This window comes from Anser anser, assembly GCF_964211835.1.
Source record: "Anser anser genome assembly, chromosome: 4".
In the NCBI taxonomy this organism is placed as follows: Eukaryota; Metazoa; Chordata; class Aves; order Anseriformes; family Anatidae; genus Anser; species Anser anser.
This window is the reverse complement of record NC_139724.1, coordinates 25,150,840-25,205,849: the sequence shown is the minus strand read 5'-3', so window position 1 is coordinate 25,205,849 and position 55,010 is coordinate 25,150,840. Positions and strand designations below refer to the sequence as shown.

Genomic DNA, 55,010 nt, shown 5'->3' with positions numbered 1-55,010 from the left:
CCCCGGGTGAAAGCTGCTACCTAACAGTGGCCAAGGTGCTCAGCTGCAAGGGCCGACAGCTACCCAGGGCATCTCCTGGAGCAAAATCTCCATTTAGAAAGTGCATAGTTACCGGTCCAGAAGATAATCCATTAACATTTCCATAATTAGCTCTTCAAAGTGAACTTGTACACTGTCTTTTCAAAAGTGGGTATCTGAGAACATCAGTAAGAAGATTTTGTTTTCTTTCCAAATTTTTTGAACTGTGCACCTGGAATATTTTCTCTTCCTCTCCTTGCAAATGGTAAAATTCAAAAATTAATGGGTTTTACATTTCTGAACAGTTTTCCATTTCTGTATCAAACCAGCATATTCAAAACATCATTTCCAGCATTTGGAAAATAGAGACATTAAGAAAATATAACATTAGAGGAAGGTGATAGCTCTTCTGCAATTGTACTATATGCTTAGGTGTATGCACTACACTAGAAGGTGTTAATGACACTAAAGAGGCACTTTCCAACCTCTTTGTTCCTGGTAAACCCAGATAGGCACCTACATATCGCAAATATTATACAGCAATTCTAAAGACATTCCAGCTTGCATCCACAATATAAGGATATTAACAGGAGAGGTATCAGAGTACATATTCATATTTGTGGTTAGAAATACGGGTATGTGCACATTAATTCAGTCTTAGGACAGGTCTGTTAACAGACTGATTTTTTTCTTAGTTGATACAGCTGATCAGAGCTGGTTGCCCTGGCTGGGGAGTCACCAGCCCGCTGGCTTTAATGGAAGTGGTGCTGGAATCAGTGCCCAGCGAGAGGCTGGCGGTGGCGAGGCCGAAGTGTTGCAAACTGGTCTGGGACTAGTGAAGAGGAGCTGCCCTTGATACCCTGGAGGGGGACAGGTGCAAGGTCGCACTCAGCAAAGAAATGCTTGCGAGTTGCTCCTCCTCCAAGTGCGGCTCTTCGCCTTGTTTCGTGTCACTGGCACTGCAGGCCGGGGGGAGAGGAGAATACTCTCTGAGGCGAAATGGCAGCTGTTAATTGCAGCTGTTATTAATTACTGTGAGTGTAAATAGGACTGAGAGGCGTAAGACTGGTTTGCTGTCTCACACCGTGTGTCGGGAGCGTCCTTCGGAACCACGCGCCCTCTGCAGCCGACGAGCAAGGGGCGGCCACCAGCGGGGCGCGGTGCCCCAAACTGCCCCGTGCCCGGCAAGAGGTCGGGGTATGGCCACGTGGGGCATCGTTACAAATGCAAGGAGAAGAATTTGCGGGGGCATGCGAGAGGCACCAACTGGCCCGCTCTTTGGGTTCGTTTTCAGTACGGTGTCGCGCTGGTTCCGAATTGGGCGGCTTCGGAATTTTCCCCAAATAGTTACGGGGTAACTGATTTCGGGAACTCGACTCGATGCTTTGGCTTCCGTGCAGAGAAACGTGGATACGAGCACCCTTGCCAAGGCACTGGGTTTAAAACACAAACCAGAAATCCCTATCAAAGTGCGTCTGCCGCTCTTTCTTCCCAGCTAAGAGGCCGGGCTCCTGGAACAGCGGGGGCCGCTTGCAGCCGAAATAGGTGGTATTTCTACTCATCCCCTTTTCTCTGCGCCTTTTTCGCTCCGCAGCACGTTCCTCGGCCATGTGTTAGGAGGCGAGGTGCTGGCTCCCGCCTCCCGTGCCGCCGCAGCATCCCTCTTCATCCCCGCAAGCAGCCGACCCTGCTCCCGGGGAAGAGTTCTCCCTGATACTGGACTCCTCTTATTACATTTCCCTCCCCATACCATTTTTTTTTTTTTTTGGCGGGGTGGGGAGGAAGGCTGCCCTGGCGCTAGCGGCGAAGGTAAATCTCCCGGCGGCGGCGGAGCCTCCCCGACGGCAAAGGGCGGGCGCCGCGCCCCGCCGCTCCTCTCGTGGCCCCGGTGCTCTGGTTTTCCTCTCCCTGAAGCCCTGTGTACACAAAGGGCTTGCTTCTGCCTTTCAATTAGGTAACCGAGATTTATTTACTTTTGCTCTTTTTTTTACTTTTTTTTTTTGCTCTTTTATTTACTTTTGTGCTCTCCGTACACATATTTAGTGTTTGTAGCTCCTGTCAGCCTCGGGGTTGGGTTTCTTTTCTCCCCGAGAAGTTATTTATTTGTATTTCTCGGGAGGCAGTTTTAAATCAAATGCCCTTGTCAGGGAGGACTCCGTCCTGCCTGGCTCCTAAAACAAGCCGGCGGCTTTTAAGGAGCCGTCGGGGCACCCCTTGGCACAGGGGGGCCCCGGCCGAGTACGACCCCCCCAAGTCCCCCGTTGGTCAGGGCTGGGGCCGGCCGCGGCTCTCGGGGTACCCCCGCCGCCCCTCGGCTCCCGAGGAGCCCCGGGTGGGTGGGTGGGCAGCTTTTTTGCCGCACGTCGGGGGGCAGGACGAGCACACCCCTCAGGAAAGACAAAACAAAGCAAAAAGAAAATAAGAAAAAAAAAAGACGGGTATTGCTGGAGAGCAAGGATTTCCCCGAGGTCAAGGGGCTGAGACGCGGTAAGGGCACCCAGCAGCCTGGGGAGGATGCCCCAGCGCCACCCACGGCTGCGGGTGGGGGACAAGGATGGGGAAGAGCGTGGGTGTGCGTGTGGTGGTGTGTGTTTGTGTGCGTGCGTGTGTGTGTGTGTGCGCGGGGGGCAGCTGCTCGGTGCTCCAGGCAGCCGCGTGTCATCCTAGGTGGCAGAGGGAGCGCCTACCGGAGGAGCCAGGGATCTGCGAGGCGAGCCGGTGCCGCAGGAAGGCAGAGGGATGGCATTTACCCTCCCGGCCACGAAAGGTAAACAAGGTTTGGCCACTCTCGCTTTTTTGTTTGCTTCCCCTCGGCGCTCACGGACCTGCCCTCGGGTCCCACGCTGAGCAGAAGGCTGCCCCCGGCCTTAGAGGGGACCAAAGGGGACCGTAGGCGACCAGAGGGGACCCGAGGCGCTGCCTCCTTGCTGCTCGACTCCTCCTCGCCCCCCGGCTCCGGCCCGGGCCGCCCGAGGGGCTGCTGCCCATCCTTAGCATGAGGGGCTCGGGGAGGTGGGAAGGGAGCCGGGGTGGCTATTTTCCTGTGAGAGAGACTGGGGAAAATATAAATGCCTAAGAGATAACGCTCGGCCACCTGCTCCGCACCCTTCCGCGCTCCCCACGCCCCGAGTAGGAGCTTTTATTGTCCATAAAGAGCAAAACGGGAGCGGCCGGTAATGAGATCAGGAAAGGAGGCATTAGAAAAAATAACGCTGGGGCACCGCACGCGTAAAAGGAGGGTGTTCTCCAAAGACACTTCTGGGCGAGCTGCAGTAAAGGTTTTATTGGTAATCGAGAAGCGACTCCCACCCGCAGGCTTGGCGTTAAAGGACCACCTCAGGGGGCAGAAGTGACACTGCCTGGCTTGTGAACGAGACCCGCTGGGCAAAAAGCAGGGCTCGGTAATAACAAGTATTTACTAAACGAGTTACTGCCAAATGAACGCCGGGGTTTAGGCTTCGATTTGCCGGATAAGCTCTTTAGTAGCTATGAAAGCAGGCCAACAACTTTTATAGAGGAAAGGAAAATATTTAAAGTCAGTAACTTCTCTATTAGCTGAAAATTAACTTCTGACAACAAACGGGATTTTCCCTCCCAGTCGAATCAAAGAATCAAAAAATCAAAAATTTATACTTAAATTTTACCCTGAAAGATCTACTCTTTTTTAAAATAACAGCACCAACAGGGAAATTTTTCAGCTTCATAAGAACCAAACGAAAGCAAAGCGCTGCCCGCGGACAGACGCCTGTGGTCAGAGTGGCTGAGAGCAGAGCACCCGTACCGGTGCCGGGAGGGTTTCGCACACGCAGGGAGAGCAGAAATGCCATTTCCCCTACAGGTCCTGAGGTTCTTCCGCGGGGATTTTAATTAGGCAAAGGAATTACCCGCCCTGGCGCCGTGCCTTTAGGTAGCTGCGGGATCTGAGTGTCCCCGGCTCATCTTCCTCCTCCTCCGGCACCGGGGCCGCTGCCTTTTGGGTTCCCAGCTGGGCCCCTGTGTCCTGAGGATCTCCTCGATGTTAACGTGGCTTTAAAGAGGAAAGCAGAAAAAAGAGGAAGGCGCTCGCGACCGATTTTAGCCCGTGCCTTGCTGCCTTTCCTCGGTTCTCAGTCCTGAATGGTCTCGCTGCAGCTGAAATCACTGAAAATCGAGGTAAGGGGGCGTTCAGATGCGGGTATGCAGAGGTAGCGGGAGCTTATGGATGAGCAATTTTGTCACTTGTTCAGAGCACTCTCCTTGAAAAAGAGGAGAAACCGGAGAAACGGTTATCCCTCCCCCAGATTAAAAACCATCTGCTATTTCTGAATGTTTAAAGACTTTTGTCAGGATTATGGCTTTATTCCAAATGATAAAACATAGGGATTTCACTTGTCACTGCCGCAGGAAAAGACAAAAAATCTCCACCTTCCCTGCTCCAAAATGACATAAAAAACCCAGAGCATCAGAACATTTTTGGTTTTTATTTTGCTTTCATTATTCAACGCTGAGACATAACAAACGATTACAGATCGGAAAACACGTTTGAAAAAGCAGTAGGGTCACGTTACGACAGAGGTCTGGCCAGCATTAATCTGGAGTTTGGAAAACAGTTGACAGTTGTGAAGTTTCTTTTCTTTGGTGGTTGTTTTTTAATTATTATTTTTCCTTTCCTGCTTCCCTTTAAAAATAACCCCCTCCATAATAATAATAATGAAATAATAATATCCCAAGCCCTACCGCGGTTACCATAAGCAGAGTCCCTTCTTCCTTTCCACTTGCAACCAGCACGACCGGGTAAATTGAAAGATCATTTAATTATTTTCATTCTAATCGCTTTAATCCCCCTTCTACTAGGAGCAAATGATGCTAATGGGATCCACATGGAGAAGCCCCGGGGTGGCGGTGGGGGGAATCCTCCCGGCCCCGCGCCCAGGCAGGTGGAGCCCGGCGGGGCGGGGCTCGGCCCGGCCAGGAGTTTTAAAATAAATAGTTTGCTCTTAAACCACCCCCTCCCCCCCCCCCCCCCCCAATATATATATATATAATTATTTTTTTTTTTTGACACGCTCTAAGGTGACCCTATCATCACCCCGTGGCGACAGGGGACCCTCCTGCAAAAGAGAAGGAAAATCAAGCCCCGCTCTCGCTCCTTGCCCCCCCCCCCCCCCCCCCCCCCCCCCGTTGTCACCCCCGTGGCGATAGGGGACCCTCCTAAAACAGGGAAGGAAAAACGAGCCCCGAGCTCGCTCCTTGCTGCCCCCGGACCCCCCCAGCCTGCCCGGATCCTGAATTTGCTCGGGTCGCCCTCTCCATCCCCAGGCGTTCGGCGGCAATGCGCCAGTGCCGCCCGCTGCACCTCTCTGGTGCCCAGGGAGGAGCAGGAGGAAGGGGATTAGTACACGGGATTAGTTCTAGCAGTGCTGTCGGCGGCCAGAGACTCTGCATCGGAGCCCGCAGGAATGTAGCTCGTAGCGGGATCGCTTTGGTTTGCTTCGGGTGTTCGTGCACATGTTCAAATACAGTACCTGCCTGTTTTTATAAACAGCTCTCAGTACACAGTCAATCAATCATGCTGGCAAGCAAGCAGACCAGGAGCCTAGAGTATATACAAGACATAAATATATATACACGAACCCCCCGTCAGCGTTGTAGTATTTACACATTATTTTTCTATAACCCTTTTCTAAGGGAAACTCTATCTGGAAGATCTAAAGCTGGGAAATCAAGGTGAAAAAGTAGCAGATATTGTTGAGGAAGTTAAGTTATACCATATGTTCTAATACCAGCAAGGGAAATGTTAGAAATAAAAAGAAAAAAATGAATGTCCAAAGTTGAAGACTTGTAAAAAATCCTATTATGCTTACATTCAAGGGCTCAACTTGGAGAATATGTGGCTGAAAAAAACATGAAAACTGGTCGTCTAAAAATACGATGCAATAGATATATCTGGAAGAGACATGAGTTTACCAGATTTTCTAGTCAGCAGAGCATTCTTTATGTTGCAGTCATTTCTAGTCTTTCTTTAATTTGAAACATATTTACATCCAGAGATAGGTCCCTGCAAATGCACTGTGTATTTTTAACAATCTTTTGATAGTAAGAGCTCTGCACAGCCCCCTCTTTGTGACACTGAGCCTTTTGCTTGCAGGAGGACATGTGTGAACACAGCATCCTTGGCATGAGGTGCCCAGCAGATCTGAAGTATCCCAGCAATGCAGAGAGAATAGTTACCTATCAAGGTAGGAGAAAATCAACTTCCAGGACATAAAGGCAGACACCAAGGTTGGGGGAAACTAGGAGTTTCACTGAAACAGAGGTGGCTGGTGCTGCAGAAATGGCAGGGTGAAGTTCTTATGTTGCCATGATCCTGACCTATGCCTCTCTCCTCTGGATAGTGAGCACCAGGGAAAGTCCTGGGCTGCTTTGGCCTGGTAGGGGGATGATGCTCAGGGAGCAGGAGCTGAGTTTCAGCAGAGCATCACAGGCAGCTTTTCCCCAGTGGTGAAAGCTACTAAACAAGCTTGTAAAATTGGGGACCACCACATTGGTCTTGCTCAAGAATGATCTTGTGACTCTATTCCCTCTGTGGAGCCATTGTCAGGCATATTTTTCTTCTGTTACAGCTACAGCATTTGTTGTGCACATTTTCCAATCAAGAATAAACTTGATATTAAACTCACTTTCACTCTGTGGTTGTTGTTGTTAAAAACAAATCATATAAGGAGCCTAAAACAAACATTACTGATGTCAGTGGAGTGGTTTTTGATGCTGCCCTTGCAAGTTGGCTGGAAGTTAGAGACATAAATAGTAGGGAAATTTAGTTTCATCGGCTTCTCTGAGACTTAAAAGCACATATTTAAAAATGGGTCTGTCCGCAGAACAGGGATTGGATTTTTCATCTGCTTACATCTAAGACACCCTCCATTCTCCCTGTTAAGTACTATGTTTAAAATGGATTGGATTACTCTTTTGCTTAAAGGACATTTCCATTTTTATATAACCATTTCCACTTGTCATCGTATAAGTGAGTGCTTCATCTATCAAAGCTTTACTCTTGTGAACTTGATGCATGGTTTTCTGTAGCAATGGATTATGGAGTCCTTTGACAGAAACATGTCTTGATCTGTGGTGGACAGAAGTCTTAAGTGAAAATTTGCAATTAAAATAGTACATGAAGTAATTAAGAAATATTTAATAACTTTAATGCAAGTGGTGTTTTATGTAAGCACTGTAGCACTGATTCCACGTTAATCTTCTCAGGTGATAATTGTAAGGAGACTTTCTTTTGCTCTCAATTAGCAGTGGATTAATTTGGGTTCATGTGAAGTTCACCATCTTTATTCACAAAAACTATTGGCAAACATATAAATGATATTTTAATGTTATGGAAAGATTGTGAAAACACATTATTTTTCACTACCAAAGATTCCCCCCGGATAAATCATTGTTAATAATACTATAAATAAACTGAGATCTTTGAGTTAATTCTTGTGTTCTAATCTGAGAGAAAAACAACAGTTATGAGATACCAGAAATGCAAACCATGTGAAGAGTTTGTCTGGTGACATAGAGGATTCTTCCTTCAGGAGGCACATACCTAAGCTCCCTTCAGAAAGCTAGGAAAATTAAAAACAAATTTTGATGGACAAGTTTGATTTATTTTTGTGTGTGCATTCTGCTAGAACAATTATCCACTTTTTTTTTTTTCAAATGAAGAAACAGCACAAATTTGTCAACAAACCAACGAACTTCACTTTCTTTAACCTTTCACCATAACTTTGTGATTCTTACTTCCAAAGCCAATGCTACTGGCCCACCAAAGACTGTAAGTGCCAGCCAGAGCAACCATATAGATCGTAAATGTGGGTGGATTTGTCAGCCACGTTCTCCTGGATAGATTATTATTTATCAGTCTATGAACAGACAAATACTCCTTTGCTAGATTATGTGGTACACCTGTACCCTAGAATAGTTTACTGAGACACCTTTTCATTTGGACCAATGTTTTGCTGTTGCCAGTACAGATGGGGCTCTTCTGTTTATTTTACAGGCTTCATGTGCATCATTGTTGTGGTTTAACCCGGCTGGCAGCTAAACACCACACAGCCGTTCGCTTACCCTCCCCCCTCCCTCTCTGGGATGGGGGAGAGAAATGGGAAAGTGAAGCCGGTGAGTTGAGATAAAGACAGTTTATTAAGACAGGAATATAATAATAACAATAATAATAATAATAGTGATAATGATAATAGTATTAATAATAATAATGTGTAAGAAAACAAGTGATGCACAATGCAATTGCTCACCACCCGCTGACTGATGCCCAGCCTATCCCCGAGCAGCCGCCCCCCACCCCGGCCAGCCACCCCTATATATTGTTTAGCATGACGTCAGATGGTATGGAATACCCCTTTGGCCAGTTTGGGTCAGCTGTCCTGGGTCTGTCCCCTCCCAGCTCCTGCTGCACCCCTAGCCTGCTCACTGGCAGGACAGAGCGAGAAGCCGAAAAGTCCTTGGCCTGGTGTAAACACTGCTCTGCAACAATTAAAACATCAGCATGTTATCAGCGCTCTTCTCATCCTAATCCAAAACACAGCACCCTACCAGCTACTATGAGGAAAAATTAACTCTGTCCTAACTGGAACCAGGACAATCACGGATATTGAATTTGGCTATATCTCTTTTCTCCAAGGTTAAATGGTTTTTGACCAAAGCATTACTTGTATTAAGTAACGGTCTTATTAGTACTACTTGTAGTATGCATAAAGCCTCCAGTTTTGTTTCTTTTTATGGATAGTAAAGGATGGTTGTCCAAAAATATCTGAGAATGCTGCTATGTAGTAGTTGATATCATGGGGTCACTTACTGCTAAGCTAAGACCATAGGTCTGCCAGAAGGTGAGGTTAGAGATACTCCTAAGCTTTTACTTTTTCCAAACTCTACTGACATTCTGTTTTTCTCCTCGCTTGCTTTTTTTGACAGTGGGGGGGGGGGGGGGGGGGGTCAGGATCGTAATAGGGTGTATCTTGTTAAATGCATTGAAAGAATAATGTAGATAAGCCTCTCTAAGTGCATTTTTTTGGTGGCCTGCTTAGCACTAAAGTATCTCATATTCTATGTAAAATTCTGCACACTTCATGCAGCGGACAACTTCTAAAGTAATCTAGAGGTTGTAAATCAGCATTTGTAGGATTGATCTGTGGATGACTTTGGAATAAGGATGAGAACAAATTTATTGACATAAAACTATATGGCAACATGGGCTGCCTTAGTACCAAGAAAAGGAAATAATATATTAAAACAAATTTATATTAAAAAGCTGAAAATGAAGTTTTAACAAAAGTCAATTACTAACCACGTGACTTCTGCATTTTATCACATATGTAAACCTTATATGTAGGAAAAAGATTCAAACATTTGTTATCATATTTTTAGTGTGATAGATTTTTGTTTGTTTGTTTAAATTTTGCTGCTGTGCAAAGAAAAAGAAAAAAGGAAAAAAAAACCACCAAAAAAACCTAAGACAAAACTAAGTACAAATAAGAAATGGTACTGCCACACTTTAGACAGCATGCAACAATAGTAAATAAATTTATTGATATATATTACTAAGTGGGATATAGAAATAGGAAGTTATATTAAATGTGAAAAAATGCAGGATCTTGACTGTCATTAAGAAGTATGCAAAGAGAGACACACTTAACACATCTAAAGCAGTTCAGCGATTCCTTTGCTTATTTTGTCATGCAGGTGATTAATGCTGCAGAAGGCAAGTAAATGAGACCATTTAAAAGTTCTCCAGTTATAAAAATATATTTCAATTTGATTGTGTTACATGTAACTGCAGTAATTATTCTGAATTCTTAATGTGAAGACAGGGAAAGAGTAGTTGTGAAAACACTTTTTCTAACACTTAGGAAAATGTTGAGATGAAAGTCATGTAAAGAATACCTGAGGCATCATGCCATAAGGAATATGTTCCCTCTGGTGCAGCAGAGTAATATTAAATCTTTTTTACCATGTAAACCTCTGTGAAGGCTGATGAGTCAGTGCATAGAACATATCTGTGGAGAGGTCCACAGGACTGAATGAAAAGTCATGTTGTTGGCACTAGGTTACATGACTGCAGAAAGGCTTGCACAGCATAGACAGATAATGTTTTTTTGGAAAGGGAAAGCCTGCTTTTGAAATTAAAGTCTTCTTTTCAGTTTTTCTATATAGGATGTTTAAGAAGAACACAATGCTCCAGCTGTAGTCCAACAGAATAAATTTCCACAGGTATAGTGAAGGAGACGCATTGTAAATCATTTTCAATATCTGCCTTACATTTCAAAAGATACGCTCATTTTCTTATGCAATGGTTATGTATCAAAAATATTGTGAGCTTATTAGTTTTTGGATATTAGCATATCTTAGTTTTGGCTATTAACAAACGCATCTGCCTCAAGTCCAAGAGCGCATTCTTTGCAAATTGGCAGCCTCTTCTCATGAGCAGGGCTTAGAAAATGAGATCCTCAGAATTTAACCCTGCCAAAAATGAGATAGGTTGCATATTTGGTCTTTCTCCCCAAAAACAAAACAAAGCAAAACAAAAAACCCAAACCCTTATCTAAAAAAGCCTTGATTCCACCCCCCCCCCCCCATTTAAATAATTTCTCAGCTGCATGGATTAGAAGATTTTCCAGAAGGTTAATAATAAAGGCTATGCCTCCTCGGAAAACTTATGTTTATGCTGGTATCCACTGTCAAACCCAGACATTGAAATAACGAATGAGGTTCACTTCCTCAGAATGTGTAAATGTCCTGACTCAGAGTTAAACTGTCAACAGCTGAAAGACAATACCATTGACATGTACCTGGCACTAGTTACTCAGGTTTATTTTTTCCTGGAAAGCTGTTTTGGGCGACAGAGTGGCGTCCGGGTTTCCCAGGTTGTTGTGCTGACAAACTGCAGTGGTGGTAAAGGCAGGGAGTCTGACAAAATCTCATTAATCATTTTAAATTAAATCCAACATTCCTTTCCAACTCTGCCAAGAAGAAAGCTAACTTTTACAAATGAATACCCTCTCTGAGAAGAACCAATATCCTAACCATGTTGCTTTCAGATAAATATTCTTGATTTCTGTCATGTACTAAATATCAAATAGGTATTATTTTTAAGCTGAAAAATAATGAGTTTGTTTAATGGCCAGAAATCTGAAAAGTGCTTTTTGTTCTTGTTTTCTATAATAGGTGCTATGCAGGAACATCTCTCATATTTAAACCCACATTTTTTTTTTTTCAGTGAACTGTAGATTTTTTGCTTTTCTAAATCATAAAGCAAATATAGAAAAAAAAAGTTGCTTTTTAATGGAATAAAATTGCACATAGGGAATGGAAGTGTTCTGTGCAAATAGTTTATATCTTCTCAAAGCTTGTTTAGATAAATAAGAAAGAAAAAATTGCAAATTCATTAACATCACTTAACAAAAGCACTGAAGTGATGAAGGAACTGTGTGATCTCTGAAGCTTTTTAGATAAAAATTCATTTCTGTAGCTAATCCTAGCTATTTGGTTATGATGTAATTACACCCATTGTATGGTAAATCTTAACTTTTAACATCTGATTAGATCTGATTAGAAGATCACATAAAATTTTATCTTACTAAAATCACTATTATATGTAGGTTATAACAGTTTGCATATTTCCCTTTAAGCCAAACTGAAACCGTAATGTGCCTATGGGAGACACAGGAAATCCTCTAAGTCTGTCCTTTGTCTATTTTAATAGTGCTTTTGAGATTAGTGATAGATTTTACAATGGCAGAGAACAAGTCATCTACTGTAAGGTTTATTACTTTTGATATTTACATGAAATATGTGAAAAGAAAGAAAAATCTTTCTCTTAAATACTCATTTGCAATCCAGTTCAAGGCAAGTAAATCCAACTTTTCTAAATACTTAATATTGTTGTTTTGACTTTCTAACATGAGAAAGTTAGTATACCTCAATCTTTGCTTAACTACTTTAAAGTAATTTAATACTTTTAAAAATAGAACTGTAAAAAAATCATATGGCACTACAATCTTAAATAGAGAACTAAGTTATTACCACTTCAAAAAAGAGCAATTCCAGTCTATAAATTTGTTTATGCAATGAACATTACTAAATTTTGGTATATTGCACAGGAAATAGTCACATTTATTTGCCCAGGTAAACAGTTCACTTTCCTAAATCTTTATTTTGAAGCTGTTTTATAATATTTGTTTTCCATTGTAGGGAATGGAAGGGAGAGGTTGAAGAGAATAACTAGAATTTATTTTTATTTAATGAAAATTTCTTGTCTACTTCAAAATTGACAAACTTGTCTCGCTTACAAGTGTTTGGACTTTTGTTTGTTGAAGATTGTTTTATTTTGAGAAGCCAAAGCTGTATAAATCTGTTATTTACCATGAGTGAAAGCTATTCAAGTTAGAAACACATGAAAATGTAAAATGTCAGACACAGACTATAACTAAGCTACATGAATATGTAATATACATCATATACTTTAAACAAATGCAATGAGAGACTCAGAAATTAATCCAGCCCTAAAAACTTGTATTATGTGATATTTCAAGTGGACATACACAAATAAAGAACAATTGTCTTTCCGTCACATCTGAAGTGTATTCTAAAGTCAGCTAATTTTCAGAAATGGACATTCAGAACACAGCTTTAGTTTTATAGGACTGGAGCATTTGCTATGCCACAGGCTCTTTTCTTCCTTTAGTGTATCTACTACACAGTTAAGTGTGCAGGCAACATCACTTACATACCACCTTCCAGTTTGACTTTCCCAATTCCACTGTCAGGAGAGAGTTCTTCCACAGCTTCCTAACAAGCAGTCACAGAGTATTTCTCTTGGTACAAATCCGTAAGTTGTATGGCCAAATTTCAAAGGGCATGCAGTGGTGGAACCTCCTACTAGCTGGGGAATCATTTTGTGGTTAGTAGTATGATCACATTCGCGTAATTAGTTTTGAGATCCTCTACGTATTCTGAAGTGCTTGATCAAGTAGCTACTTTCACAGCAAACCAATAGTACAGTGCTTAGTAACACCTGGGGCAGTGTAGTTAGTACCTATCACTATTTTCTTTTCAAATGTACATGGAGAAAGCAATAGTGTATACTGAAGAAGACACTGCCCAAACCTTTGTTTTTAGAGGACTAAGGAAATTCAAACTTTATCTTTTCTCTTTGTAAGAATGGTTTTACACCTGCTTAAGATTTTTTTTTTCCTTGTAAAACATGGCAGAAAATTGCCTAACTTCAAGAAAATTCTAGATTTTTAAAATAAATAAATAAAAATTACTTATCTGCCACTCTGGAGAAAGACACAAACCTCAAAAAAAAAAAAAAACAAACCACAGATGAGATGTCTATTGTCATTTTTTGTTTATTGGTTACCTCTACGGGAATTCACATGTGGCACATTGCACATTGAGGTTTTCTGTTCCACTCTGAATTGGTAACATAAGGTACAGCATGAGTTGGGTGCTAATCAACTAATGCTGTTCAAAATCATACTCAGAAGATCAGATGCTGTTATTTGTACATGAGTAGTTTTTTTTTTTTTTTTTTTTTCCCCTGGACTTTAAGCATATTGTCCTGTTTCTAATTTATCACCCTGGTCTTTGAAGCTTTCTAAACCTTGTTAATAGATGTACTCAACTATCCCAGACATAACATATTCTGCCTGCCTGGAGGCTTTGTTCTGTATCTGCCTGATGATGGGAACCGAGGGTAACTGGAAAGTAAGAGAAATGCAGATTAACGAATTGTACTCTCATATCAGTGCAAAATCTAAAACACTATCTCTCATGTCAACATAGGTGCCAGTGAGAAGAGAATGAGACCTTGAGCTGCATTTGTGGTCCCAGAAGAAAACTCTTCCAGATAAGATTAGTTGTAACTTCAAAATTCACTGAATTCTTCTCTTTATGTGCGTAATGTCTGAGGAGTGTTTTCTAGAAATCTGTAATCTGCAGTCTTCATGTAAGAGCACCTCAAGGAGCACACAGAGACTTGTCCTTATTGTTGGTTTTACAGATTACATTACAATTTTCCTGTTTTTTTTTTTTTTTTTTTTTGAACAGGGACAGACGTTTGCCTAAGGCAATGTTTAATATAATGTTTTTAACATTTCATGTTTGAGATTAATAAATGATTAAGGAACGCACCCTTGGGCCTTGTGAAATACATGAAAGGACACAGGGTGAAGCAATGAGGGACCCTGAGAGAGGGGAATGATACTGTAAAACTTCACTGGAAGATTGCTGTAATACTGCTGGCAGTGTACGCTACACGAACACAAATGACATTTAAACTTGATTAAAGGTAATTTAATAAAAAAATACAACTCTTTCTGAGTGCATTTTTGCATGTGAACCAGAGCTATGAACAAAATCTTGCTTATGCTAAATACTTGAAGAAGCAACGGTAGCTACGTTTTTTCCCCTGTTATTTATGTAGCCCTTATGTAGATTGAAGTAAGTATATTGTCAGTCATTGCTTTTCTCACATCTAAGACGAATGTAATAACCACTCAGTGCCAAAGATAAAGCAGCAGTGTGGGCAAAGTGCATGCCTATGAGGAGTATGACCTGCATTCAATTCCTGTCTCTGCCATAAGCTTCCTACATTTAAAAAAAATAATAAAAAAATCCACAGCAATCTCTAAAACAGAACTAAGATGATCTTTCTACCTCATCTCATGGTGTGGTAGGTAAAAATGATAAATCTATTAGTTACCACAACGAAACCAGATGCTAGAGATAGCTGAGGATTATGTAAACAAACAATCAGGAAAAGATTAAGGAATGACTCTTTTTCAACTACATATGATGTCAGTTTAAGAAAAGCACTGCACTACGGGTTAAAACCAGGCAAAAATCCTCATTAACTTCCTTCATTTTCACTTCAAATGCACTAATATTCTACACGCTTCAGAGAATGTAAGATACGACCTGACTTGAAACCATTTCTCAAGTATTTTCATAAATCTAGAAGTATTTAAAAAGCTAGCTACATAAGAGACTCAGAAAGAATACTTCAGTATCTCAGTTGGCCAAACAGTCTGCAACAGCTCCAGACTTGCACAGTAACCACTCTAAGCGTGCACAGTCACTGTTTTTAACAGCTTTAACAATGAGTCATCTGGTATAAATTTGCCTAGGCATTTCCATCATTGACACATCTAAACTGAGGGAGGTGGTTGAAAGAAGCAACATGTTTAGCTGCTCTCTACCACTTTCCCTGTTGAAATTTTCCTTTGCTTACAGTGCTGAATAGCTGAATGTAGTTGTCCTACATCACCAATGTGCCTACAATATAGGTTAGCTATGTGTAAAACACACATTCTCCCTAGGCTGTGCCTAACTGACATCAGGGTTCATCTAAAACAGAGGTTGTAATCTTCGTTAAATTTGAGTGAATAGCACATTGCTATTATTCAAGTTAGTCATATAGCATTAAATATCAACTTAGATATTTTACAAGTATTCTGTCATCTTCTAGAATAAAATTTCTTATAGTATTCAAATCAATGTTTCTCTAACATATGTATCTGAGGTAATTAGCACTGTAAAAGAAAAAGCTTAATGCAAAAGAAAGAAGTACACTCTTAAGAGATAAAAGGAGAAATTTTAGTTAAAATATTTTACAATAAAATAATTATGATTATAAACCTCTTTAGTTAAATATGTACACATTACATGGCATTTTAAAAAGAATGAACTTATTAAAGTTTCAAGCAGATCTAATGCACAAATCCACCACTTTGTCAGCTTAGACTGTAATGTCAGTTTTAACATTTGTAAATAGCTGTGTCAGACTAATGGCATTGTTTTGTGCAAAACTAAAAAAATTATGAAAAACAAATCTCCAAATCCTTCCATTCCCACAGTAAATAGTTAGAAAAGGTAGTTTGCACATACACACACTTACACACACGAACTTTGATTGCATACAGAGGTTAGAATGACCAGCACTAAAATAACCCCCATCTCTACAAAATAATCAATTTCTTGAACTGATGTAGTTTTTGAAAATTACAAATCTTAAGTGCTAGCAAATTGTGCTTTTAGGCAGCCACATGGCCAATAAGGTAGATGTTGTCATAAAGGTGCCCTACAAAATCTTCACTAATATTCTGTGCAGCTCGTCGTGTATTTCGGATGAATTCTCTCTTTGACATTTTGTTCTTCACATGAGGGCTGGTTAGATCAATGGAAAGTAGAATCAAAGAGTAACACAGTACATAAACTGCATCTAGACAAGAAAAAAATATAAAAGGAAACAGTGATCATTACAAATATTATTTCCTGTCCAAGAATCTTACCAAGTCTTCAGCATCTGGGCCTATAACTGTACATATAGGTACATAAAAATACAAAGGGATATCCCACCAACACAAAATTTAGTATATCAATTTTCAAAGTAATAACATCAGCACATTGCCAGATGAACAATTACAAATCTCTTAATATTTCTACAATATCTAAAAGTCACTGATGTGTCTCTATACATTCATTTAAATGGATTCTTGAAGTTTTTATAAACTAAGGTCAACATCCAGCTAAAGCTTATCTTTAAATATCTTTAAAAGCAGTCCCATTGCTGAAAACTGGCTCCCCAGCAACCGATTAGAAATGCTTATGTATTATGTTGTTTTTTTTTTTCAGCCCAAACAGGATGATGCCTGAATATTCAACATAGGTGAAAGACCTTCCCAAGCCATGTTTGTACTTCGACAAATATTTTAGGTACTGGTTGTGTATTTATTGTGAGCAGTAACATCAACCAAATATGCACAGAAATACAGAGTGATTCACTGAATCAAAGCTCTTTTTGCTTACCAGGGCTAAGGCCAAGCTCTCTCATCAAATCAGGGTTACAAGCACAGAATCTGTGAGAGAACTTTGTTATAAGAGTCTCAAGGTACTCCCCACGCTCCTCAGGGGCATGAATATGTCTGAAGAACTCTCTCAGTGCATTTGGTAAGAATTGATTTCTGAAGTTGTGCAGCGTCACAAGGTCATCCAAAACATCTCGCCTGGTAGAATAAAATCCCACATGATTAGAGAAGTTTCTTTTACCTATTTACATATGAAAATGTAGGTTTAAAAATCGATACGGAAGGTTTAGAGTAGTTTGAGCTTTAGAATAGTTTATTAGCTTTATTTTTGTTGAAAGACAAAATTATCACTAACGATACAAAGATAGTAATATAAATGTTCTTCAGGCACTTACAATAGTAACCAAATATCATAAAAATATACATTAATTAGCAGTTTACGTTTCTTTATATGCATAGTCACTTATACTATACATAAAGGCTTCAATTCCTTTAAGCTATCCGACAGTCATTTAAAGAGACAGTAAAGGGAATACATTTCTGTGTATCATGCATATTTTGTTGCTTAAGTAGAAGCTGTTATAGCAGTATCTTGTTAAAACCCAGCTTAAGTTAGATAAAATTTGCTCTCAAAGCCCCTTTAAAGTCTAAGTCCATCAGAGTGCAATGCTCTGAGGTGTTTTCAACTGCGCACAGAAACAACGAAATCATTCAGACTATTCTAAACAAACAGACATGAAGAAGACATCTGAAGCAAATTTGGAAATAAATTTGAGTGAAACAAAGAATATTCTGTTACATTGGTCCTTTCTATTAAACAGTTCAATACTAAGAGGGATACCTAGAAACCCAGTTTAACTTTCAGTGCCTGATTACACTCCATGAATGGAAGATGAATGGCAGTAGGTGTTGCTAAAATTAACTTGCAATCTCATCTGATAAATGGTTTTGTATTTCTTCTATTATACCAAAACTTCATAATCTGAAGTTTTATAGCACAAGACTGTCAGTGGTGATGATACTAAAAAATGACTGCTAATAAAAGGAGTTCTTTAGTAGTACAGGCTGAATAGGATGAGAAGCAGGAGAGGATTCCTGCTGTAAATGCTGCTGTCCCTCTCCTCTTCCTGTATAAGTCCAGTTGTTATTTTCCTCCTCTTACAACTTTCGTTTGAACTGGTAGTTGGTGCCCCTCTTTCCTGATACTGCATCACCCCAACCTGAAGGTACCCTGATGGGCAAAAGAAAGCACTGCGGAGGTGGAAAAGCATGCTACAGTAGGGGGTAGAGTTCCCTACCACAGTCAAATAGTGGTTAGATAATCCATCATTAATTAAAAAGCTACTACCACTTCTTAAAAGGACTGTTTTTCATGCTTAACACCAAAAAGAAAGACCAAATCAAAAAAAGCAACAAAATATCTACAAGTCCTGAACATCATACAGCACAAACTATTGTGTGCAGTTTGAATGCACGCTACAGCTTACACACAATTTATATGAAGAACTGCAAAAATGGAGAAATAGCACACTGTGTGAGATTGATACATTGGTTATAAGTAATATTTTCAAGGGTTCTTATAAGGTGTTATAGTCACAAATTCTAGAACCAAGAAACTGTTCAGATTTAGCAACAGCATTACCTAGCTGTGTTTTCATGTAGTTTTAAAGCAATAAAATTATATTAATATAAGCAAAATATTTATTGTTGAATGGTGCTGTACACTGAGAATAGCAGTTTTCTCCTCACAAGAAATTCAAGTTACCTTTCATCAAGATAGATTCGCAGCTTCTTCCAATTTAATGTTCTTGTGCAAAAGATAAACTTAGCTATTTCCTTTGGCGAATCGTCTAGTATGCCTTTGGACATAAAGTAGTTGACTCCCTGAGATAAAAGATATGTACATATAAATATGTTTAATCTTCATATTATGTTTAGGAACAAGCACTGTCCTTAGCAATGTAGGAACATAATACAATTTTATATATATATATATGTCTATATTTTTTTTTAAGCAGAATTATTCCTCTTCCTCTCAATAACATTTCAACATGCACAATACAATCTAAAAGGAACTTAATATGTTGTTATGGTTGAGATTTTACATATACTGACAGCAGGACATTTAAAATTATGAATCCCATAATTCTGTAGTATCTCATTTACAGTGTAGACTAATATTTTGGTTTTAATACTGTTAAAAATTGTATTTAAAATGCTACAGGGACCATAACATTTAATTTCATAACTTTTGTAGAGAAGAAAATCTTAGCCATAATGTGTTTTGTCTTTTAAATCTTTGACTAAAACATTAATGTTCTCACATGTATATGACGCATCACATTCAAATAGATGCATTAAATGCATTTGTTTAAATGTGTAATAATGCAAATAAACACAAGCACACTGATTTCAAAGCAGAGGTAAATATAAACATATATAAATGTGCATACACATAAATAAGAACACTGCATCAATATATAAATACCTTAAGAAAGATAGAACTACTGTGTATATTTAATATTCATATTATAATTTCCAGAATTTTCCACTTTGCCAAGCACACATTTCTTATAGAATACACATGCCAAATTTCATTTAAAAATAAAAATATTTCATAAAAAATATTTCAACGATATCCTGAATTCTTTATGTTCACTGCAATATCCCAAAGCATGAAAACTATTTTCCCTTCGATCAAAACCACATTGATGGATTTTTAAAATGTTCAAATTTTCCAACAACAAAAATCTAACCAACTAGCTTCATTTCATTTGCCAGGGAGTGGGAGCAGTTCTGAGAATTGGTTAAACAGAATTTACATTCCTTAATTACAGTATCTATTAAACCATAATGTTGAAATAATGTAAAATGTGTAGGGGAATGCATCTCTGTGTAGGCAGTATACACCAAGGTAGTGCCACTACCTATATCACCTTTAAAACACTTCTGAAATCTTCTGAAATGAGACCACTATTTTTTGTAAGTCTGCCCTTTTAGTTTACATTGTATACATTACATCTATAAACACGTAGGGGAAACCTGTTCAGTCTATAAACTAACTTCCCAGTGCTGTGCAATTTTGCTTAAAAAAGAAATAAAGTACTGAGCATAGGTTTGGAGAGATGTTTTATGAAGTGGATCAGTAAAACAAAATCTCACGTATATCAAGTAAAAAATAAATTAGAATATACGCCCTGAGATACAGTCAGATACTTAAGATATCCATGACAAGTGAAAAGCCAATAAACACCTGTAGCATTATCCAACCTTTTTTTTTTAACCAGTCCATAATTTTAGCTTATATATTTACAAAAAATAGCAGCGGAGAAGCATACTTTATTTTTAAAAGAGTGTTTTCTAAAACAAATACAAATATAAAGTTTTTTTACAGTTAAGAACAAAATAAACCAGTAGTTTTAGTGCCTGATTTTAAGAATTATTTGCAACAGTAATGAAATGTACTGCATTATACATCTGCATTTAAGTCCAAATTAGATTATATTTAAGTCTGTTTGAAATAAGGATGGGCAATGTATGGTTAAGTACTTTCTTGAATTAGAGGTAAATGGGAATGTAAAAATGGGAGACCAAAATGAATATGAACCTCTTATTAATTTCTCTAGTATTTTGACGGTGTATATGTAACTAACAGCGGGACTCCAGGGCTTCACTATTCTTTACACTTTTGGCTTAACTATGCCTCCTTTACTTATATCCTGACTTAATGAGACTTTAGCATTTGCTTCACTAAGAAGTGCGTGTTTACGGCAATATAAACTGGACCCTGTCAAAGAAGTTTCAGTAACGCTCTACTTTTAAAAGCATTTATGCTGCAGCTATTTAACGAACACTTCTGCAACATATCCAGAAAATACCTGGCACTTCATAGATGAAACAACATGAAAACAAGACAAATGGGATTGATTTTTCTGTGTCAGTAAATGCCGTAAGTCATTTCTTTTGTGCACTAGATTACAACTCAGTGTAGGATCCTTATCTGATACTCTAATGAGTCTTTGCAAAACATTTTTATCCTGTCTCTTAATTCCCTCTCTCTCCCCACCACACAACACTTGACAATCTCTCTCTATGTGAATGCAGTCTCTTTATTTATTTTCCTCATCTCTTTCACAAATAAACAGGGTATAAATAAAATACACTTCAACACAAGCCATCATCTTTAGTTGCTGTTTATTTCTTCCTAAGCAACCACAAATACTTCGCAGCAATAGAAACCTGATTTCTCTTCAAAGTTCTTAAATTTTCGCTCACAGCAAATTAAATTTATTTTCAAGATTTAAGGCATGTCATCAAATCTGCTTTCTGTAACACTGTAAACGCTGCCTTGAATTCCTCTCAGAATCCACATTTCAAATAAATCCCTTTAGGAAGCTAAAATGGTTGCTTGTGGCAGGTATACTAGCTGAACTAAGTAGTCCTACACGCTAGTAAAATCTATGCTAAGATTATTTTTCAGTCATCTGGTGATTCTCCTAGGCAACGTTTGACTGAATTCAGCTAGGCAGATCTGGGCCACTATCCACCAGGTCTGAAGAGGTCTTTTTAACACTTAGGAAATAGAACAGGATGAGCTGGTTTGGAGGAACAGTAATTAGGTGAACAGCACAACAGCCTAGATTGCCAGCAGTTCTCTAACTTCTGCGAGGAACCTGTTTGTCCCTATGATATTCTCAGCATTATAGAGTTAGGAAAGATTCCTTAAAGACACCTTGCCTTCCATGGCCAAGAAGCCAGCTCTGGATAAAATCTTCATGGATGAAAGAGTACTTTGATTGTATGTGGAAACAGCAATCACAGCTATAGCCCAACAGTAACAAGAAAAGCAATTCCTTGTATTTCCATAACTTATTTTCTATAATTGCTCTTTTTTTTTTTCCTTTTTTCCAGCCACAAAATGCTTATATTACCAATCTATTCTGTTACAGCACTGACACCTCTGGCTTACTTTCTCTAGTTCCCAAGAGTCTTTCCATTCATTTATATCCATACAAGACAGCTAAAAATCAAAAAGTTTTCTTTTACAAAATTGGTTTAATTTCTGCATTGATTTTATTCTCTTCTAATAGTACTCCCAGAGTTTTTCAGTAAAGTAGTTAACATTAAAACATTTGTAGTTGCCTTGGACCTTTCCGTTTAGTTACACATACAAAGCAAACCAACCGTACTCTACGTTGGTGACACAGAACTCTTTGAAATCACATTTCCTCTCCTCCTACACATACACGTTCTCTGTTTTTAAGATTTAAATGGGATTGTCTGCCAAATCAGAAGTAGGAGATCACAATGCTTTTTACCTAATGGACATTTAAAAATACTACAGCTAAGTATATGACAAATACATTTATCAATAGAGACAAATTTCACTTAATATTTGAAATCTGACAAACATTTGTACACTACTCTATTTGTTCAGCTGATGTAGTTTTAAAAGGTGACTAAGGAAATTGCTAGTAGCATATCAACATTAGCATTTTCTGTTGACTTTTTCAGGCTTTGGTAGGATTATGTAAATATCAACATGAGATGCAGATTTCTTTCTAGACTGTGCTATATTTTTTTTAAAAAAAGGAGGATTTTGATCACCAAATTTAAACATTCTTAAATAAATGCTTAGGAAATATGGGAATTCAAGTTTAACTACTTGCTTGATTATACAGATGATTTTCTGGGGGGCAGTGACTCTGCTTTTATTTTGTATATAAATAAAGGGCCCTGGCCTTTTCTATCCCCAATTTCTATTTGGGACTTCCACGTAACACTAACATGATTAGTAAATGATAATTAGAAATGTACAGTATTATTATTTACATTTCTTTTCTACATAAATACAGTATCTTAATACATTTCGTGGTGATTCTTCCAGAACAGAACACAAGTACTGATTTTATATTTTCCAATAGGTATCTATAAGGTTCTTTTCCTAAGTTATCAAGTCATACAGTGTTTTACTTATTTGGTGACAAATGTGGACACAATATAAAACATCCACTTCAACAGCCTCTTTCATGGTATGTCTTTAAAATACAGTCTCAGTGATACACACTTGTGATGCAATCTTTTAATTGTAGAAATATTTTTCATGTTACACAGCTTCCATAACTGGTAATTTATATGACTGAAGTTCTTTGACTTAAAAGGACAGTTTTCAAAATGGTTTCAACTCTCTCATCCATTCCACCTTTTCACATAGTTAGAATGGAAGTTGAAATCACATAGAACTTCTTGCCCCTGCCACATGCACATACTTTTAATATTCTTAGGAGAAATAAATCAATGGATCTCATCCTTGGCTTGCTTAGTAGATCACTATGAAATGGGATAAGTGTTCCAAAAATTTGGCTAGAAATATACAGCACAGTAAATATTCTATTATCTATAGGCTACCTATAATTAAAAGCCAGGTAAGGTAGCTTTATGCACGTCACTAAAAATTCGTTTATAACCAAGAACAGAAAACTCACCTCCCTAGTAAAAACTAAGGGCAGTTGGTAATGAATGAACCAACTTCCATAAAACTGGAAAGCCAAGTACAGTGTAAACACTGTCTCTGTTTACTGTACTTTGCTGTTATTATGCTACATAAAGGATATCCTGACCTCTATGAAGGCTGAGAGCTTTAGTACTGGCCAGATTCCAATAAATCCATACAAATAAATGCTTTAAGCAGAATCTGTAAGAACTGCTATCATCAAGAACGAAACAAAAATTAGATCTTCTTTCCTGACCAAAGTATGTTTCCACCTTCATTTCCAATCTTAAATCCATAGCATAGCCCCGTGTAATAAACTTGACAGTATATTTTGCAGGGAGTCAGAAACACTATACAAAAAAGTGGGAAATAACTTCTGGTTGCTTACAAGCTCTGAGTCATAAGCATACATGATATGGAATGAGCACTGCATGAGAAACGTTTTGCATATGTCATACACTCTTTAGAATAAAATACAGCAGAGACCATGTAGGCAGATTAAACAACAGAATACTCATATTCAAGTCTTAATACTAACACTAAGTCACCCCTTCTCCCAAAAGAAAACAAAAAAAAGTTCCAAAATCTTGGCTACAGTGATGCTGCCATTATGATGAAAAACCAAACAACAAACAAAAGAACAGAAACCAAACATGCATTGGAAGGTTTTCAGATTGTGTAATGTGATTACGCACATCCTTTCAGCAGGATGTCAGCACCTGCTATGAATTATGCAAGCTCATGCACACAACCAATACATTAAATTACAGCAGATATCACAACACCATGCACATAACAATGGCTAACCAGAGAATCCTACCACAAAGTGTGTAGATGCTCTTCCCTACCCCGTGAGCCACCGCTAGCTCTGGAGCTGTTGCTGTGGAGCCTGGTTACCCATTTTCATGACATGGGCGGTGTCCTTTGGAGAATCTTGCTCCTGTGGCTGTAAATATTCCTATTTTTATAGTACTTTGACCAGGTCTGTTATCAAATGTAAAGCAGAGTTTGGCAGGAAATTCCATGACACAATTTGTCATAGTGGAATGTCACATCATATATTCCAGTCACACTGTCCTTATAATAATAATTCTGCCAATATCACAGTTGTAAACAAGAAAAGCAATGGTATCTGTGAATTCTCCTGAAACTCAGGCCCTGAGTGATTCCTGCCAGGCTATGGTGCTCCACAGGGAGAGAGGAACAGAAGCCCTTAGGAGATATCCTGAGGTTTTAATCTCTCACTAGGCCTGACACAGACTGTTCGTATCGCCACTGTACAATATAACTATAATGAAACCAGAAGGAATGTAGCATAACAAATTTAATACCTAGTTTAGGTATACTATAAAGTAGCTCTAATTTGCTCATCTTCATTTCCTTGAAAAATACCAACACCTTTATTCAGTGTATTTTGTGATGGCTCCAAATACTTTAAACCTACCACAATTACTTTAAATTAGGTTGGAACATAACAGTATATTATAAACTGAAATATGAAATGAAAAATTATCCTAAAATAAATTGAAAGGCAAATAAAAATTTGGGTGGGCAAGGCTGTTGCCAATTAAAACTTCATATATCTTTGAAAACACATTGTGTTTCATTTGCAAAGCTTTACATTTATTACTATATTCATTAAAATACTGCTGAAAATCAATGCTTATCACTCAAGCAGCAAGGTGCTGATAAGACATCTCAGCACTGTGTATCAAAGTTCAAGGCAGAGCTCTACGAGAGAAATTACAGAATACTATAATTTGTGACTAATAAAAGTAGTGTGTTTCTTTATCAAGCAGAATATGAGATAAAGCAAGAATTTAAACAAAATCCCATTATTGTACTGATTCATATGACTGCTTTATTTATTTCACCCTGCGGTCATAAGTTCATGTTTTCTGCATCTTATCAGCAGAGTGAACTATTGGCTCCTGGAAGTATATCTTTTCATGACTCTTAATTCTTTTCCTACTTTGGATTTATTCAATTGCCACTTCCTTGTGTATGTATAAATATATGCAGGAAGTTAATATTCCCTTTTGTTCAGTAATATCAACTCTTCCTAGGAAACATGAAGCAGGAGGAGTCTGGTTTTGTACACAAAAGACTCTCTTTGTCACTTTGGCATTAACTATGTATTTCCCAGGCAAAAGCTGTCTACTCTCAAAGTCTTTTCTTCTTTGAAAGGTGACAGAGAGAAGGCAGAAAGTGACTTTTCCAGTTAGTTACATGAATTAATAAATGGAAACCTTTTAGTTTGACATGGGGTATTTTTTGAAAATAAATATATGGCATTATATACTTTAAAGAAGATTAGGTTTATGCAGAACAAGTGTCCACAGAAATCAAACCAATCTGTCAAGTAGTTCAGGAGTAAATCTTTTTCCATAATATTTCAAGATGCATTCCTTGACAGTGAAAGTTTAAAAATGCTTTACAAGAAATTGCAATTGTCACAGAAGTAATTGCTGTCACTTTATACCTCATCCTGCTTTGCATGAAGTCAACTAAGTGTGATCAAATCCATACTGTGAAGCAGCATTTTAGTTTATGTATGCGTATTATTACCCTTTTTAAGATTCTCACTGCCTCTTCAGTTAGGATTTCCCCCTTGTTCCCATGCCAATACATGGTTATGAGTTTCTGGCATCCATAGGTCAGACTACTGTACAGAGCATTTAAGAGGCAAGCCATGTAAATGATGTGCAGAGGTACCATATGCAAAAAAGATCAAGAAAGGGCTGTATCTTAGTATTAACCAGTCCTATTGTAGAACAATACCTATTAAAACTTTGCTTCTAATATGTCTATGGCTATAAAACAACAGTCATAATTAAACTGTTTATTACTGTCAGCAACAGTTCACTTACCTCATCAGGGTTGGCATTAAAGGTGAGACTGCCCTCATCTAGCTGCATATACAATTTTCTAAAGGAAAATCCTAGAGGTGGATTCTTATTGTATATAGAACAGTGACCCCAAGTGGATTTGCACAACCTATGAAAACAGAATTAGTCTATTATCAAAATTCTTTTCTGTATTTCATACATTTAAAGAATCAATATGTAATCACTGCTGCAAAGCCAAACACTGAAACAATAAGAAAAAGGTTGATTGTAGCACTTAGTTCTTAAGCCTTTTGCATGTGTGTTGCTAAAGTCTTCAATTATGTGATGATTTTTTTTATTTTGCAGGTTTTGGTGTATTTGAATGCAATCTCAAAATGCATCCCAGTAGGTGGCATCATAATGACATCCACACAGCTGGGACCTCTGGCACTTCTAGTCACTTGTTACCCACTGTTCGGATACAAGTTCTCCTGCAGCAGTATCAGAGATTAAAAAATTGTGTTTATTTTCTTGTGCTCCTGTTTTGCAGTGAGTGAGATGCCACATCTGCATCAAATTATGCAACTCACTACTTTCTACCTGTCCTTTTTCCAGTCTTGACCAGTCTGGGTTATATGATCCAACCCCACCCCTCCATGTGTATTTCATCTATATTTTCCATTAGGTCCCAGTTTCTTTTCTTTCTATCCCACCCCGACTCCGTATCAGTTTCATCAGTTTCTGTCCCTCATCTCAGTTTCTTTGATGACACCATCTGAACTTCCCTTGAACTATCACTTCCTAGGCACTCTGTTTGTTATAGATTCCTTATTTCAGTTGCGGTTCCGCTTTAAGGAATCTGTTTTGTAAATAATTGACCACAATAGTCAGAATTCAGCAGGTAACTGCTGAGAATGTGAAAGAAACTTGGTTTTCAGATCAGGAACCTGAGTCTTATTTGGACTGAGTTCAGAACTACAACCACAGGACTTGCTGAAGTCTAAACTCAAACACATCCAATACAAATGGAATATTAAAATAAGATGTTTGCAGATATTATGTGAACTGAGACTTTTATAAATTTGCTAAATAAGGACAGGTTTTCATGACCAAACTGTATGCTTGGAAGGAATATTTGTGAAGATTTCACTAAATATTTATTTATATATATATATGAGGTGTGTCACAGGATGAAATATTTCTGAGGGAAATACACTTTCTACCAGCATGTTAAGAACATACACTGCATACAACTGTTTAATTAAGAAGCTATAGTACACTTACGCTTTAGTACTGGAAATTTACTTGTATTTTGTATGGTTTTCAAACTAAGGATCAAAAACAGTACAACGCATACCTACTCAAATGTTAAGATGTGCATAAACTTAGAAGCTTAGCAGAACCTTCACCAGAATTCATATTTTCTGTCAAGACAACGGTCTCCAACAACAGAACAACTGTGACTAAGAAATCATAATTGCATTATTCTATTACTGCAGTTCATAAAGCATAATAGGAAGGGAAACTGCTTCAAATGCAGATGGGCAAATAAATAGATGATGGAAGGAAAAAACCTAGAGCACAAAGAAAAGAAAATAAACAGGACCTGGAACAATAACCCATTTACTATATTAATACTACTTACTGTCAGTTAAGTTATGGGGCAAGACTATGTTGTGAAAGAAGACACACATTCTGCTGACCATCTGCTCTAAGCTAGGTATGCTTTCATAGAATTCTTCCCTAGTGCTGTAAAACACCAAATATCAAAGATGGTGTTTGTAATTCAATTTTGATCTTATACTATTTTATTTGATAGAACATGCCATTATTTATTTCCTGGACATATAAACAAGCAGAATTACCTCTGCGAGTTGTATAAATGCATTTCAGCTGTTGTTCAACTGCAGAAGTTCCATGATATATTTGCAGAAATTACCTTTTCTTTCCCCCTTCCTTCTGTCACTGTCTTCCAAAAACAAACGTTTAGGTTGCTCTAAGATAAGTAAAGTACATGAGTTCTCATTCCTTTCTACCTGGAGCTTCAGCTGAATATATTTGCTTGCTTGAGCTAGATATTTATTTGAAGTTCAGAGAAGTAATAATACAAACAGTTCAGCTGTGTGTTAATACAAAAGGGAAGACAAGCCCTTTTTTTTTTCCCACGACATAATCAAACAACAGGTTTGCAGTAATACATATATGCTTACACCAAGCACACTTGTGTGTATAGTAACATCTACTAATACTTGATAGTAATTACAAATCCAGAATAACACATTTTTAAATTGTATTCAAGTTTCTCCTTTTAACTTAGGAAACCTTTGCTACGGTTTGAACAATACAAAGTGCATTCTGAGACAACATTTAAGTTTAATAATTGTTTTTACTATTTCCAGGTAACTTTTTTTTTTTGCTTACCCTTGCCAGAGAAGCTCATCATTAGCAAGATCCTGCCAGACGCACGAAGCTAGACAGAGATCAGTTGCATTCAGGTATGACAAAATGGTAAAACTAAGCTCTGGTGGCAGCATTTCCAAGTTAATGAATCCTTCTTGCTCTTTAGATTTTCTTGTCTTTAACAGGTGGTAGATATCAATGCCTCCTTGGGCTTGTTTCCGGTGGCTTGCATTGGAAACACTGTTAGTAGCTATCCTCCTGCCATGTTCTCTGGTAAGATAACCTTGTCCACTGTACCCTTGGTGTTGCAGTTGCTGGTTCCTAGCAACTCTCCAGAGTCCCTGACCCATCTGCGAGCCTGTTGGACATAAAAATACAATTTAAATATCCTCAGCTATTTAAAAATATTTGTAAGACAGACTCAGGGCAGATTAGAAAATTAAAATTGTAGGTTTGTTCTAAATAACAAAAAAGTGACTTTTGTCAAAGTTATGCTGACAGTTTAACCTGTCTCCAAAGGAGCAACTGAATAAATACTGAAAACAAAAATTGTAACAAAAACTAGAATATTTTTTTCCAAATGTTTCCTTGCTTGAAGAGTTACAAAGTTAACAAAAAAACTTCTGCAAACAGTACCAAAGATTGATTATCTATGTCTGATGCAAGTTAAGAAGGCTCAACCATCAGAACATTTGTAATTATTTTTTTCACACTTCATTTAAAATGTAATTTAAAGAGCTTATTTAGAAATACTGAAATGCTGTAAGACATAAGGAAAAATGAAATTGTCCTCAGGATTGGGAAGCACATAAAAATATGCTGATGTTAAGGCAACACTTAACAACTTAGGAATGACTTTTAGCTACAATATTTCTAACTTACTTCAGTGATTATATATAAAGGATTCACTTTCTTGTTTGTGAGAACTCAAAACCTTTGGTTTATAAAAGATCCATCAGATGGTTGGTAGATAACATAGAAATGTAAGGAAAAAAAAGTAAAGCAAAAAAAGTTAATATTTTTGAAAATCCTGAAAACTGTAGAATACACAGTGACCTACCTAAATTTTTCTTTTTTGTTTTTTTTTCTCTTTTTTTTTTTTTTTTAAATCACTGTGACAAAGAATAAAGAAATAAATTTAAGGCAACACTGAGGTTGAATTCTGAAATCATTGTGACTGTAAATTCAGTTACAGTGTTGAACAATTCTCCAAAATGTAAGGCCACTGCTTTGAAAGCCTGGAAGAAGTCTTGACTGGAACACAAGGTGGTGTCTATTCCTTTCTCTTTGCTGTCCTCTCTACAGCCTTTTCAATGTCTGCATTACAATCTCATATCCCAAACCCTTAAGAGGTACCCCAGAAAGACTGAATGTAAGAGACAAGATTAAAAGTCACCTCACACAAAGAACAAAAACTCACTGGCTTCTGTATTTACTTATCACAACTTGTACACTGCATCTATTTATTTATTTATTTTTGTCAAACTTGGCTGCAGATTGTAATAAAGACAACAGATCCTCTATGTTATTCAGGTCTGATGATTTATGAAAGCCACAATTCAAATTTCAGTAATAACCTGCATTTACTAAGAGGGAAAATTAAAGTATAATATATCACACTAATTCGTTATTGGAATGTTTGAATCCCATCACAAGTAGTGCGTATATGGTGATATATCTAATGTTCTGGGTTTTGCTATAATGACAGACCACTCCAAGTAATCATACTAGGAATCTGCAGGATCCTGATGCTGACTTTCGAGAAAGAAACCCATATGGTCTGATAGCATCTCACATGCATTTAAAGTTATCTATATTCTACTAGCAGAGGGAATTAAAAATGGGGCTTTAAAACTGTTAGAAGTTGGAAATGGATGGAAACTGTTCTACATACGCAGAAAGAAACAGGCCACAGATAAGGTGAGTGATAAAAATGGAGAAATTACAGAAAATACAGAAAAAAAAGCATAAGCAATGGAGAGGCCTTAGTAATTCATGCTGATGTTTGCAAAATCTAGCTGTAAATTAAACACATCTACAAGAGAAAGGACTCTGCCTATATCTTTAATTGCCCAGCTAGATTAAAATAAGAGGTAGCAGCTTTTTTTTTTCTTAAAGCGATATTCCCAGAGTTGCAGTTGCTCAGTGCCACCTTTTTATGTCTTTGAACAGCTAAATCTCTCTAAGGAGAAGGAATGTTAATCCCACAGGAGGATCACCAGTGCAGTTGCAATAAAATCAAGAGCTATTAAATGAATCAAAGATAGGTGTGCCAGAATTGGTATTTGGGACTACAAGCATAAACCCATCAAGTCTCCTGCCACTCCCAACTCCAGCTGCTGCTTCTATTGCTGCAAAGAGCAGGCAGAGTATATTTGTGCAGTAAAGAACGAAGCTCAAAACCAGTTTGTTTGGGTAGGCCACACAACAGCCAAGAGCTAGGAGGATACTTTCCTGGGGGATGAAAAGTGCAGATAAAGAAAATTTCTGAGCAAATACAGCCTTTCAAAAAGGGTTACTATCACTGAACTAGAGGATTCAATTAAGATGACGTTCCCATTTCGCTAGGCACTGTATATGAGCAAGAAAATCAGCAAGAAAAAATACAACAGTACTGAAATATGAAACATGAAATTTTACATAATAAGAAATAATAAAACGTATGTGAACTGTGTATGTCAAGTAAGGAGAAAGGAAAGTTCTGCTAGATCTTCTCATTAAGGTAGTTTTTTGTAAGTCAAATTAAGGAATGCATTTTGCTAGTATTTTTGACATCTACTCTGACGTCAGTTTCCATCATTATAACAAAGCTACATTTCTATATATGTTTGTTAACTGCAAACCGATAAAAAAAGTCTTTCAAAAGTACTAATGATTTAGCCATACTTTAAATAAAAGGCAAAAAAAAAAGTAGCAACAAGAAATTTTTAAGGCTCAGAGGTACATTAGGGATCATACTGTGACAAATTCCATAACCGTAATATACCAAAAAGACAAGACAGAAAGAACAACAGCAGTATCTGAAACAGACTGTGGAAAGGCTGTGCCCTGTGAGTTATCAAGCAACCTTTAGGGTGCTTGGTAAGGATCTAGCAATTTTGTAACTGCTTTCAAACCTCTTCAAGATCAGATTATCTTTCTGTTTTGTACGCAGCACCTGTAAAGAACTCAGTCATGGTTGCAGGGGATCAAGATTTTCTACCTAGCCCTAAATCAAATACCCAAATTTTAGTTGCTAGCTTACTGTCTTTACTGCAATACCCAGCTAGCAGTTCCTGTTCACAGAATACGCTCTGTTGAGCAATACCGAACTAACAAGAGCACTAACACTTGTTGCTGGTTTATCACCCTACGCAACGCTAAGTGTGACACATCACTTACAACACAACCACTTCTAAATTATTTAACACTAAAAAGTGGCTCTGAGACAAAAACAAACAAACAAAACTGTCAAGAAACTAGAGCTCTTATAACATACTCACGTACTCAGGCAGATGATACCACTGCAGAAATATTGTAAACAGACTTTTGATTGATGCTCTATGTTAAGTACCAACTGAAGAAGTTTCAGGGATGACGGGAAGAGAGACACAACCCAAACCACTCAGAAACGGCTGCTGGAAATTCACGGGCTTTAACGTGTGTGTAACCCAGCAGCTGCCATGCCGTCTGCTGGATCGTGTCCCCTTTCCCCCATCAAGCAATTGCTTTTGGCTTTGCAGTAATCCAGGATAAACGCTGTGAGAACTCACTCGTAACACACGACGAGTCGACTCACTGCTATTACGTGGCCCTTTGAGTAATGGTGCCCAGAAGTATATTTTTCAATTATTTTGAACGTCCATTTTCAACCTCCAGGTTCAGTAAGTCGCTCAAATGTGGGCTCCAACCCTCCAACTTACATAACTTTATCTAATAATGGAAACCTTTTAATGGCTTGATCGCACGAACTAGGCAGGGAAAACAACATGAAGCTTATTTATAAGGCGCTGACCTCCCTGGCTGCGCCTGCCCCACGTCTGCCAAGCCCGATTTCGGTGTCCAGGGCACCACCGAACGGCGTCTCACTCGCCTCACTCCCTTACCTAGCTCACCAAAGCCTTCTTGGAGACCTGAAGACAGGGCACTAAGAGCTGAGCGCAGCCCAGGTTAAACCAGAGGGGCTCGGTAGCTGCCACCCGGCCGGGTAAAGCCCAACGCAGCGGCCGGGCACAGATCTCCGGCGAGATCCGCGTAGCAGCCATCAAAGCCCCCCGGCAGGGAGCCCTGTGCCAGCCCCTGGGGCACCCCGGGGCCCCCCCGGTCCCCTCTACTCCTGGGGAGGCGACGCCCCCGCGCCCTCATTGGCCCTTCCCGTTCATCCGCCGCTTCCGATTGGTCGCGCCGCCCGCCCGTCTGCCGCCGGCTGCCCCGCTGAGGGCAGCCCGCCGGGGCCCCCTTACCTGTGCGGGCTCGGCTCCCGACCGCCGCCGCGACGAGCCCGCTGCCAGCCGGGGCGGGAGCCGCGCCGGGCAGAGCGGGGCTGGGCGGAGGGAGGAGGCGGGGGGAGCCCGGCAGCCCCTCGGGCGCGCAGGGAGGCCGCCGCCGCGTCTCCTGCCGGACTGGGGCTGTTGTTGCTGGAAGTGGCGTCACGGCGGAGGGACGCGCTGGAAGCGGAAGCGGCCGTTGGGCCGCGCTGCGGCGGGCGCCTGAGGCGGGTGGTGAGTGCCGGGGCCGCGCCGGGCGGGGCGAGGCGCCCTGCGGACACCCGGGGGCACGGCGGGGAGGCAGGGCCTGGCCTGGCCTCCGGGCGGGGGTCCCGGCCCTGCCCCGTCGGGAAGGCAGCGCTGTGGGGACGGTACAGCGCGCGGGGGGGCATCTTCTTCAGGCTTACTGGGCTAAGCACCATGAGGCACAGTAATAATAATAATAAAAAAAAATAAACGGTGCGTTGTGACTGCAGGCTCTTACTTTTTTTTTTTTTTTTTTAAAGTTCCTTTTAAAGTGTCTTTTTGCTTCAGCTTTTTGTAATATCAGGTAACGAATTTGTAAGGTGGAGCTCTCGGCTGAGTTCCTTTCTGGCAATGCTATGCCTAGGCTGTTTGAGGAGTGGCAGAGGGAGCTGGGGTTGTTTAGTCTGGAGAAGAGGAGGCTCAGGGGAGACCTCGTTGCTCTCTACAACTGCGTGAAAGGAAGGTGTGGGGAGCTGGGGGTCGGCCTCTTCTCACAGATAACTAGTGATAGGACTAAGAAGGAATGGCCTCAAATTGCACCAGGGGAAGTTTAGGTTGGAAATTAGGAGACATTTCTTCTCAGAAAAGAGTAGTCAGAAATTGGAATGGGTTGCCCAGGGAGGTGGTGGAGTCACCATCCCTGGGGGGGTTCAAGAGAAGGCTGGACCTGGCGCTTAGGGATGTGTTTTAGTGGGTGACATTGGTAGTAGGGGGATGGTTGGACCAGATGATCCTGAAGGTCTTTTCCAACCTTAATGATGCTATAATTCTATTTTGGTCTTTAGGTTTGTAGTGGCGGAATCCTACCCGTCAGCAAGACAAAGTACCTCACAGAATTCTGTATCTTGAGGTAATATCTTCATGCATGTACTGTCTGGCAATACCTCCTCACTGCTTTGCCTGGTAAAACACAAAGTACTGGTTTTCTGGCGGGAAAAGACATTCCATGAAGGTAGCGCCAGGCAGTCATCTGCCCGATTCTAGCAGAAAAACAGATGATAAATTTCTGCTCTAAGGCTTTACAGCTGAAATCTTTACTTTTATGCAGGCTTTTGGGGAAATATGAAGGGTAATGGTAATTATCCTGAAGGATAAATAGCAACTCTCCATTGCCAATTTTTTAGATCTCTCATGACAGGTTTTTTTTTTCAGTCTCCCCTACCTCCATCTGAGAACTTACTAATCAGTACTGCTTGCTTTAAAAGTATAAATTTTCTGTACTTTATCCCTTTGAAAAAGCTGTTCTGGGTGTTGGTGATCTCCTGCATTGTTGATTCTATTTTGTTGTCTTTTTTTCTTCTTGCAGTCCTCAATTTCCTTGTAGGATAGTTCTGCAGAGAGAGGCACCTCTTTGTAGTTTGTTCTGTGTCATTAGATGAGTCTTTTCTGTGAAGCAAAGCTCATAATAAATTAAAAGCAGGTTCTCAGCTTGAGCGTGACAACGTAGAAGTTGAACTGGACCTTTTGCTCATAGTTCCAGTTAGCTTAGTCCTATCTTGAAGTATCTGGGCAGCCTGTTGCCACACTTCCCTGTGAACAATTTTAAGTGTTCTTAATGGATCATCTAAATAGAGAAGTATTGTCTGATTTGAAACAGCAAAGAAACTTGTTCACTCCTTTTTAGTTGATTTAGCCAGTCCTAAATTCTTAATATGCATTCAGATCTCTATCTTTAAAGGTCTGATAGTTGATGGGATTAGGCATTGCTACTTGATCCTGATACTGAAGGAATGAGGAAGATGAGTGGTATTAGTATTGAGCCATAGCTCTGTGCTGTATTGTAACACTTTGGAAATAGTGGCCTATAGAAAAGATGAGCAGATACCTGTTAAATTTCAATGACAATTCTATTGCATTTAGTAATTTTAATGTTTTTTTTCTTTTTTTGTTGTTTTTAAGGGGAAGAGTGTACTATATCACATCTATCTCATAATCTGAAAGAAGAATAGAATTTGGAATAATGGCAACAGGAGACCTAAAAGGAAGTTTAAGAAAAATAGAGCAAGGACTCCGCTTGTTAAATTATCCAAGAGATGTAGATTATACAATGTAAGTAGCAGTGTGAATAAACTATGCTAATACATGATGACAACAAGATGTGTAAACAAGATATGTATAAATATTAGCTTTGCATCCAGTGATGAGTAAGCACAAAGGGTATGTCTATGAAAAGTTGAGGTTTGATAAATAGGGACTTTAAGAAGAGGTAATGCAATTTTGCTAGTCTAAGCAATCCTTAGATAATTCTAACATCTGCCACTGTCTTGCTGCTCTTTCTTCTGGTGTTTTTTTATTTTCTTTGATTAATCTGTCGTCTTCCTTATTTCTTTGTAACTGCTAGCAAAACTTTCCTCAGGAATTTTCATCCTGTGAAAATCACAAACAAGGTGTTCAATGCTGAGATAGAAATGCTCTTGCGCTTTAGACCTGCCAATGTTAGAATGATATGAGAGGTCACACAAAATCATTGTTTCAGGAGTTTTACAGGTAATAGTAAGGACTGCTGAATGAGATACCTGGTAAGTTGCTATGAATCAAGATAGATAGAGGAAAAACTTAAGGAGAAACAGTATAACTTGGGTGTCACATGCTGGCAATATTAAAACACCTTTCGAGTAAAATGTTTGTAATCATGTAATTAAGGGCTTTTGTTATCTCCTGATATGTAAAATACTTTTGTATCTCAACAGGTTAGTGAAGGGTGATCCAACTTCATTTTTACCTATCATCAGCTATTCTTTTACATCTTTCTCAACTCACATAGCAGAACTTCTGGTAAAGTGTGATGTGGAGCTTACAGCAAAGAGCGACTTGCGTTTCATTGAAGCTATTTATAAGGTATCTGTCTTCATATTCTTTGCAGAAGAGACACAATTTTGTGCATGGGCTCATAAAAACTAAACATCTAGTGAGAGTAAAAGTTTTTGGCTGTGAATAGGAACTGCAATTTGGTTAAGATTTAAGACAGCTAGTGGTTAGGGCAAGTTTTTATTTAGATTTTCCTGAAAATAGGAAAGGATATTGTTGTCCAAATTCTAATTTTAGGGCAATCGTAGAAGCAGTAACATAATTAAGTCTTATTTTAGGTGTGAGGAATACGGAAACATTTGTTGCACAGTAAGTTACATAGCGAGAAGTGACCTCAGAAGAAATCATAACCAGCAAAAAAAAAAAAGGCAAACTTCAGTAATTGTAATAAAGACACAACAAAGAAACAGTTATTTTAAAACATAGGCCAAATTAATATTAAAAGTCTAGTTCTTAAGAGTTTATAAATTGGAATCAAATTCTTTAAGGTGAATCAAAATAATTTTACACTATTCTTAAATATAGACATAAACATGTTTTATAAATGGAGTCTGGATGTATTAACTAGTAATGGCTTATTCATACTAGCTTTCCATCTGAGGATAGGAGAGAATCCTTTACAAAGTCTTTGTGTAAGCCTTAGTTAGGCCTCTCACTCTATTTGCTGAGATCAATGCAAGCTGTTACTGTGCATTCACTGTGAAAAGGTTGTTTTTGTTTAATTTTTTAAATATTAACATCTATAATAACTTCATGTTTTAGACTGACATAAATTTTGCAAGTGTGATGTGAACAAAATACTTCTGGAAGAGGTATATTGAAAATTTAGCTAGAAGAAACAGCTGAGAGTATGGAAACAACCAAATGAAAAAAGGATTAGTTCAGAACTGCAGAATGAAAGAAAGATAAGAACCTGAGCATGCTATTTTTACAATAAATTATATGGTGATTTTGAAAGCAAACTTTATTGTGTTGCAGTTTCTTCGAGATCAATTTCAGTATAAACCGGTTTTAACAAAACAGCAGTTTCTTCAGTTTGGCTTTGCAGAGCGAAAAATACAGATTGTTTGCGACATTATCAACTGTGTGGTGAAAAAGCATAAGGAATTAAGTAACTTGAATAAGGTACTGATCAAATGATAACTTTATTATGAGGTATGTTTCTTCTGACATATCCTTGGTGCTGCAATTAGAAGGTGAAGATGAGTTTATCTGAAGATGAAGCATTACTGGTAGTCAAAGTAGGGGGAAAATTAGTATCAAGTTCCACCTAAGATTTTTAGAGTGCTGTTGGGTATACAAAAGATGTGAAGCTGACAATGTTTTGTAGTATTAAAAAAATAGAATTACTAAAACAAAGATTAATCAAATATTTTAACTTTACAGTAGGTGGTGTATTTCCTGTATTTCTCAACATAGTGAATGTTTATGTAACTCAGACTTTACAGGTAGAGTTTAGAAACAAAGCAAAATCCTCCGCTATGTTGAAGTTCTGGTAACATTTAATTTAAATATGAACTTGTGTTTGTGTTTTGGTGGTACACATCTTAAATGTGATTATTAATCGCATTTGATGGACATTGTTGAGGTAATTTTATCATTCTATGCTGTATTTAAAGACATTTTGATTAAAAAAAAAAATCAGTCTTCGTATTTTACAGGAGTTTGAAGATGTTATAAAATCATATGAAACAGAACTTGTATTTATTTCATTTGTCACTTTTGGGGGCATAATTACATACTTTTTTTGTTCCTGAAGTTGAAGTCTTTCAACTTCTTCAGCCTGGAGAAGAGAAGGCTTTGGGGAGACCTTAGAATGGCCTTCCAGTACCTGGAGGGGACCTACAAGAAAGGAGGAGAGGGACTCTTTCACACAGTGTAGTGTGACAAGGAGAAATGGTTTTAAACTGAAAGAGGGTAGATTTAGATTAGATATTAGGATAAAATTATTTACTCTGAGGGTGGTGAGGCAGTGGAACAGGTTGTCTAGAGAAGCTGTGGGTGCCCCATCCCTGGAAGTGTTCAAGGTCAGATTGGATGGGGCATTGGGCAACCTGGTCTGGTGGGAGGTGTCCCTGCCTAGGGGATGGAACTGGGTGATATTTAGGAATATCACCCCTGCAGGGGGTGGAACTGCGTGATATTTAAGGTCCCTTCCATTCCAAACCATTCTGTGATTCTATGAACTTTGTTGCAAGTCATCATTTACGTTTGTGACCAACTTTGTTGCAGCCTTGCATAGGTGTTACAAGTATTATGCATTCATTCTAAGATCCATTTTGTCTGTTAATTTAGTATGTAATTTATTTAGACAGTGTTGTACTGCAGAGGTTTAAATGTCTTTGTGTGCTGTGCCCGTTAATGACACACCCTCCACCCCCCTTTTCAATTTGAAGGTTAAATCCCAAACAAGGAAGAAACTTAGACCTTTGAAGTGTGAAGTATGGTCAAATTGTGGTACTGTCCCTGCTGGTCCCAACGGCAGTGCTCTAAATTCCAAACAGGTATGAATGTAGTTGTCACATTGTATGTCTAAATGTTAATCTGATTTATAATCTAATCTCCCAGGCTCTTTCTAGAGTATGTGCTTTCACTTAGGTTCTAATGTTTGATCACAGTAGGTATCTTTTTCAAAATGTGGGTGACTGAAATAGTAGCTATGTCCTGGTTTTGGCTGAGATAGAGTTAATTTTCTTCACAGTGTCTGGTATGATGTTGTGTTTTGGATTTAGGATGAGAATAATGCTGATAACACACTGGTGTTTTAGTTGCTGCAGAGCAGTGCTTGCACAGAGCCAAGGACTCTTCAGCTCCTCATGCTGCCCTGCCAGTGAGGGGGCTGGGGGTGCACAAGGAACTGGGAGGAGACACAGCCAGGGCAGCTGACCCAAAGTGGCCAAAGGGATGTCCCATACCTCCTGGCATTATGCTGAATGATTAATACAGGGGAAGTTGGCTGATGGGGGCTGCCGCTGCTTGGGAAGGGGCTAGAATTGGTTGACGAGCAGTGAGCAGGTGCATTGTGCATCACTTGTTTTGTACTGGTTTTAATTATTTATTACGATTATTATTTCTCTCTTTTTATTATCTATTATCTCTTCATGGGTCTTTATCCCAACCCATGAGTTTTACCTTCCAATTCTTTTCCCCCATCCCACTGGGAGGGAGGGAGTGAATGGCTTTGTGGTGCTTAGCTGCCTGTTGGGTTAAACCACAACAAGCTATTACAGAGAAAACTGTTTCTCTTTTACTGAGTAGCTGATTTCAGTCTTGATAGTACCAATCAAGTACTGTTGTCTGTTAGTTGCATTATACAAAAAAGGAGGAACAGTAATCAAAATGAAGATTCAATTGGGAAAAACAATATACATCTTTTTTGGAGATTGAATTGTGTTTGGCTTGACATTATGCTGGTTTCAGTGTAGGTTTCAAAATACTTCTTACTCTGGGTATGTATGCAAGTGTATTAAGAATTCCCTTGAAGAGAAGAATTTTAGCTTCACTAAAACATGTAGTAATCTGCAAGTGTTTAGATACTGCATAAAGCTAGTAATTATGGATTCTTAATATTAGGTAAAGTATTTTGTGTTGTGACAGGTAGAGATCATAAGACTTGCTCCAGCTGGAAAGAAGGGCAACATTTGTCTTTTGCTCTCTTGGAGGAAAGTATTCAAAGGAAGTGGAATATGTAGCTAATTGGGCTACTTTGGCAGTAGCCAAGGAAAAGACTTCCAAGCTTCCTAGTTATTTTTTTTTCTTTCTGAATGGTATAGAGGTAGTTTTAATGTTGAAACTGTGTATTTGTATTGTGAGTTTCATGCCTCCTTTCATACTTTGAAATCTAATAACCTTAGACATCATTAATGTCCTTTTATACAATAAGAAAGGCCATTAATGATTTCAGTACTGTTGAAGGAATACCAAGGTATTCAGTAGCTATGGTAAATTGTGTGAATATTTGTTTTACAATTCTTTCATGTGTATGTGATTACTTTTTAAAAATTAAACTGCTATTGCTTTCTATGTTTTGCAACCAGCTGGGATACGTTTGTTAGATTTAAAAAAAAAAAAAAAAAAAAGCTAGGCTAAAGGCTGTTTAAGTGATAGATTTTTTTTCTGTTTTTTTCTTTTTTTCTGTTTTTTTTTTTTTGACATGCTCAAAAGATACCTCAAGTAGAACGGCACTCTGGAAGTGAAGTTAGTGATGACCTTCATCCAGCATCCCTTTGTTCAGCACTGCTTCATCCACCACCCCTTCCAGACGAGGGAGGTAATGAAGAATTGTGCATAGATGACGACGTTGTGGAAGTTAAATGTGAACAAGTAAGAATTTTTATTTAAGATGTCCACGTGCATTCTTATTCTTAATATTTCTTACAGGACTTTCCTAAAAGGGGGAGGTTTTTAAAAAGATAGCTGGATTCTTCTTAAATGTAACTAGTAGATATATAACAAATGATTGGGGAGGGATAAAAAAGTCAAATTCTATTGTCTTTACAAGAGACAATTCTGTTAAATTTCTATAAAAGCTTAGTTCTGTGAATGCTGTTAATGACAATTCTAAAAGGTTACTTTCTAATGTAGAAGAATGTGGTTATTGAACATGAGGAAAATTCCACTTAGCTTATTTGATCAAACTATGAATTATATCTATGTCAAAATTAGAGAATGTGTTCTTATCCATATTTTCAGGTCATAGAAGATAATTCTCAGATTGAGTTCCTAAGGAGCCAGCTCGCTGATTGCCAGGAAAAGCTTCATAAACTAGGTTGGATTGAAGATAGGCTACATACTTTAGAAGAGAGACTGAAAGGAAAGATTACTATAGACGAGAAGGACTGGAATAATTTGTTGAGCCGAGTTTTGCTCCTTGAAACAGAATTGCTGGTGCAGTCCAGAAAGGTATATCAACTTCCATTTTTCTTCTCTAAAAAAAAAGGCAGATATAACTATCAAAATATTTTTTTTAGTACTGTGTAGCCATTACCAGATAACAGAAGTGTTGCCAGACACAACACTCTCAGCCTGTTTATGCTTTTCTCACCTCCTGATGTATGCCCTTTGCTATTTTTAAAGGGGTGATCTTGAATACAAGTGCTATTTGTGGAGTTGGTGATATTTTTTTTCTTTAACTGTGAAGTTCTGTTGCTTTCTCATGCTCTGAAGCAAAGCTCTCCATTGGAAACGGTTTCCTTTCAGGAACAGAAGGTATAGCTCAGCATATTTTCATGAGTAATGACCGTGCGTGGTTTTTATTTGTTACTGAACTTTTAGAAGGAAGCTTTTGTAGACTTGTAATTATACTATATTTTGAAAACTTACCGTTTCTGTAGTGGAGGATTTCATTATGTTAGGGACACATTTAAGCTTGCTTTTTTTGGTCCATATTATCAAATTTTATCTCATACCAGACTGCAATTGTTGTTGCAGTAATCTATGAGGTAGTACTTTTTCCACTGATTCAGCTGAATTCATATCTTTTAATTCTCCAGACTGATCTCTAATCATATACATCCGAAAGATTGTCTTCGTTCTATATACCTAAAATTGTCAAAAATAAGTGGTACAACAGAAAATAAAGAGTTAGTGGGAAAAGTTAATTCCCTTTTTAGCCCTACTACTATTTTATGGTTATCTTTTAAATTTATAACCTGACTGATATTTCTCCCTTTTGCTCTTCCCTCCCCTTTCCTTCAGCCTTACCTGTGATGCTCGTTGTATTTTTAAATGTGAAAAGGTACTGTAACTGTGATGTGGCTGTATTTGGCGTATATGTCAGAGCAAATCAGGTGTTTTCTTACATTGAGACGGTCTTATTTCTCATGGGGTTGAAACGCCTTTGTATAAAGATGTACGTTACATAATTTCATACATGTACATGTGTTTTGAGCTGCAGTGACCTGTAGCATCAATTTTGTCATTGCATGCTTGATTTCAAAATGTATTTGCATGTGTATCCAAAGGATACCAGGAGAATCTTTTCAGAAGTTGAAAACTTATGAAAAATAGTTTATCAGTGTTTCATTTTTCTGTAGTTATAAGAATGTTGAACTTACTTGTAATCAGGACCTCAGAGTGTATTTCTGGCCCTGCAATATGAAAATGTTGCTAATACTTGTATACAAGACATTTTAATATATTTTTTTCCTGTGTTCATTGAAAGTGTGCTAGTTACGCAAAGTCGTGAAATGGATAAGTGTTCAGACTAAGTGCTGGGATATTTCTGAAGGGTGTAGTTCAGACAATAATGACTGACATTATCAATTACTTTTTTTTTGCTTAACAGTTTCAAGTAGCCAGTTTCAACGGCTACTTTTGACAGCAGAATGGGAAGGCTTGTGATTCAAACTAGGCTTTTTCCTTCATTTCTGTAAATTTGGTTTATTATTACTCTGGTATCATATGTATTGAAGTAGTTCAGATGTCTGGAATACTTGCTGTGAAAATATACTAATACTAATACCACTCAAAAATTTCCAGTAAGATAATTGTATGTCTCTACTAGATGTTACTGTAAGAAATTATCTGCAGAAATAATTTTGAGTTTAGTTTGTGTGTGGTATTGTTATTTCTTTCAAAGCAAAAGAAGCAGTTTTTTACATTAAAAAAGAAAGTCTTAAACTGTAACTTTTTTTTTTTGCAACAGACTTTTGAAAACTGCCAAGAAATAACCCTTTGGGTCAGAGAATTGCTTCTCCTTTGTTTTTATGAAATTCCATCCAAGTTGTTCTTAGTAATTCTGAATTGCTTCTGTATCTACGGTTTTCTTCTTACTCTTGCATTTTTCAGGCAACTTCTGGCATCTAGCCAACATAGCAGGACCACTCTAAGATTTGTATTGCACTGCTGCCAAAGTAGCAGCAGCTGTGCATTTAACTCTGGGAAAATCTGAAAGCTGCCAAACCTGTTCAATGAAAGGAATTGGGCAGAAGCAGTCAGTGTAGATAATTTTTTTTTTTCCTCTGCCTTCTTTTAATGACTTATAATTGCAGTTGTCTTCAGCTTCTTCCCATACAACACCTACTAATTCTTCCTCATTTACTTGGATATAATTCCCTGTTAACTGATATAGTTAGTCCATTATGTAAAGTGATATATTTTCCTGCAGGGTGAGATTTGAAATTATAATAATAGTTATTGGTTTTAAAAAAAAGTCTGTTTTTGAGTTTTTTTTAAACTTTGAAATTAGGAAATTGCACACATTTGTTGTGAGTAGAACATCAGTTTTGATTCCTTGTTTATGAACAACCTTTTCTAAGCTAGATTGAGTGAAACTGAGAACCTTTCTTGAAAAAACGGTCTCATTTAGAAGCCTGAAAAACTAGCTTAAACTAGACTTTTGAGTTCTAACCATTTAGGTGGAATGAATTTCAGTTCATCTTTACACTAATTTCTAGGACTGAGGAGCTGCATTTCTGATTATCAACTGTAAGTGGAAGGTTTGCTTACTTTAAACTTCACAGCAGCCACCATCAAGATGTAATTGTTAGCACAGGCAAAGTACAGTGTAACTGTTCATTCTGCTGAGTTATATGCACTATATTTGGACTTGCTTTTGACCTGTTTATCAACAGCAATATTAATAAATCCTACATAAAATAGGGGATTCTTAAACACAATGTGAGTGTGAAATTTAAGATTTTTTTTTTTAAGCCGAAGAGCAGTTCTGTGAAAATATCTGTGCAGTGCTAACATACTTGGATTGGTGTAGCAAATGCATGCATATTTGGTACTTATGTATAACTTTGTTCAGTCAAAAGATATCTTAAAACAGGATATAAGGCTAAAATGCAGTAAACTTGTATTTCAGAGAGACTTGTCATCAGCGTTCAGCAGTGTAAGTCAAGAATGTGCTTCTAATACGATTCCAGTTTCTCCTGGTGAGTATTAATGTTTTTTTTTTTTTAATTAAGTCATATGCTAAGCACTTCTGCTGACCTTGGCTAAAACAGTGGTTTTTTAACTAGAGAGTCAATTGTGATTTAGAGACCTTTTAATTTAAATGCATGCTTCAGATCAGAAATGAATCTGCTAGCAATTTCATGTTTGTAATTTATTCTTTAGAAGCTGTATTTACTCTAATTGTTTTAAATGTATTAATGCAAATGCATGGCATATTAATTAAGCTGAAAGTAACACTCTACCAAAAGTCTCAGATGCAAATTTAAGGTGCTGTAGTTAAAGCTGTGAAAAGTAATAATGTTGGATGCACTTCAAAGCAGTTACAATGTTTTAAAAAATAAAATTTTCAAGTACAAAATAAATTTGCTGCCACAGGTCTATTATATTTAAAATAATTGCACATTTTAAGTTTTCTTTACTTATAAAGGGAAAACTGAAGTTTTTTGTTCATAATCTGTGCTGAACGTTCTCTATAGTTTCATCCCTTTTGAAACAATGGCTATCCTCACTAGCTTTTTCACTGAGCTTTCTTATCTTGAAGACCACAGCAGAAGCTTTTTCCAGTCTCCAGCTGAATTTTGGAAGACACAAGTAGTCAATGAAACAGCATTAAGTGGGAAGAAAACTAAAAATATTCTCTAGTTCCTAAGTAATTCTTATTTCTTTCTCAGTGGTAGCTTCTTAGCCTATATGTTTCATCACATTAATTTGGTCTGTCTCCTCTATGGCGGCTATTATCCCTATCACCATTAGTTAGGAGAGTATTGCATTTCGTATTCTCATTTATTAGGCCTTTTTGTCCCCTTTTGGGATATTGGATAGAAACTGGAAGGGTAACTAGGAACCTACTTCTGTTAATCTGAATAATCCAGTTCTATGGAAATTAGGAAGGCCTCTTTATAGACCTTTTTAGAGACTTAAAAGCAAAAAACCTTGCCACTTGTTTACTTGCTTTTGTATGTTCAATGATATATTATTGACACTTGAGGACTTCATAGTCAGCAAGTAGGCTGATGGTCTTTAAAAGGCAACCTTTATGTTTTCAGACTTAGAGAATTCATCTGGATTTTCCAAAATATGATCCAGAAAACTGTAGGCTTAAAGGCTGTGCAGCCAGTCGTAACTCTTATATTGAGGATATGCAGTACTCAGAATGCATTTTTTGCTTGTAGTGCTCTTCATGAATCACTACTGTATTGAAGGAACACTTTTTAATTTTAATTGATTAAAATAATACGTTTCAAGTACAGAATAGCGTAGCTGAACATGTTCCAGAGTTTTTATCTGTAGATGATTGCATGATTAAAAATAAGGACACAAACACTTGTTTTAAGTACTAAAATGTTATTTTCCCTGACAACACTATTCTGAATTGAAGAATATCAAAGCCTTCCCAAAGTAAAAGATAGCATGCAGCATCCATTCAGCAGAAACAGACCTAAAACTAGTCCAGTGGGAGCAGAGCTAGGGAGACAAAAAACTTATTTTTAGCTAAATAAGTGATGACTTTATATTTTTGCTGCTTAAAAGACAGGTTACCTTGCACAAATTAAAAACCACGTTTGAACAGGTGATTCACAGTGCAAATACTGTGAACATTCTGAAATTACTCTTTAATATTTGATCCAGTAATTAAAGTTTAATTGCTGATTTTACTGTAGTCAGGATAAAAGGTAGCTTTCCTAAATGATCTTTTTGGAATTTGTCTTGCATTATATATAATATACTCTACCTACCCTTGTCTTAAGAAATGAAAAAAACTAGTTTGGACCCTCACCAGTAGCTTTTTTTCCTCTCTAAACAATGCATTCTCTTCTGTTATTACATACTGTAAATCAAGCTATTTGATAGCTGACCTTGCAGTAAGGGAGCAAAAAGGCAAAGGTGACATAAAAATGAGTCTTTCTCAATAGATACAGAAAGGAAGGAGGAGATGCCAGAGAGTCTTCATCAGTCGTCTGGATACAGTTCACTATTATCCACAGACCCATCTCCCAAAGCCATGACCATTAATTCTCATGGTCTGACAGACATTTCAAAGGTAAGTAAAACTGGCAAGTGCTTAGTTGATTTCCTTTCTGGGGTCAAGAGAACAAGTAAGCATTCGTTTTAGTTGTATATACTACTAGTGAAAAACAAGGAAACTATGCAAAACTATGTCTAGGTCTGTCTCATAAAAATCCTTTCGATATGTAAACAGTGCTTAAAGTTACATTTTCTCAATGAATTTTTCAGGTTGAAAGTCCATCTGAGGAATGTTAGCTTTGAAGAGTTCACTAAACTTGTTGCTTTTAAATTGCAGGAGACAACAAGACAAAGAATGGAACGGATAAGTAAAATGTAAGTAATAGGAAAGGGCGGCAGGAATTCATTTCCCAGGAGGGAGTTGTACTGGACTAAGGCTTATGGAGAACGTACATATGTGTTCCAAACCTCAAAGGTCTCTACATCAGGTGTGGCATTTCCTTATGACTCCACTGGATAATAAATCCACTTACAGTTCTGTATTTTTGGAATGAGTCACTGTTTTGGTTTCTAAAAAGTAATACAAAGCATTGTTAATAGTATTAACTGGAGATTAAAGAGTGTTTAGAGTTTGATTGACAAGGAATAGGAATATTAGTATCTTTTGATAGAAGTTTCTGGAATGAGCAACTTTTTATTCCTGAAAATTATGACATTTCCACTCTGCTTTATTATTATTTAAGGAAAAAATAAGGTAAAACCAACTTTAGGCTAAGCATTGCATTAACTGTATTAAGGTGTGTTTCATGCTAGTGCTGAGATTGGTAAAGAAATTTTTTTGTAAGAAATATTTTTATTACACTTGAGGAATTGCTGTATAAGATTTTCTTAGCAAGAAATTTGTACATTATACAAATGCCAGCCCTGAATAAACTGTAGTTTTTTTTTTTTTTGTGATTTAACTTCCTCTAATTTTGAGTGGGCTACTTCTTTCTGTGTATACTTAGGTTTTATTGATATTTGGTAGGCATTTTAGTCTGCAAACCAATTACAGAAGAAAAGGGGATGACAGCCCTCTTAGTTTAATGCTGCTTATTGGTATTTTGGATTCATTGGAAAGTAAGAAATAATTGATTTGCCTTTTACTGTATTTTAATAAGTATGCATGAGTATATAAACAATTTTTTTTTTAATTTTCAGAATAGAAGAAACCTCAGAATTGTTGAAAACCTCAAGAAACACCTCTGAGAAAACTTGAAAGAACAGGTCTTCAGACCTGGTCTCTGTAGACTTACGGATATCAAAACTAATATGTATGTTTGTACAGCATTAAATTTTTAATATATTGAATTTGTAATGATCACTGGTGCTTATACTCCTTTGAATAAATATCTTCTAATGCATCTGTGTATTTTTTTTTTCCCTCCCTGACTTTTGGTTTTAAAAACTGTTCAAATAACTTCCACCCCACCCCAGTCCTTTTGTGAAGTCATTAGAGCAGTGTATTTTTGTGTTGACATTTGTTAAAAGTGTGCTAAGTAATATGTTTTTTTAAAGTGTGAGCTTGAGGACCATGGTTTACATCCTGTTGGAAACACTCCAGCTGGGACTTGCATATTGTACCCAAGAGGCTTTCTTACATACCATCTTACCATCTGTACTGTTAAGTAAGTCTTAATGAAAACTTAAATACGCGATTTTAAATATGCACCTTTTTGACTGCTTTTTTTAATACAAATTTTCATGCCTAGCTGGAGCACACCAACACATTATGGATTTCATTAACACTGACAAAGTGAGGGTCAGTTTGATCCTAAGCACTGAAATGTGCAAGTCAGTCTGTAGATTTTGACTGCGAGAGATGTGTTGAGTGTTTTAGTACTCTTACCCAACATATTTTAAGACCAGCAGCACAGATGGAGACCATCCAGTATACAAAGATACAAAACACTTTTATGATTTGAAGCCGTATTAAAATTTCCCTTTAGAGATATAAGTAGATGTAAGACTTCCATAAACATTATATAATCAAACCAAAGATGCGTGGGGTATGATAAGATTTATTACCCTTTGTAAATGGGTGGCCTATCATATCAGGATTTCTTTGGGCTATAATACCCACTTCGTGTAAAAGATTTTTGGAGTTTGGTATAAAAATTGGATTTTTTTTGGCAGAGTTTATAGATGAAGGCAAAAGCAGCTGTTTGACATTATGATGTAAAAATGTGTTTTAACAGTAATTACGATTCTTTTCTATAAACATATGGAATTTAAGTTGACTATTTTACATACAAAGAGCAACATATGTGGATCCATTATGCTCTATAAACTGGAACATTAGATTTTGTTTGGAATTTTTCACTAGAACTTTTTCTTCACTGTAGTTGCTTCCAATAAATAAATAAATAAAAGTTAGATGATGTGAACTAGTTTTGCCCTTTTTGAAAACAGACCTTGTAAATCACTTCGTTAACCTAACAATGAAATGATTTTTTTTTTCCTAAATGTGAGACGGAACCACTTAAATGGAAAATAGATGTTATCTTCCTAAAAGAGGACTGCAGCACCATCTTGTGGAAATAATTTATACAAAATAATAAGCAGAGTAGGAAAAAAGTATACAGTTAAAAACATTGCTTTAAACTAATAATGATCAAACACTTTGAAATACCATGTCGTTTTTAAAGTTTCCTTTTTTGTCTTGTCTTGGAAGAGGAAAAGCAATTTAATTAAAATAATTATGAATGATATTTGGTAAAGTTCATGGCAGGAATGAGAAAAACAATGAACCTGTGTATGTTGGTGTGTTCAGTTTGAGAAAGTGTTAATCAATGAAAATGATTCAAGTTACAGGGATTTAGCATTGAAAACAGCTGAGTGATGCAATGTTAGAAAAAAGTCTTTGTTATAGTGCAATTTAATATCATTTCTGTTCAGTACTGCAAAATTGAAAACCCAAAGTTGTTCAACTATTTCCTTTTTTGAGAAACTTTTCTCTACATAATGTGATTCAGCCTTTGCAGTTAAAGGTTTTGCTACTCCTGTTTTCAGGACCAAGCAAGCTCTCACTTTGATCAAAGTCAAGCCAAGAGCGTTACTGTTAGGGCAGTGGAACTGGTTTTCTAATGGTATTTTTCTCACACTTTTTTTTTTTAAACAAAATTTTCTTCTGGAAGATTATTCTGTATTCAGGAAAATAAATACTTTTAGTGCATTCTAATCCCTTATGTTTTTGAATTACACTTGTTTAATTATTCAATTATATCATTGGAAACAATACTAATGTCATAGAACTTCACGGAAGAAGTGCAATGATGGGAAGTGCATTTCAAGAACAAAAATAGCAGCTGTTTTTGAAAATTGTTATACCAATTGAGCATTGCTATAGTAGTCTAAGAATTGATGTTCCAAATGTGCAACCAGTTGCATTGGGTGAATCTTGTGTGAGAGGAAACTTTGGAAGCATTCTGAAATTAAATTCATCCAGATAATATTCTTTACTATAGTTTCCGTCATGCCTACTACCTCTTTCCAATGACTTGGAAAAAAATTCCTTTTGATGAAGATAAATTTTCTATGATTATAGCTCATTAATTGAAGTACTATTATTGCTTAAAGTTACTGAATTTAACCATTAGTTTATTATTGTTTTTATACATAAGGTTTTTGACATCATTATTTCCTGAAGTATCAGTAATTCCACCTTGTAATGCACAAGTACATTCAGTTATATAATAAATAAATATTTTTAAGATAATAAAATGTAACTGCATTTTAAGTAAAATACTAAAACCTAAGCCTCCAGTAAAACAGGATTTTTAGTTGATTTTTAAGCAGATTATGAGTTTTATAAAACTTAATTTATTCCCATTATGTTCTTTTACTCTGCCTTATAAAGCATCAATATGCACTTAAATTTGTTTAATGAAATTAAAATGTGTTATAAAAAACAATCATCTTACTCCAAACCTGTAATACTGAAAGGCAGTCTGATGAGATCTTTTAGTTGTATTCTGAGATAGTACATATACTGATACAAGTTGAGGAATTCCAGTGCTCTAAGTCATAGTTACTAAGAAAACCATTGGAGACTATGATACTAGAATATATGTTGTATTATGTCACTTTTGATGTTCAAGATCTGGTACTTAATTTGTATTGCAGATCACTCAAATTTGGTTGTACTGAACTGTGAGACAAGCTGAGTTCAGTTATACCCCAGCGCTTAAGTCTAACTTGAGTTGTTTTTCATCATCAGAATTGTATTCAAGCTGAGGGCCATGATTACTGTGTGCCCTATTTCCTTACGAGTGTATCCAGTTATCTTAATTATTCTTTGAATTATTTTTATATGTTTTGGTCCTGGTTTAGTTATATATCCTATGTCAGGCTTAATTCAAGTAGTCCAAAAACAATCGTGTCCTTAAAAATGTTTTTCTTTCCTTTAAATTTTTCTGATACAAAATACTCATTTTCTTGAAATCAGTTCCACTAAGGACAAATTTCTGTAACTGCAATCCAGACTCTCTGGGGAGAGAGATTACTTGGTTTTCCTTCGCTCTGTCTAACAGTAGAGACATCTTTGAACTCCAAAGTCAAAATAATTTTGTTGCTTTTTTTTGTCTGTTAACTTGGTGTAATTGTTAAAAAAGTTTTTGAATAAATACTCCAGTACCGTATTTTCTATTTTTATTTTTTTAGCTTGTGCTGCTGGTAAAATAGTAATAGCGTGACTTCAGTTTAGCTATACTTGATGAGGGTGGCAGTTTTCTTACTGTGGAAGATCAAATAGGTGATTGTTCAAATGAACTATTCCTTTTAATTTCTTAAAAACAAGAATATGTGTAGAGTTGGGGAAATAGTTGTGTCTGGTGCCCGTACGCTTCACAATAGTTTTTTTTTTTTTCTTCATTTCTGAATTTGTTATTATGGCAAGTAATGTCTGTTTGGTTCTTTTTTCCCCTTTCCCATTGGCTTTTTTTTTTTTGACAAATTACATCTATTTTTGTTTTGTTATGAAAAGCTAGGTACAGCTAAAATCAGACATACGGCAACACTAAAATTCGAGAGGTGCATTCTTGCTTTGTAAAGGTTAGATTTCCAGAGGAGGAATAAAATATGGTGATAAAAATGTGAGAAGCTGCTAATATTAATGAAATTTTTTTAGTTATTTTTTATTAGAGATATTTAAAATTCTTTCCTAATCATCAATGTTCAGAAGTTAAACCAGCTTATTTTTTATCAACTGCTTGTTTTGATATGGGAAGTTAGCTTTTTCTAACAGTCTGAGTTGTAATATGTTGCACTTTAAAATTATGTATTTGACATTACAGTTATCATTCCAAACGCTTTATGCCAATAGCTCCTTCTCAGTTTCTCTCATGGAACTTTTTTAAACTCTGTATGGTAAAAACCTAAGGAGTTCACCCATGACCCTCAGACAGCACAATAAGCTTTGTTAAGAAAGATATTAAATCTGCAAAAAATGTTTCATCGTATATGAAAGTGTTTCATATGCCACGGTAGTATGTTGCTGTAGTCTCTAGGCAGAGCTGTGCAACAGAGGTCTGTTTTTTTGTTCTCTGTAAAATTCTTAGTATGATGCAGCTATGCCAGAGGAACAATCAATACAAGGGTAGTTATAAAAATATTTGGCGATATTTTTATGTGTATTTTGGTTAATCTAATTCTAAATAGCTAGGCATTTCATTATTGTACAGCAAATCATTCACTTGGAATAAGAAAACAAGATTTTTTTTTTTTTTAGGGAGCAAAATTTAATCAAGTTATTTCCCATTGTGGTATAAAAGAATGCATCTTCACTACAGCTTAAGAACAAATCTGAAAGGTTAATATTTTTCTCTTAAGAATACGTGTGTGTTTTTTTTTTTCGTTTGTTTTGTTTTTAACTTAATTTCCTTAGGCTTTAAATCTAGGATGCATTTCTCATTCAGTCTGCAGTTAAAATATGCAGAATTTGAAATACAACTGACTAATTTTGTCCAATACTGACTTCTGGTCTTATATTTCTTGTTTAATTTGTCAACTGGCAGACCTGCCAAAAAAAAAAAAATTGAATTAATGAATGTCTTAGTGTTGCCTTACCCCTTTCAGACATAATAAAATACTTCTGAGCATATTGTGTCTAGATCAGCTATTCAATACATGGCCTCCTACACTTTTGCAGTAAATTAGTGCAGTTTTGGGTGTGGGAGGTTGGTTGATTTGGGGAGCAGGAAGTATCTAACCAAGAAACATCACTCTTTTAGTTGGAAAGCTTGGGTTTTGTGGGTATCTGGAACATACTTTTGTACTTTTACGCTTGGAATTACAGATCCCAATAGTCTTGGGAAGAGTGGTGGAAGATAGAAGTCAAAGTTTATTGGATCTAATGCCTGAATAAACCTTTGAAAACTTAAAAAGAAAACACAGATAATAACAAAATAAAAACACAAAACCCTTAAGTAAAGGTACTCCACTAATGCATGTGATATTTTGGAGTAGTTGAAGGAAACTATTTAAAATGCTTGCGATTTGAGCATTTCAAATGGGGAAAAGACATGATCATACTACTAACTATATGATATTTGCATGAGTATCACAGCTTATTTCATGAGTTGTAATAAACTCAGTAGCTTTGTATATGCAATGTACCCTTATTTAAGTGTATAAGATGCTGTATTTTTGGTTACAAAACTCTCATTCTCTTTAGACACCTTTCAGAGCAGATACTTGATTTGGAAGTGGTAATGCTTTTTATTATCTGGGAGAAAACTTCTCTATTTATAGGTTTACAACAGCAAGCAGTAGTGTGGAGCAACGGTGTTCTACTGCAGCAAAATGAGTTATTTTTCCCCTCACTTTTACCTTTCCAGTTATCATGAAGGAAACTTTATATGCAATAAAATAAAATAACTTCTGATGATAGGTTCCACCACCAGCAGAGTATAGTTTTGCCCGTTAGGTTTATAAGGATTAATTTTTGGTATAAGTGTTATCAGAATATTATACCTCAGGGTATTTTAATAAAAGAGACAATTATATTTCTAAAAAATACTGCAAGGTCTTCTTAAATTTTCATGCTTGTATTTCTATTCTCATCTTACCCAGTGTTGCTGCACTTCATTGAATGCATGCTGAAATATGAACTGGGATTAAGGGAAATACAGTTAGAGAGCCTTGAATGCTTTCTGTGAATGCTGAGAATAGTTTTGTAAAGCTGAACTATTGGTAGTACCAGCTTAAGGGATTTCCTCCCTCTGGTCCCCACTCCCATCTGACTGTGCTGTGAACTGCATTTCTTAGCTGTTGTGACTTACGTATACTAGTCTGAAAACATGACATGCAGGGTATTGTGGTATTTTGTTTTTTTTTTCTATCCACATCCACAGATAGCTCTGTGATCCACCTTACAACACGGCATACAAACATTTGTGTCTAAATTTCCAGTTGGAGCAGCATGCTGTGGTATCAACAGGTAACTGGGCAGCAGGAGAGAGGGTGTGTCAGGTTAGTGTTTTTACTGCTGAAGAATTTTTCTCTGAGCTCATAGTAAACCAGAAGTGAAAAAGTTCTCATGCAAAGTCTTGACATTTACATTCGTGAAATCTTGTTTTTGCATGTTTGTTTAATTTATGTCCGAACTGACCAAATGAAAGGGCCAATGTGCGTCTGAAAGAACATGTAGAATAACATTACAGGGAATCTAATTCTGGAATTGAGTCTGCTTTCAAGTTTTAAAATAGCTCTTTGTATTACATGTGCTTCTGATTTTTTTTTTTCCAGCCTTGTGGGTTTAGCTTCTTAGTTTTCTTTGTGTTTTAAAATAAATAAATAAATAAATAAATTACTACCCTCTTGCTAAATAAAGTGACCGTAAAATGTACTGTCAAATGCAAAACAAATCCTTAGGGAATATGTTTGGAAACCTTTTGTATTATGTTGCAAACATATATGCACATGTAAAGCATATCAAATAATATTCTGTTTAGATGGTCACACTGCGTTATAAAAATAAGAAGCAAATCCTCTCAACCTTCATTTGACTGTAAAGTGGCAAGCTAGACCAATTAATGTTGTTTAATTTAAGTGATATCAATGTGCGTGAATTTTAAAATACATGAAGACACCAGTTATTTTTAGTAGTGCATGCGTGATTGTTTCATAGGTGATAAAGTTGACTGTGCTATACCTTTCCTATCAGACTGAGTTATGATCTGGGATTACATAGAATCTTTACCCATATATTGTTGCATAAGTTATTTATAGTTATTTTATATCTGCTTTCTTCAACTGTAAAACTAAGAGATTCCTCTTGTTTTCCTCCTGAGAGTATTATGAGATTTGGTTCATTGTTTATGCCCACTTTAGGAATTACTTAGGAAAAAAGTTAATGGAAAAAAATTGTAGTCTGGTTTTAGGAGTTCTCTTAATTGAAACCATTCCATTGGAACCTATGGAAGGAACTGAGGGGTGAGTTCATGAACTTACTTGAGCTTATGTATTAGTAGTAACTTAAGCTCCAGCTTCTTGTAGTTATAAAAGTAGTTGACAGCTGCAATAATTTCAGATAATGTAGTTGTGCTTTTGTGTGAACTACAGAAAAATAGGTGCTGATATGGTGGGGGATTGCTAGACTGAATACTTTATCAAATCATTTTTTAAGCTGTGATACAACGATTTAAGTCTCGTGACTTAAGTTTCTGTATGATTTTTTTTGTACATCACTGTTGGAACGTTTTTTGTCCCTAGTATAAGAGATTCCCGTACCTGCACAGAAGGAAGGATACAATCTTTAGGTTATTTTAGAATGAGGGAAGAAGAAAAAAAAATCATTCTAGTGATTTGGAGGGGATTGAAAGGGATTGATGGTCTTTAGTTATTTTGCAGTTGATTTCAGGAGTTTGGACTTCAATTAAATTTTTGTGACAGGCTTGGCTTTGATATGCTGTTTGGATTTTTATTTAGTGACCTATCTGATAGTCTTGCCTCCGATTTATAAGATTGACAAATATGTACTAACTGACACTGA

The 55,010-nt window shown here is 37.3% G+C and overlaps 2 protein-coding genes and 2 long non-coding RNA genes across 13 annotated transcripts; 2 read left to right on the top strand and 2 right to left on the bottom strand.

Annotated features, from left to right (window-relative positions):
• Window positions 1–611: 611 nt before the first annotated feature.
• LOC310899216 lies at window positions 612–13,984 on the top strand. 6 transcript variants are annotated; one of them, XR_014584070.1, is made up of 5 exons: window positions 612–1,972; window positions 2,686–2,785; window positions 6,146–6,236; window positions 8,048–8,166; window positions 13,849–13,984. It is a non-coding gene; the product is annotated as an uncharacterized lncRNA (long non-coding RNA). The 6 variants fall into 6 exon arrangements; XR_014584071.1 differs by having other exon boundaries at window positions 2,686–4,170; XR_014584072.1 differs by lacking the exon at window positions 612–1,972 and adding an exon at window positions 1,980–2,505.
• LOC310899222 lies at window positions 3,037–4,994 on the bottom strand. The gene is made up of 2 exons (XR_014584091.1): window positions 4,735–4,994; window positions 3,037–4,253 (listed from the first exon to the last, which is right to left on the bottom strand). It is a non-coding gene; the product is annotated as an uncharacterized lncRNA (long non-coding RNA).
• Window positions 13,397–33,268, bottom strand: FBXO8 (F-box protein 8). 3 transcript variants are annotated; one of them, XM_083835379.1, is made up of 6 exons: window positions 33,035–33,268; window positions 28,614–28,950; window positions 26,235–26,361; window positions 18,637–18,755; window positions 16,873–17,069; window positions 13,397–16,285 (listed from the first exon to the last, which is right to left on the bottom strand). In XM_083835379.1, exons 2-6 carry the CDS (start codon window positions 28,940–28,942, stop codon window positions 16,098–16,100), a joined length of 960 nt encoding a protein of 319 aa, XP_083691505.1. In that variant the 5' UTR covers window positions 28,943–28,950; window positions 33,035–33,268; the 3' UTR covers window positions 13,397–16,097. The 3 variants fall into 3 exon arrangements, with proteins under 3 accessions (XP_083691505.1, XP_083691503.1, XP_083691504.1); XM_083835377.1 differs by lacking the exon at window positions 33,035–33,268 and adding an exon at window positions 32,678–32,919; XM_083835378.1 differs by lacking the exon at window positions 33,035–33,268 and adding an exon at window positions 32,079–32,641.
• Window positions 33,178–47,382, top strand: CEP44 (centrosomal protein 44). 3 transcript variants are annotated; one of them, XM_083835374.1, is made up of 12 exons: window positions 33,219–33,292; window positions 34,090–34,154; window positions 35,204–35,353; window positions 35,995–36,142; window positions 37,091–37,237; window positions 38,509–38,616; window positions 40,277–40,435; window positions 40,805–41,014; window positions 43,923–43,992; window positions 45,928–46,055; window positions 46,317–46,354; window positions 47,180–47,382. In XM_083835374.1, the coding sequence occupies exons 3-12, from the start codon at window positions 35,265–35,267 to the stop codon at window positions 47,235–47,237; spliced, it is 1,155 nt and encodes a 384-aa protein (XP_083691500.1). In that variant the 5' UTR covers window positions 33,219–33,292; window positions 34,090–34,154; window positions 35,204–35,264; the 3' UTR covers window positions 47,238–47,382. The 3 variants fall into 3 exon arrangements, with proteins under 3 accessions (XP_083691502.1, XP_083691500.1, XP_083691501.1); XM_083835375.1 differs by lacking the exon at window positions 33,219–33,292 and adding an exon at window positions 33,331–33,517; XM_083835376.1 differs by lacking the exon at window positions 34,090–34,154 and having other exon boundaries at window positions 33,178–33,292.
• The last annotated feature ends 7,628 nt before the right edge of the window (window positions 47,383–55,010 follow it).

What these genes read in the sequence shown, in the direction of transcription:
- CEP44 (XM_083835376.1), top strand. Translation starts at nt 35,265, where the DNA reads ATGGCAACAGGAGACCTAAAAGGAAGTTTAAGAAAAATAGAGCAAGGA. An exon ending in TGCTGGTGCAGTCCAGAAAG is followed by an intron (nt 41,015 to 43,922) that starts GTATATCAACTT and finishes CTTGTATTTCAG; the next exon opens with AGAGACTTGTCATCAGCGTT. An exon ending in TACGATTCCAGTTTCTCCTG is followed by an intron (nt 43,993 to 45,927) that starts GTGAGTATTAAT and finishes CTTTCTCAATAG; the next exon opens with ATACAGAAAGGAAGGAGGAG.
- FBXO8 (XM_083835379.1), bottom strand. Translation starts at nt 28,942, where the DNA reads ATGGGTCAGGGACTCTGGAGAGTTGCTAGGAACCAGCAACTGCAACAC. An exon ending in CGAATCTATCTTGATGAAAG is followed by an intron (nt 17,070 to 18,636) that starts GTAACTTGAATT and finishes TTATTCTACCAG; the next exon opens with GCGAGATGTTTTGGATGACC. An exon ending in AGAGCTTGGCCTTAGCCCTG is followed by an intron (nt 16,286 to 16,872) that starts GTAAGCAAAAAG and finishes TTTCTTGTCTAG; the next exon opens with ATGCAGTTTATGTACTGTGT.